Source organism: Hemicordylus capensis, chromosome 1, assembly GCF_027244095.1.
Source record: "Hemicordylus capensis ecotype Gifberg chromosome 1, rHemCap1.1.pri, whole genome shotgun sequence".
In the NCBI taxonomy this organism is placed as follows: Eukaryota; Metazoa; Chordata; class Lepidosauria; order Squamata; family Cordylidae; genus Hemicordylus; species Hemicordylus capensis.
The window spans coordinates 363,882,324-363,954,412 of NC_069657.1; the positions used below are offsets into that span (position 1 = coordinate 363,882,324).

General features: G+C 44.3%; 1 long non-coding RNA gene across 1 annotated transcript; it reads right to left on the reverse strand.

The window, feature by feature from the left end:
* Window positions 1–25,956: 25,956 nt before the first annotated feature.
* On the reverse strand, window positions 25,957–57,328 carry LOC128340016 (uncharacterized). The gene is made up of 5 exons (XR_008313403.1): window positions 57,190–57,328; window positions 53,797–53,890; window positions 52,907–53,249; window positions 32,217–32,343; window positions 25,957–26,564 (listed from the first exon to the last, which is right to left on the reverse strand). It is a non-coding gene; the product is annotated as an uncharacterized LOC128340016 (long non-coding RNA).
* Window positions 57,329–72,089: the final 14,761 nt, after the last annotated feature.

Genomic DNA, 72,089 nt, shown 5'->3' on the forward strand with positions numbered 1-72,089 from the left:
GTAGTCAGAAATTTAATAGCTGTCTCCCCTTCCGGCTGTCCTGCCAGTTCTGTGACCTCGGGGAGTACTGCCAACAACCCACATAGCCTTACCTTGCTCCTCTGCAATACCAGGTCCGTCCAAAATAAACCCCAACTACCCCTGGCATGATTATGGATGAAAAGGCTGACCTGGTGTGCATCACCGAGACTTGTTTGGGGGAGGCTAGTGGCCCAGGTTGGTCCCAGCTTCTTCCTCCAGGTGAGAAGGACGTGGGCGGGGAGGTGGATTAGCTGTGGTCTATAAGGATAATATCTCCCTTACCCTGTTAGGTCCCTGTTAGGGTATCAGACCATATTGAATATGTGTACTTAAGTTTGGGGACCAAGGATAGATTGGGACTTCTGTTGGTGTACCGATCGCCCCGCTGCCCAATAGAATCCCTTACTGAGCTCACAGACTTGGTCGCAGAACTCATGTTGGAGTCTCCCAGACTTTTGGTTCTGGGGACTTCAATGTTCATTTCAGGACCAATATGTCCAGGGCAGCTCAGGAGTTCATAGCGGCCATGACAACTATGGGCCTATCCCAAGTGTGACCAATTATAGAGGGGGTCACCTTTAATTAGGAGTACTACTTCGGATAGGCTAGTACAAGTCCCAAAAAGAAAACAGATCCTGGACACCAGCTGGATTTAGTTCATCAGTTTATTGTTACACACTAAGTATTAGCTAAACTATAGTTCACACACTCACACATGCATACTTACCAGCCCCAGTTAAAGGTGATCAGTCTTTAACAGGGAAAGCTGGGAGAAGCTGGGGGCCCCACGATCTTCTGTGCTTCTCAGAGAAAACCTCTGTTGATGCCTGACTTAAAAAGGGTTGCTTGTCTTTGAAGCTGTTTGCTGTTTCGTGTTTACATCTGTCTGATCCCAGGATCGACCTTAGTCCTTGTTTTCGAGCAACTCAATTTCTGCTGTCTCCAGCATCTTTTTAATCTGGTTTTCCCTGGTCTTTTGGGGCATTTCCTTCCCAACATTTATTATGTTTTGGGGGCTGGTATATCCTTTGCTTACTCATGCACTCTTTCAAACACACACACAGAGTTCCTTTTATCATGTGTTTCACCAGAAGTAAATCATGCTATTAGGTTTGCTGACAATCCTTGAAGTAGGAGCAATTCCTATTATCAAAATCAATACTTCATTCAGTTATACACGTAGGCTATAGAACTATGATATAAACAATCACTTTTAATCAAACGATTATACTAGCTGTATTATATGTCACAAGTGGTCTCTGGACCAATGCATACTTCAGGTCACATATATGATTGTGTGATCAGAGTGGTGTTCCGTAGGTGGGGACTCCTGTGATTTCCCCATTGTCATGGACGGACCACCATCTGGTTACAGTTAGGCTTACAACCACTTTCCACCTCCGCAGGGGCAAGGGGCCTATTAGAATGGTCCGCCCGAAGAGGTTATTGGACCCAACAGGATTCCAAGAAGCCTTGGAGGGATTTAAGGTTGGCTTTGCTGGTGATCCTGTTGATGCCTTGGGGGAGAACTAGAACAACTTGTTCACCAGGGCAGTAGACACGATTGCTCCTAAGCGTCCCCTCCGACCTGCTTATAAACTGCTTTCTTGGTATACAGAAGATCTACGGGGACAGAAGCAGCAAGGTAGGCGACTGGAGCGTAAGGGAAGAAAGACTTGACTTGAATCCAACAGATTACAACATAGAGCACATTTAAAGATCTAGGCTCAGGCAATACATACGCCAAAGAAGTGGTTCTTTTCTGCCTGTATTGCATCTGTGAGTTCACGTCCAGCGAAGATGTTCAAGGTTGTGAGGGGGCTAGTATGTGTCCCCCTTCCTTGAATCAAAATTTGGAGCCATCAGTGATCTGCTGTGATGTATTTAAAGAATTTTTTGCAGATAAAACCTCTTGGATTCAGGCCGACTTAGATAGAGACTCCACAATTAATTCGATGTCTGAACTGGAGGTGTCCAGCAACTCCTCTTATGTGGTTCAACAGGATCGGTTTCAGTTTGTGACTCCTGAGGATGTGGATAAGCTGCTTAGAACAGTGAGCCTTACCACTTGTTCTCTTGACCCTTGTCCAACATGGCTTGTTCTGTTTAGAGGCTGTTGTAGGAGGCCTGGTAGAAATCATAAATGCTTCTCTGAGGGAGGGCAGGATGCCTCCTTGTCTCAAGGAGGCAATTATTAGACCTCTTCTAAAGAAGCCTGCATTAGATCCCTCAGAGTTGAGCAACATTATGCCTGTTTCCAACCTCCCATGGCTAGGCAAGGTAATTGAGAGGGTGGTGGCCTCTCCTCTCCAGGTAGTCTTGGACGAAACTGATTATCTAGACCCATTTCAAACTGGTTTTCGGGTGGGCTATGGGGTGGAGACTGCCTTGGTCAGCCTGATGGATAATCTCCAATTTGGAATTGACAGAGGAAGTGTGACTCTGTTGGTCCTTTTGGATCTCACAGCGACTTTCGATACTATCGACCATAGTATCCTTCTGGAGCGTCTGAGGGGGTTGGGGGTGGGAGGCACTGTTTCACAGTGGTTCCACTCCTGTCTCTCGGACCAATTCCAGATGGTGTCGATTGGAGACTGTTGCTCTTCAAAATCTGAGCTTAAGTATATTGTCCCTCAAGGCTCCATACTCTCTCCAGTGCTCTTTAACATCTACATGAAACTGCTGGGAAAGATCAGGAGATTTGGAGCGGGGTGTTATCAGTATCCTGATGACACCCAGATCTACTTCTCCATGTCAGCTTCTTCAGGAGATGGCATAACCTCCCTAAATGCCTGCCTGGAAGCAGTAATGGCCTGGATGAGGGAGAATAACCGGATATTCAATCCAGATAACACAGAGGTACTTATTGTGCGGGGCCAGAATTCCAGAGATGATTTTGATCTCCCTGTTCCAAATGAGGTCACACTTCCCCAAAAGGAACAAGTTCTCAGTCTGGGAGTACTTCTGGATCCACATTTCTCCCTGGTATCTCAGGTTGAGGTGGTGGCCAGAGGGGCTTTCTATCAGCTTCGGCTGATACGCCAGCTGCGTCTGTTTCTCGAGATGAATGACCTCAAAACAATGGTACATATGTTGGCAACTTCCAGACTTGACTTCTGCAATGCGCTCTATGTGGGGCTGCCTTTGTACATAGTTCGGAAACTTCAGTTGGTTCAGAATGCGGCAGCCAGGCTGGTCTCTGGGTCATCTCGGAGAGACCATGTTACTCCTTTACTGATGGAGCTACACTGGCTGCCGATAGGTTTCTGGGAAAAATACAAAGTGCTAGTTATAACTTATAAAGCCCTCAACGACTTACGCCCTGGGTATCTAAGAGAGCATCTTCTTCACTACGAGCCCCACCGCCCATTGAGGTCATCTGAGGAGGTACGTCTCTCGTTGCCGCCAGCTCGGCTGGTGGCCACATGGGGATGGGCCTTCTCAGTTGCTGTCCTAAGACTGTGGAATGCGCTCCCTACTGAGATATGATCCTCCCCATCTGTGACAATTTTTAAAAAGCATTTGAAAACCCACCTCTTCACCCAAGCTTTTTCAGCTTTTAAAAATTTTTAGGTTTTAATCTGCGGTTGATCTTTAAATTGTAAAATTGTTTTAACATTTTGTATATGTTTGTAACTTGCTTTATGCTATTGTTATCTGCCAGAGATGAATGTTTGGGGCGCTGTACAAATCTGATAAATAAATGTGTTGCACTGGCCTAGTTTCTGTCTTCTAAAACTACAGTTCCCTCTCACATTCTTGAATTCTAATGAAATGTTCTAGAAGGCACAGACAATCCTCACTGCCTATATAATAGGCTCCATTATAAAGCCCTAGAAAGAAACTGGTAGCGGCCAGAAGCAATGACAATTTACCTTCCCTTGAGGGGAAGCTTAAGTACTGTTCTCATGTGGTATCACTTCCTATGAGTGTTTCCCACATTATTAACTGATTTAAGTTTTGCTGTTAGCTGCCTTGGGGGTGTTTCTTAAATGGGACAGAAATATTTTAAATAAATATAAATAAATATGCCATTCACAATTGCAGATTTGTTTCTGGTACTGTAATTGGTTTATTTATTTAAAATATTTATACCTTGCCCCTCCAGTACACTACTGCTTCGGGATGCTCACAACACAGTAAAGAGAATGACAACAGATGTCCTTAATGAAGAGGTTGTTGGAACCCTCACTGAAGATGGATTCACATGACCATGAGCTATAAGGTAGCTATGTAGCTTATCACTGACACATGTAACTGCCTAGAGAGAGGGACATCTGCAGCTTCATTCCTACAGGTGAGTCCAGCACTATCACACCTCAGCTACACCCAGATTTCTGACCAGTTATGAAAGGCTAATAACTGTGCTTGGAGGTTATAAATAACCACTTCCAGATGCGGTTATATGCCAATGGAAAATGTTTAAGTAGCCCCACATGATTCCTGATGATTTGAATCCATAGAAACAAATTTTGTCCTGAACCTAAATATACCATAGTATAAAAATGAAATTACCACTATGCAGAGAAGGATAAAAGGCAATGGATGTGTACATAGGAACATAGGAAACTACCATATACTGAGTCAGACCATTGGTCTATCTAGCTCAGTATTGTCTTCACAGACTGGCAGCGGCTTCTGCAAGGTTGCAGGCAGGAATTTCTCTCAGCCCTATCTTGGAGAAGCCAGGGAGGGAACTTGAAACCTTCTGCTCTTCCCAGAGTGACTTCATCCCCTGAGGGGAATATCTTGCAGTGCTCACACATCAAGTTTCCCATTCATATGCAACCAGGGCAGACCCTGCTTAGCTATGGGGACAAGTCATGCTTGCTACCACAAGACCAGCTCTCCTCTCCTCTGTGGGCTGTGGGCAGGTAGGTGGGAGGAAATGTGAGAAGAATAAAGGTAAAGGTAAAGTGTGCCGTCAAGTATATGTTGACTCCTGGTGACCACAGAGCCCTGTGATTGTCTTTGGTAGATTACAGGAGAGGTTTACCATTGCCATCTCCTGAGCAGTATGAGATTATGCCTTTCAGCATCTTCCTATATCACTGCTTCCCGATATAGGTGTTTCCCATAGTCTGGGAAGTGAACAGGCAGGGATTCAAACTGGCAGCTGCTGGCTTGCTAATCAAGTCATTTCCCTGTTGTGCCATTAGGTGGCTTGTGAGAAGAATAGTGGGAGGAAATGTAAGAAGAATAGAAGAACTCTGAGGAATGGAACAAGAGGTCTCAGAATTGTCATGCATAGATTGTATTGCTGGAACTCCACAGCCATCTATCAAAAATGACTTCAGGATAATGATTGGCATTGTAAGCAGTTGTCATATTTTGTATATCTTTTTTATAATTGGAGGACAGGTGTGTATAGTCTGACTGGCCTGTCAGCAGAGGCGCTCTTAGCCCTGGACTTCAAGGCTGAGGTCCAGGACCTCCACAGCCCTCCCCCCCCACTCAAAATCCTCTTTAGTTTGTCCTGGGTGGTGTGGTCGCCTGGCAGAGTATGATGATGCTTAATTGGCAGGGGAATGGGGGCAGATTTAGTCTGCTTTCAAAGTCACAGCAAGATCTTCTCCTCCTCTTTTTTTTCTTATGGCCAACTCCATCAGGGCTAAATTAAATGACATGATCTTCATCATACTCATGAGCTACAAGCTTTGTGAGCAAAGGAGCTTTAATTGGCAAGAAGATCATTTCAGCTTCCAATCTCAGTGGATAAATGAAAGAGCTCTGAATGTTCCTCTTGAGCAGGGCTTTATGGTTTTGTTAGTCATTAAATGAAAATAATATATTACTGGCTGAAACAACGTTCCACGTTAATGTAATGTAATGTAATGTAATGTAATGTACAAGGGTGTTTTTGTGCAAATGCGGTTGTGTTATGGGTATTTCCAATGATTATTTGTGCACATTTGTGTACTTCTTGCATTTCTGAAAAAGTAATCTTGTGCAATTGCATGCATGTTCTATTAAAACACACATATGGAATTATGTGCAGTATTTCAGCCACTATGGACTTGTGCTTAATGTTTATTATCACTATGTTATCATTGTAGTTTTTACAATTAATCAATTAGATGCACTTTTCTTATTGCTTAAGGATGGTGTCAATTGACTTAAATTTTAAGGAATTCTTTTGAATAGTAAACATTCACTTGAACCAGAGATGTAGCCCAGCATTTTTACATTCATTCAGAGAAACAGTGAAGTATGTCCTTGAACACAATTAAGCTACTCCACCATAATTTTTGATCTCCTCTACTCCATTTGTGATTTCCTAATATATGTATGCTCATCAATAAGTGTACTGAGAAAAGTCAAAAGCCTCAAAATATTTCAAGAAGAGATATGCAGATATGTTAAAAAATTGTCTAGCAGTATGAGATGGGTGTAGGGCACATATTATCTTGGCATTTATAAAATGGTTTCAGTAGGCAAAGGTGCAAAGCAGTACTGAATCATATTCATCTGACATTCTGTGGGTGTGCAGAACAAGTAGGGAAAGAGAAATGGAATGCCAGGGTAATTAAGGAAAGGCAAGGTGATGGCACTAATGTTATGCCCACAGTGTTTAGACAATGAGCTGGTTCATACATGCTTACGGGCAGCAGAATGTGTGGACTGACTCCATTTAACTGCATTTTATTTTGTCCATGGTATCATATCTGTGATGTTTGTTCACATATGTAAGTCATCACTGAATTCTGCAGTCATCAAGTGAGGAATATGCATGTGTGTACTAGTATATCCTGCAGTCTCTCATTCTGACTACTCTATAGGCTACTGAGTAAAAGTTTATTTTTCTATCTAGGTTTTCCCAAACGTCTTCATTAACATATATGCATTGTGGTCATTTCTGATTGTTGGAGGCAAGCCTCAAAGCTCAATGACATAAGTGAAACTATTTTCACTAAATTGAATGTGCTTTGTGTCGATAGCTGACATCCAGACTAAAATTGTGTGAGCCGAATAATACTTTGCCATGCTACAGGACAGGGGTAATTTTTTTTCCCAGTGTCTCCTTTCCTCTGCAGTCCTCTGCGCCTCCTGAAAATATGCCCCTGAGGCTCCCAGAGCCCTCAGGGACATAGTTGCAGGAGACACAGAGGGCTGAAGAGGGAAGGAGACACTGGGGGAAAAATTGCCCCTCTTGCCATTATGCTTACAAAATGTTATTAGGCACATGCAACATTAGTCTGGATGTCAGTCACAGATTTAAATTATACTATTCTTAGTAACTATAGCTTCCTAAGCAAGAGTTGGAATAGTCAGAGTAGTTCATCATCATGGTAGATTGAATTGACACAGTATCAGAAGCAGAGAGGTTAAACAGAATAATCTCCTCCTTGTTGAGAGACTTTTTCCTGCTGTCTTTGCAATATTTTAAATCATGCAGACTAGACTCTCCAGGAACTGGCATATATCTCCAAGTAACTATTAAAAGCCTTCTGGAGACTTTAATGGTTGGCTTGATACTGTGAAAAATATATATTGGAAAAAATGGTGTTTTGGGGTGGGGGCAGTCTCTAAGTATACTTTCAGTTAGAGTTGGCCCTATTGTGTATATATTACCATAAATACATGTGGCAACCGTTCTCGTACAGTATAGTAATCAAAAGTACCATTATTTGGGAGAAGGCAAAGAAATTGTACAGGAGCAAGAACGTTCAAGGGCCCACTCTTGAAAACTGAATTACAGAAGAGCAGTGTATTTCAAACACACTCATAGAGGCCATGTCTCCATAACAGAGCACTCGTTTTACATGCAGATGGTCTCAGGCTCGGTCCCTGGTATCTCCAGTTAAAAAGGACCCCAGGTACCAAGGCTGGGGAAGATAGGTACCTCCCTATCTGGAAGCCTGGAAAGCATCTGCCAGTCAGAGCGGATAGTACTGGGCTAGATAGACCTATGGCCTGATTCAGAGAAAGGGCGCTGTGTTATTGTTACATTTTAAAAGCTCACAAGAATTGGAGATTTGGTTGCTGCTGATGAAAAAAATGTCTGAGGTCTTAAATCCGGAGGACTGCACCTCCAACTCTGAAAGTGGTGCCTTTAATCTCTCATAGGAACATAGGAAACTGCCTTATACCAAGACAGACCATTGGTCAATCTAGCTCAGAATTGTCTACACAGACAGGCAGTGGCTTCTCCAACATTACATGCAGGAGTCTATCTCAGCCCTATCTTGGAGATGCCAGGGAGGGAACCTGGAATCTTTGGCATGCAAGCATGCATGTGCTCTTCCCAGAGTGGCCCCACCCCCTAAGGAGAATATCTTACAGTGCTCACATATGTAGTGATGCAAACTAGGGCAGACCTTGCTTAGCAAAGTGGACAGTTCATACTTGCTACCATAATGTGATTATTACATATTGTAACACTGGAAATCCTATCAGTGGCTGGCGTGATGAGATAAATTACTTAAAGTAGTCCCATTGAAATTAAAAGGACAAGTCTTGAGTAATGTCAGCCACTATTTGTATACATTTTGGTATGTCTTGTCTGGGACTGTATGTTTTCAGAATGTCAGGGAGGATGCTAAATCCAACACTGTTCCCATGATACTACACTGACTCTTTGAATCACATTGCCTTGGAGCAAACCATGATCAGGCTGTGGTTCTTCTACTGAATGTTCCACAATGACTTAAAATATGAACTGGAAAAAGAACCTGGCTGAGTCAGCACGTGTCTGATAGCTGACCAAATCCAAGCAATATGTGAAACTTGAAACTAGAAAAAAGAGAGAGTTTGTTCTTGATACCATTCAGCTGGCTTAACCAGTTGAAAAAGTCACTGTATTCTTAGAGTGAAAGAGCTCCTGCCTGAGCATCAAGAGCCTTACCAAAAGGTATGCTTTATTAATACAATTGCTCCCGTATTATAACTTGTACTGATGATGGCTTGTGCCAGTAATAAAAAGCACTCTATAGTTTGCAGCCTCAAGAGTAGAGAAGACTTTCGCCTCCTGCAGTCAGCTGGTGTTAGGATATCTATATCGGAGAGTGCTTGAAAGGCAACACAACTGAGCCATCAAATTTGTTTCGCCATCAGCACAGAGAACAAATAACTCTTAATTACTCTGACACACACTGAGTCAGCTTGTCATTGAACACTAACACTTTCATGATCTCTTGTGCATCTTCCTGCCTTTTCTAAACCAAATGGAGATGACAAGACACCTTGGTTTGGTATTAATAATTAGAACTACAGCAAAATTTTAAACATGTGAACTGTCATAAATGTATAGATTCTTTTTTTAAAAAGTAATAAAAAACTCTCTATGAAATTATAACTAATTGCCAATCCTGAAAAACACTTGCTTATAAGCACATTCATGGATGCTACTGGAACAACCTGTCCATCTATAACTTCTGGAACACAGCACAATAGAGAGTAAGAAAAATCTCTGGGTAAAGTATGGAAAATTTGTGATATATAAATCCTAAATGCACGAGAAGAAATCAGAACTGTCTGAAATACATATGCATGCCCATTCATTTTATTTACTTGTTTTCAATATTTGTACTCCACCTTTCTAGCCAAAAGGCAGCTAACAACATTTTAAATAGTATAGACAAAGCATGAATCCTAAAACATTTTTTTAAAAAAAACCCATATAAAGGCAACAATAAACAAAAATGCAGCAGTAAAAACCCATAAAGGGCTGGTCCATAAAAAAGCAAAAAATCCCAAATATTTTTATACCACTTTTCAACAAAAGTTCCCAAAGCTATTTACATAGAGAAAACAATAATAAAACAATAATAGAGCAGCTGCCCCTATTCAGTCCCAGCACAACATCCTCCCAGTGATGGTTGCTGGTGTCTACTTTATGCTTCTTTTTAGATTGTGAGCCCCTTTGGGATAGGGAGCCATCAATGTAGATATAATTCTCTAAGACATACCCGTGGCTAATCTCATGTGTGGCACCTCTTGCAAGATTTCCTAGCAGGGCAGAACAGAGCAGAGAACAGCAGGGGGAGCCTCTCTCCGAGCCAGCCTGTCGAAGAGGGAGAGAGGTCAAGGAGGAGGAGGCAGCCTCACTGGGAGCCAGCAGGCTTCAGCCCGCCTTGGCTCCAACCGCCCACCTCCTTGTGAGGAGGACAACTGAGCAGGTGGCGGCATAGGTGGTTAAACTGGGGCTGAAGGGATGGGGGTGAGAATGAACTGGCCAAAGGGGTGGCGGGTGAGAACAAACTGGCTAATGGGATGTGGGTGTGGGAGAGAACGAGCAAGCTGAAGGGATGGGGGGAGAACGAACTGGCTAATGGGGCGGAGAACGAACTGGCTGACAGGAGGGGGGGAGAATGAACTGGCTGAAGGGATGAGGGAGAACAAACTGGCTGAAGGGATGGGGGAGAACAAATTGGCTGAAGAGATGGAGACAAAATGAAGATAGGGCAGGTAGCTGGATCGGTTGCGGGGGGGGGAGACAGGGAGAACTAGGTACGCAGATGCTCTGTGTTGGGTCAGGTAGTTTTATTATTTGTTATTCTACGTAAATTGCCTGAGAACTTCTGCAGAAAAGTGGGATACAGATATTCAATGTAGTAGTCTAGTTATCCTGGCATGTTCTTTTATTGCATGGGGGGTAGTCTCTTCAAAACCATTGCTTTATTCACAAACCTAATATTACTTTAAACCCCAGTAGAGGAAATCACCAAAAACTGCTAAACCGATTGTCTAAAGTAAGAGAAATGTAGTAATGAAAAAATCAAGGGGAAGGTGAATGAGCTCCTGCACTAAAGAAATGTGCTATCTTGCATCCTACAAGTGAAGTAAAATACTACTAGTGATAGGAAATAATGTGTACTTTGTACTGCTTGTGAATTGAGCACATCCTAGTCTCATTTTAAAGAGGGGGGTGTAGTGGGCAGTCAGCCAGCACTGATAGAGTTAACTGGAAAAAAGCAGTTGACCTTGATTGACAGACAGGAAACCCTAGGTCATGACCCAATCAGTTAACCAGGTGAGCAGGACTAGAGGGCTCCAGATGTGTTTCTGGGAAGAAGAAGGGATGCACAGGTGGGGAAGGAGCAATGGAGTCTTGCCAAGTCCTTACAGGGTGAGTTCTGCAAGTCCCTGGATTGCAGGGGATTGATCTCATCTAGGTTCTGTTGAGGTCCAACAGAAGGAAGCTGAGACTTATGGCTTTGGAAGGTTAGACTTAGGAAAAAGTGTTTTAGTAAGTCTTTCATTAGAATTTATTTTCTTTTGTGTGTGTTGCTTTGTATTCCCAAATATCTGCTTTTGCAATTACCTATCTTCAACTTCAGTCTAGTAATGAACACGTTAAGCACCGTCTGAGAGCATCAGGTATTTTGAATACTCCTGTAACCACTAAGCTAATATTATTTGCAACAGCTATGTGTGAAATCCTGAACTGGTTTTCCGTGTGTGTGTTAAAGCAATACATGGTTTTGTTTTACAAGCTCTCTCATAGTGTTTGACTGAGACTGGGAGTGAGGAGGGGAAGCCTCTAGTCCATATGCCCCTGAACAGCTGGATAAAGCTCTACTTAAGCATATATAATTGATACCACATTTTTATATTGCTTGCTAGAAATGTAAAGACTAGATGGGAAATTTTAGCATTCCTATTCTCATCAGAGGATCTCTGTTAAACAAGGAGCACGTGGTGGCAGCAAGACAACCTGCCTGAGATTCTTATTTTCTTTTAAATTAAACCCAGTCAGCTTGCCATGTAACGAAGGGGTGACTCAGCAATAATTCCTCTCATGTGAGCTGGCTGGGTCTATTCCTTACAATACATCTCTGGACTTATAGCTACTGGCCCTTAATGTCTTGTTCACTCTAATAACTTTGTGGAAGTGATGAACAATTGCTCTTCCATTTTCATTGTGAAAATAGAGATCTTGGAGATCTTGAAATAGAGAGCATACAAATGGGAATTTTGAGGATGGAAACTCAAGATGCAGATAAAAATACTGAGTCGAGAGCTCAATTCTACTAGGGAGTGCAAAGACAAGGTAAGCAATGAAGGGGAGATCACCAGGAAAGAAGAATCCACATCTCACTCCACTCATCCACATCTCATCCTTGCATATTTTCCCCATGCAAGCCATACCAGGTAAATAATCCTCCCTCATGCAACAGGCAGTTTAATAACAGCTCTGGGAGCCGGTGTGGTATAGTGTGTTAGTGTGCTGGACTTACAGCAGCAATAGGGATGTGGAAATCAGCTCAAGTTTGAGCTGGTCCAACATCAAACTTGACTGGCTCGAGGGCTAGCCCCGGCTCACCCTTGAGCTGAACCAGACCCAGTTTGGCTTGAACGCGAGCTGAACCCGCCCTGCGGCTAGTCCGACAGATCTAACACACAGAAACACACACACGGACACACTTTTGGGGGGAAAGCTCACTACCTCTGGGGGGCACTGTTGTGGCTGCAGGGGGGTCAATGCTGGCCTCCCCCCTGGTCTCCAATCAGCCCAGTTTGGGCTGTTGTAGTCTGTTTTCGGCCCCTTCTGGGCCTCTTTCTGCTGGTGGAGACCATTTTGGAAGCAGCCATGCATATGCTCCCTCCATCTGTATGGCCTGGGTCATGAATGTCCAAGTTTAATATCTGGTGCTTCATCAGCAGTTGGCTTTTCTTTTTCATCAAAATATACCAGATTATGCATTTTTATAGTTTCTTTGGCAAAATCAAGTATCCTATATCATTTGCATCCTGATACATAGCCAACTAATATCCCTTCCTCACACCTGCAGTTGAATTTGGTTCCTTTAGCTTTTGGTACATAGACATATGCTATTGAGCCAAAAATTATAATATGCACCATATTAGGTTTCTTTGGTGTTGAAATGTGCCTAGCTTTAGTAGGCAATCTCTGTTGTAGATAAGAAGCAGTCATAATTGCCTCTCCCTTCAACTTACTGTGTAGTCCTGCATGCATCTGGCCATTTCTATTAAAGACCGATTCTTTCTGCTACACCGTTTTGTTCTGGAGTACACATCTTTAACAATTTCCTAAAGACCCAGAGGAAGGGGGCATGGTAGGGCTCTTCTGGGATATTCCACCCACCCATACTGATGGGTGCCTTCCACACATAGGTAATGCCTAGGCTGGTGTTGGTGTTATTTCCAGTGATGAAGGGAGAATGTGTGTTGCTGTTGCTATGTTGACTTTATTCCTCTCATATTTTTGCCTGTGCAGCTTAGCATGCACAGACTTGCAACTACATTATACTGACATTAAACAGTAGTAGCAATTGCCAACTTAGCAGATCTATAGGATTGTACTTACTCATTTACTATGTTTCAATAACTGTTTCTATAGTGGTTAGCTTAGCACAAAACTTCTAAACCTATAAATACAGTCAATAGGGATGTGCATGAACTGGTTCGGCGGTCCTTTTACGGACTGGTGAACCGGTCCGGAGGTCCAGCATTTGGACCAGTTTGGAGGTGGGGGGTTACTTTTAAGGAGCGGGGATGGTGCTTATCCCCACCCCACTGCATTTCCCCCACTGGTGCTCTCCCCAAAATCGCTGATGTGGGGCAGCAGCGTACCTCCTTTGTGCTCCAGTGTCGTACCAGAAGTGGCCAGTGTTCATGCATGATGTCCCAAGGGAAGGCACTTGGAACACCTTCTTTGTGATGCAAGGCTACAACACCTGGGGCTTTTTAGTCTGGAAAAGAGGTCACTATGGGGAGACATGATAGAGGTGTATAACATTATGCATGGAGTAGAGAAATTGGACAGAGAGAAATTTTTATCCCTCTCTCACAACACTAGAACCAGGGGTCATCCCATGAAATTGATGGACAGGAAATTTAGGGCCGACAAAAGGAAGTACTTTTTCACACAACACATAATTAATCTATGGAATTGCCTGCCACAGGATGTGGTGATGCCATGGCCACTAGCTTGGATGGCTTTTAAAGGGGGCTTAGACAAATTCCTGGAGGCCAGTTCTATCAATGGATATTAGTCTGGTGGCTATAGGCCACCTCCAGCCCCAGAGCCACTCTAAATACCAGTTGCAGGGAAGCAACAGCAAGAGAGAGGGCATACTCTCACCTCTTGCCTGTGGGCTTCTCAAGGGCATCTGGTGGGCCACTGTGTAAACAAGATGCTGGACTAAATAGGCCTTGAGCTGTATCCAGCAGAGCTGTTCTTATGTTCTTAGAGCTTCTAAGTGACAGTGGCTTACCTTTCAGGTTCATGGCAGCCCCTACACAGTTCACAGCAGGTTTGTACTGTTGTGCATCATGTCAGCCAGTGTATTTTACAATTTTCTTATCACATCCAGGCTTACATGCTTCATTTGCAAAGTGAATATCATTTGCTCTGATGGAATGTTGGCCTATTGTTTACCTTCTACAGGACTTAACTCATAATGTTGTAAACCGCCCAGAGATGTAAGTTTTGGGTGGTGTAAAAATATGATTAAATAAATAAATAATGCCATTTCCTGTGTTTGGTCTCTACATACTGAGGCTCTTCACATGATTCGTGCAAAGAGCCTCTAGTGGGGTTGTGGGGAGAGCGAGTGCGCAGGGCATGCTGGAGAGACCCCTGAGCTGGGAGTCTACTCATGAGTAGCCACGGTGTGGAGCCACACTGCAGCAACTCACAAGCAAAAAAAATGGGTTTGTGGAGTGCTCGCTCTGCAAACCCGGTTAAGGGGAGGAGGCTGATCAGGTTTGCCTGCGAGTCCGGTGGTTCAGACGGTCAGGCGAAATCGGGCTAGGTTCTCCTCATAGTAATAGCCTCATAGTATTTTGATTTTGGTTTACACCATGCAATACAATTTAAAACAATATTTGAGTAAGCACAGTCCAGTTTGTTTTTCAGTTGACGTACATTGCCTTTCTCTAGCATAATACCGTTTGAAAAATAATATTCATATTTATTTTGAAGAAGGGCTCCCAGACTTATGAACAGATGTGCTGTAGATATATGCATGCACAATGTTCCAATGCAATAGCTGTCTAATCAGAAATGCCAACAACTGGCAGAGGATAAGCATTGGAATACACAAATGTATGTGAAGAGCTGAAAGTTCTCAGTTGGGTAAACGATGTTACAGAAATATTCTAGTAGGCATCCTTTGCAGCTTCTCTGTTTGCATTATACTTTCCACCTCTTCTTTGGGGGAAATTGGGAAGTTTTATTTTTACACAGCAAGTACATTGGCATGGCAATGCTTCATTCATCATCTTTCTACTTCTTTGCCTGGGGTTCATTCTAAATAGAAAAGATGGGTGTATACTGAATGCTTCAGTAGCTAGAAGTATTTCTTTTTCTATTAACTTACTTACGAAACCACCTGTCTTTCAAATGCTATGAGGATAAGGGATCTATATCCCCATGGTCCTAAAGAATATATTGATTTGTTAGACTAAAGCCATTATTCCTCCAGGATTAAATGGGATTAAACTAATTATTTCCCTGCTAACTGAGCAAAGAGAATCCTTTCCAAATGGTGATTCTCTTATGTTTAACAGGGGGAGAGCAACTGTCCCTATCAAACCCCAGCACAGCATCCTTCCAGTGACTGTTGCTGGTATCTACCTTATATTGCTTTTTAGAATGTGAGTCCTTTGGAGACAAGTTCTTTGGAGGGAACCGTCTTCTTAATTTTTCTATGTAAACTGCTTTGAGAACTCTTTGTTGAAATGTGGGACATAAATATTCCTCAATAATAATTAGGCACATTCATGGAGACTATGAGACTATTCTCACGATGAGGGGAAACCTGGCTAAAGAAGCCCAGCCCGATTTTATCCCATTGTGAGAACCAGCAGGCTTGCGAGTGAGCCCGGTGGTTCTCTGGCAGCTAGCCCGCCAAAGTAGCTCTCCCCTTTGCCCAGGTTAGCGGAGCGAGTGCTCCTCTGACCCAGGTTTCCTGATTGTGTGCCACCACGGCGCGACTCCATGCCATGGCAACACACGAGTAGACCCTCAACCAGGAGGCTGTAAGCAACCTCCCGGGCTCGGAGGTCTCTCCAGGATGCCCCGCGTGGTTGCTCAGGGCATCCTGGAACTTCCGGGGGCCAAGTGGCCCCCTGGTCCCCGCAGCCCCAGCCAGTTCTGTTACAGAGCTGGAAGTTGTGTGGGTGGCCAGTCCGGCCACCCAGGGCTGCAGGCTTGATCGTCTGCGGGGAGAGCGGGCTAACCAATTTACTTCAGAAACAAGATGCCAGTGACTGAGGTTTCCATAGAGCCTGGTGGAAGGTGGACCAACAGTGAAGTACTCCCTCAATTCACCACGCTCTTCCTGCAGGGTATTGTGGGATACCAGAGTACTTCCTCCTCCAGATCCCAGGTCTGCCAATCACCATTGTGCCTGTTGTCTGGACACACAGTCGGCAGAGCCAGGAAAAATCGCTGGTTGTCTGGGAGGAGGCAGGTAGGTATGCTGGACTACATGGACCCTCAGTATGATCTAGCAGTGTTCTCCATATGTCAAAGCAACTTAGGCAACACAGGAAGCTTATGGTACCAAGTCAGACCATTGGTTTATCTAGATCAGAATTATTTGCAGTGACTCCCAAGTTTCAGGCAGAAGCCTTTCTCAACCCTACTTGGAGATGCAAGGAATTGAGCCTGGGACCTTCCGCATGCAAAGCAGATGCTCTACTACTGCGCATATAGCCTCATCCCACATTCATATACTTGTTTCAGTGCTAGTGCTGTTGTTGTCCCTTGGCGTGGGATTATTTATCTCTTTTTAATCTCTTGTTAAAGACACATCAGATGTTTGACATAAAAACAGACTGCATTTGTTTCTGATGGAAGCAACAGAGGTGTTTACAATCTTTGCCTTACTCAGCAAGCAATCCCTGCAATAATTAGATATTGACAGTCCTTAGGGAGAGGGTCAGCTTTGATGGAAGGCACTCCAATCAAAATTACCTGGTTCTCGTTTATGAAGCAGATTGCAGCCATATTGCTGTCCTAGAAGGATGTTCTCAGGACCATGAGGAGCAGGAGGCACTGTAATGTATGGAATGCCCCATACATTTCCCCATACATTAAGGTTTTGCTCATTGAAACAACTTGGAGATCATTCTTAGGAGTGGAACAGAAGTGCTAAAGGTTTTGGAGTACAGCTGCAATACGTGTGGAAACAAGCTGTAAAAGCTTGGCTTGCTTCCCTTAAGAGATGGAGAGATGAAGGGAGGTTGCAGCTTGGAAAGTGGCCATGAATTCCCTCTCTTTTCACAAGATTTAAGACATTTGGCTTAACCTTTGCATGTTGTGCTCTGTTTTGAGTGTCGCTTTAACCCCTTTCCTTGTGTTTTATAGCAGACATGCAATGGATTTCTAGATTGCAGTTTTTGATAGTTCCTCTGTACTTTATTTACTACATTTGTGGTAAATAATTGGAATTATGTCAGAAGAAGTGTGTGTGTGTGTGTGTGTGTGTGTGTGTTTGGTACAAAAGTAAGTTTTAATGCAAACATCCATGTCTAATATTAATTAAATAAGAGAGAATTGTGCAAAAGGATATAAACTATCTAAAAATAGTGTTCCACTATTCATTTAGCAACACCCTTCCTCAACAAATCTGCCTGTATTATTCTTTCTGTTGCTCTTTTATAATTTATTTCAGTCAAGAAGGCAGTAGCCCACAGTTTATTATGCCAATCTAGCACAGATGGTGAATCATGAGTTTTCCATTTTGATGTTGCACAGATTGTGGCAGCTACTAAAAGACATGCCACTATTTCTAAATTGCCCATTAAAGCCAAATCTCTCAGGTAACCGCAATAAGGCTAACTCTGGATTAGGAGGTAGCCAAATAAGGCTATTTTAGAAGTTTTCTCCTAAATCTCTCTCTCAGTTACCTCTATATTTCAGCGAAGTGGATGCTAAATTCTGGAGTAATGATACCATTTGCTCAGCAAGCCTTTCTGAACTGTAGATTTCAACAGACATTCAGCTTCTTTTAATTCATGTATTGTCCAATATTTTTGCATCAAAGCATGTAAAATACTTTTAATTTGAAACTATTGAAAAAGTTGGGGATGATTCTCTTCCACTATATCAACTTGAGAACAAAACAAACAGTACTAGAAAAAGAAAAATGTTACCAGCAAGATGTATACCCCAACACAAACACAAAGAATTAGTCATTTAAAAAACCAGATGTGAAGGCGGACAGTCTGGGGCTTAATTTCATTCTAATTTGGAAACACAATTTTAATGAGCAGATACAATATCAGAAGTTTCTCATATGTAACCCCATCTCTTCCTGTTCAACCCGTAGTGTTTCATTTGGTACATCCCAACAAGAAGTAATGGTCAGTTTGGTAGTCTTAAAATACTATTCTACCATTGGTAGGCTGACTCCTCTTAATCTTCACTGGCAATCATGGGGTGTTTCAGTACCTCTAGAGGCTCAAAATCTTTATTGTTGGTTCTTAATTCCAAAATTTAGTCCATTTAGGACATTGTCAGTGACACCCCATTAAAAAGAAACCCTGTAAAGAGCAGGTCATTACCATAAATGGTTTTGCCTCCATGATAAAAAAAATACTGGGGTACACGTGTGCCCCATTAGGGGTACAGTTGTACCCCTGAGTTAGTTGATTTGCAAAACACCTACTATCATAATGAAATACAGAGACTAAAACCTTAAAATTTTAAGGTTTTAATTTGTAGGTGATTTTTAAATTGTTAAATTGTTTTAAGTTTTTGTATATATTTTAACTTGTTTTATGCTATTGTTAACTGCCCGGAGATGAAAGTTTTGGGTGGTGTACAAATTTGATTGATGATGATGATGATAATGATGATGATGACTATTCTCACGAGCAGCAGGAACCAGGCTAAGGGAGCCCAGTCCAGTTCCTGCGGCTCGTGTGCAGCAACAGGAGCTGCACAGCTCAGAGCCCGCTGCTTAACCCAGGTTTCAGGCATGAGAGTGCCCGAAACGTGGATTACAGGATTGTGTGTCGCCGTAGCGCAGCTCCATGCCTCAGTGACTCATGAATAGACTCCTGATGGGGAGGCTACAACAAGCCTTCCAGTGTTGGGAGGCTCCCCAGAATGCCCTGCACACCTGCACGGGCCATTCTGGGACTTCCAAGAACTGGGAGGCCCCCAAGCCTCACCACCCCAGCTGGCTCTGTGACAGAGCTGGTAATCAACTGCGGGGCTGATCCAGCTGATATTCCCAATGAAATGCAGCCAAGTTCCAGAAGGGAACAGTTTTCATCTATTTTTGCTTTTGACGGGGAAGTGTCCATGGTTTCCTAGGTACCCAGGAAGTCTAAAGCTGTTATTTTGTTGTCCACCTCTATACAGTGCAGCGGTGTGCTGTGTAAGATAGAAGTATTTATCTGTGTTTTCTGACATAAGTTTCTTCCTGAGTTGTTAATGCTGCTAATTCAATATTGTTAATGTGCTTTTTCTAATATTTTTGTACTATTTTTGGTTTAAAAAGCATTCTTGTGAAAATTAATATTTTTAATGAGTTAATGAAAAAAATGTTAATGTGTTTTCCTTGGTTAGTTAATCCTAATAAAATAAAGTGGATTTCCCCTGAGTTACTTAATACTGTTATTGGTTTTTCATTGTCTAAGTGGGAGGGGTACACAATTAGCCCATGACCACAACAGTGTCAGTTTTGGGGGTACAGAGTTATCCCATAATAATGTTTGCATTTTCATGACATCTGGTGAAGGTTAAATATTTGCTTTTACATAAAACTACTTTTGCAACTTGTGATGGGTATTGGTTGATTTTGCTGTTGTTGTTTTACCATATGAACTCTGCAGTTTTTCCTCCCAGTTTTTGATAATACAGATATTACAGATTAATGGTGTATTTCATTGTTGGTCTACCCCTCCATGACAAATTAAGATGGAGTCAGCACTCTAAATCCTTAGAGATTTCTTTATTTTATTTTATTTAACATACCTTTATAATGCTCAAAACTTATGTCTCAGCGTTTAACAACAAAGCAAAATATATGACAACAGAAAAAGTTAAAACATTACAACAATTAAAACTATTAAAACAATATTTAATTAAAAGCCTGGGTGAACAGATACATCTTTAAAGACTTTTTAAAAATATGTCAGAGATGGGGAAGCTCTTATTCCAGGAGGGAGCGCGTTCCAAAGCTTTGGGGCAGCAGTGGAGAAGGCCTGTCCCCAAGTAGCCACCAGACATGCCAGTGGCATCTGCAGACAGACCTCTCCTGATGATCTCTATGGGTGGTGGGGTTCATGATGAATAAGACATTCTCTTAAATACCCAGGGCCCAAGCCGTTTAGGGTTTTATAGGTTTTAAAGGTGTATTTTGCCTGGAACCAATCGGCAGCCAGTGTAGCTCCTTCAGTACAGGAGTAAAATAGTGTCTCCAAGATGACACAGAGACCAACCTGGCTGCTGCATTCTGGACCAACTGTAGTTTCCAGACTACATACAAGGGCAGCCCCATATAGAGTGCATTGCAGTAATCCAGTCTGGAGGTTACCAGCAAGTGTACCACTATTCTGAGGTTGTTTATCTCAAGAAACGGACGGAGCTGGAGTACCAGCCAAAGCTGATAGAAGGCACTTCTGGCCACTTCCTCAACCTCGGACACCAAGGAGAGGCTTGGATCTGGAAGCACCCCCAGACCGCTTATCTGTTTCTTCTGGGGAAGTGTGACCCCCATCCAGAACAGGCAGATCAAATTCATCTCCCAAGTTTTAACCTTGCACAATGAGTATCTCAATCTTATCTGGATTCAGTCTCAGTTTGTTATCCCTCATCCAGCCCATCACCACCTCCAGTCAGGCATTTAAGGAGGTTATGCCCTCTCCTGAATATTTATTTAATTTATTTAACATATTTTTATACTGCCCAAAACTTAGATCTCTGGGTAGTTTACAACAAAATAAAAACAGAAAAATAAAACATTATTTGAAACAAAACCCAAACAGTTTAAAACGTTACAACAATTTAAAATTTTAAAAATAATATTTTAAACATCATTAAAACCATTAAAACAATATTTAATTAAAAGCCTGGGTGGACAGATGCATCTATAAATACTTTTTAAAAGCTGTCAGAGATGGGGAGGCTCTTATGATGATGTTGACAAGGAGAAATAGATTTAGCTGTCATCAGTCTCCTGATGATCTCTCCCAGAGGTTTCATGTAGATGTTAAACAACATCAGAGACAATACGGAGCCCTGAGGGACACTATACAAAAGTTCAGATTTCGAAGAACAGGCTCCAAGGGATACCATCTGGAACCTGCCCGAGAGGTAGGAGTAGAACCACTGCAAAGCAGTGCCTCCCACTCCCAAACCCCTCATATGCTCCAGAAGAATACTATGGTCAATGGTATCGAAAGCCGCAGAGAGATCCAAAAGGACCAACAGAGTCACACTTCCTCTGTCAATTCCCAATTGGAGATCATCCATCAAGCCAATGAAGGCAGTCTCCACCCCATAGCCTGCCTGAAAGCCAGTTTTAAATGGGTCTAGATAATGTTTCCTCCAAGACTGTCTGGAGCTGGGAGGCCACCACCCTCTCAATTACCTTGCCCAGCCACGGAAGGTTGGAGACAGGCCTATAGTTGCTCAACTCTGAGGGATCCAAGGTAGGCTTCTTCAGAAGTGATATAATAATTGCCTCCTTAAGACAAGGAGGCATCCTGCCTTCCCTCAGAGATGCATTTATAATCTCTACCAGGTCTTCTACAACAACCTCCCCGCCAGATAATAAAAGCTGTGTTGGGCAAGGGTCAAGAGAACAGGTGGTAGGTCATACTGTTCCAATCAGCTTGTCCACATTCTCAGGAGTCACAAATTGGAACTGATCCAACCTAACCACACAATCTTTAAACCATCTATATACTCAAACTATTAAATATTTTAAGATTAGTCTGAACCCAGCTACCTAAATATCTAATTTTTAAAATATTCTTCAAATATATTTTTGATAGCCTATTCACATTTTCATGATGAATATTAATACCTACTAATTAAGCACAGTTATCCAGACATAAAAATATAAATTTGAAATAGCACCTCAGGATCCGAGAAGGGTTTTTAAAAAAATCACATGTATATACTAACTTTCCAAAAGATTTTACAATGCAGTGTACAATAAGCAATAATCCATTTTATCAGGAAACCCCCCACAAAATAACACAAAAGCAATAACATACAACAGCAAAACATGCCATCATCAGTGGAACAGGATATATTTGTTTCTGATTACATCCCTAATGGGGAAGGCAGGGGAAGACAAAGGCCAAAGATGGGAGGGGGACAGGGAGAGGGCAATGCGAGGCATATTCTGACAGGCGTGCTGGAACTCTGACAACGTTCCTTAGCAGCAGGAGGGATAAGAGCTCTCTCCTGTCATTCCGATAATGCCTGACGTACTGGATGTGACATGCCTCTCGGACCTATCTGGCTGCATAGCCCTAGCAGTTATTATTAAAAACTAATGTTCATAGGAAGCCATCAAAAGGTGACACATCTACCACCACCATGTGTGTGCATGTGCATTTTTGTGTGCATGTACACACACATGTTAAGAAACAAAACCAGGAGGTTGTAGGGGAAAACAGGCAGTTTTTCTGCGGGAGATAGAGCTGAATGGAAACGCTAAGGGAGGGACAGCAAAATGCTGATGGAATGTACCTTAGGGTGCCAGGGTGTCTCTCTAAGGTTCTGATGTAGCCTCTTGTTGCTTGCCTCCATCTTGTGTCCAACCTGCATATTTGTAAATAAGCCAACTATTCCAAGCTTTTGGTGCTCTCTTCTCCCAAAGAAGTCAGAATCCAAGCAGCAGTGTTCCTGGGACGTCTCACTAATCAGGGAAGTGGGGAGAACATGTAACAATACAACTCATTACCTGGATGGAATCTGTAATCAGTTCTCCCACTGTTTGTGAAAGGTTTATAGCATAGCAGCCCTGTAAGTGGGGTGGGCAAATTCAGTCCAGACCATTCTTGATTATCATTGTTCTGGCAAATACTAAGGCAAAGCTCATGAGACTTTCCTAATGCAAGGAAGACATGTGGTCTGTCCAGATTGCAATACATTGAGGGCTTTCTGATCTGACTGGCTGAACACACAGACCGGCAGGCTTTCGATCTCCATTTTCCATGTTCTTATTGTCTGGCCGCACATCAAGCAGGGAGCTTGCCCCATTTTGGCAGTGTCACCTGCCAGCCAGCTCTTGAATTCAGTTATTTTAACCATACTCCTTTTGTAGCAACTGTGGGTTAACCTTCTTCCTATTATTATTATTATTATTATTATTATTATTATTATTATTATTTTCTGATGTAAACTGTTTTGAGAATTTCTTCACTGAAAAGCAGTATAGAAAGAATAATAAGAAGTTGAGCACAGAATGTGAGAGCTATCCGGCAGGTGGCATGCCAAAATTGCACAAGCTCCCTGCTTGACCTGTAACTAAAGAATAAAAAACAAGGAAGGAAGGAGTGTAAAAGCCCACAGGTTTCTGAGTACAGATTGGGCTGGCAACATGTGGGAAAGCCCACAATGCATTGTGGTCTAAACCGACCCCAGTTCAAAAAATACATAACCTGCCCAATCTATAACAACGCCTGCCCACCCCCGCCCACAATCAACTCCTCCTTCAATCCTTTTTCTGTAAAAGGAACTCTGGAATAGGTGAACCACTTGTAATAATAATGAGGAAAGTACATATGTGCATGTGCAGAGTGCATTTGCCTCAACACTTCTACTTCCCATATATCTGGCATTAGATAGACAGCATGTTTGAGTCATTACATCTCAATTTAGTAACCCGTGACTGTCAAAGATGAGACTCTCTGGCACCCACAGAGCAACATAATGGATTTTGCAATGACAGATGCTAGATCTAATCCAATTGAGGGCCATCTGCCAATAGGTACAATGTAGCAACAAAGTCAATGAAGACAATTATGTATACAATTTTATAAAAACTGGCTACGGCTTCTATCAAAAAAATCCTGCCGAATGCGTGGAAGGTATTTACACTTGGGCAGAGGGAAGTAGCCAATCCCCTTTGTCCCTATAACCTTCAGTGCACCCCTCTGAAAATTGGCTCCGGAAAATTGGAGGATCCTCCAAAGCAGCCATTTAGGAGACATGATGGGGTACAGATGGGAATAAACTGGCAATCCCCTCCTACAGGAATGGAATCATTGCCTCCTATAGGAATTGTCTTCAGGGTGCACAGCAGAATGTTTGGATCTCAATGATGTCATTCTTGCTTAACACAGGATATGATCTTAGCCTAGTCAACCACTCTCAGCCTACCTACCTCACAGTGTTGTTGTGAGGATAAAAGGGTGGGCAGGGGGAGAATAATGTCCACTGCCCTAAGCTCCTTGGAGGAATGGCAGGATACAAATGTCATAAATAAGTATATACAGTACATAAATTCATACTTGCTGTGTATATGGCTATTCACTGAATACTAACCCCTGCCAAACAGTTGTTAAATATGGTCTCACCTATTTTATAATGCCAGATTGGTCATGATTTGTTCAGTGTCCAAATCTCTAGCAAAGTATTGAATAACTGTAGTTGATTAGCCACCTGCTATTTAACTGAATGATTAAATGTAAACCAATGTCCACATTACCGAAACACTAATATCAATGGTGGCTCTTGAGACACTGGCTGACATACTGATTATTGTTGCATCTTATGCAGCAAAAGGATGTCAGGCTGCAGTGTAGTATCCCTGCTTAAGAAGGTCTGGTGCTCATGTAATTTTCGCATACCTCCCTTTTCTCCAGAAGCATTCTTTGCAATCCGGAAACCTGTCCCTGAGAGGGGCACAGTAATTACAGTCCTCCCCATTCCTGAATTGTTAGTATCCCACTTCCATGGGCAACTGGAGGTGGGGGGGCAGTTTCCTCCCCAGATTGAGGAACTCCCATTGAATGCAATGCAGGTAAGTGGGTATAGGACTGTATCTTTCCCTGCTCCAGGAAAGGTCCTGCAGGTGCCCATGCAAACTTCTTTATGTGGGTTTTCATGATGACATGCACTACACTATTAATTTATCAGATATGAGATGCTTTCACTGTTGAAGGATATTGCCGGGCAGGGATGAAAAAGATCCATCTCAAATGTGGCTGATGTATAAAGGAGGTTCCAAATGAAGAAGTTATATATTATCTATCACAGAAACACTCCCCCCCCCACCGCAGTGATATTGTGATTTCATTTTGCATCAGATTCTTAGAACATCCACTCATATGCCCAGAAGATGAATGATTGTGTATTACCACAGACAGTGGGTATAGGAAAGAATCACCCCCTTTGATAGACCTTAAATTCTGGTTCCCTTACATCCTGAAATGAAAACACAAAGAAAATTCCCTTCACCAGCTGTACTTATCCAATGCAATCTATAACATCCAACTGAAAAACATCACAATTACAGTCCAGAAAAAGTGTCAGAAATAAAAAACAAGAATTACTGAGATTGAAAAAGGATCACCCCCCCCCATGTCAATATTTTGTTGAACCACCTTTTGCTTTAATAACAGCCTTGAGTCTGTTGGGATACTTATCTATCAACCTTGCGCATCTAGACGGAGCAATATTTGCCCACTCCTGCATACAGAACTGTTCAAGTTCGGTCACATTGGATGGTACTTCTTTATTTTGAAACTGTATGAAGAGTTTGAAGACCATAATCTTCTGAAGTGGCTCTTTGATTGTATAATGGCTTATTGGTTCTGACAAAACCAAATAGTCTGTCATTTGTCCTGCAAATCCAGCTTAAGAATAAAAGTCTTTTCACAGACTGCTTGATCTCCTCAATTTAGGAATAATGTTCAGAATACTGTTCTGAAACATTTCTGAGGACAAAACACAACAACAAAAACAACAACAAGCTGCATGTAGGTGTACCAATAAAGTGCAAAAGAAAATCACTAGGAATGCAGAGAAAAATTTATTTCCATTTCCTCTGCAGTATTTCACTGAGGAATAAAGTAACATCATTTTATGAAATTATTTCCGTACATGCTTGCTCCACAATCCCCTCATGTCAGCATCCCCTCAGTGGCTCTCTTGTGAAAACAAGCTGGGCTTTCATTTTGCATCTTCCCCCATCTTTTACTTTCCCTACCTGCTGAGAATAATGAATCATTTTTCTTCCCATGCCTGTCACATTTGCAATAAGGCTCCTGTTGTCACCTTCAATTACTCTAGTGTTCTGAAAGTCGATTTAACGTTTGTTCACATTGCAAACACATTCAAAACCAAGACAGAATGTATCAAATAGTCTTGTTTAAACTTCAGTAATACATGGTAGTTTTCTTATGGCCAGCAGAATTATCCAAGAGTACTGAGATGCGGCAGGCTAGAAGGTAGTGAGAGTTCTCCTTTAAGGGTGCTGTGAGAGAATGCATGGAGGATTAAACCAGTCAGCAGTCATTCCTAGGAATAATGAGGTGCAGTGGGTTGACCCAGATGTAGATGCAAGAGCCTTGGTGGTAACCCTTTCTGCTTCCATTGGTGCAGAGGTGCACCTAGGTACACCGTGACACATGCAGAATCTTTAACGTGTGGGTTCCTAAGGGCACAAACAGCAAATGAACTTACAAAAATGTAAGAATCAATAACAGGTATATTTAGGCAAATATGCATTAGAAGAAACATTTCAACACGCAACTTCACATATCCTCATCCCATATATTTCTTTCCCCACTCCCCGCTCTGTCTCTGATGCAGAGGTCATGCTTGGCTGCCCAGTGCAGTGTGGGCTGGCAGTATGGCGCAGTGACCACTCCACCCAGGACTGACTAAGGAGGATTTGGGGGCCTCCAGGGGGTGTGGAGGAAGCCCTGCACTTCAGCCTCTGCATTGGTGTGTGGACAGACTTACAAGAAAGCAGGAGCAGAATAGCAACTCTTTAATTCAACTCCTGGGCACCCACATGGAAAACAGATTCCAGACTAATTCTAGTAACATTAATTTACAGGTATTACACCCATCCTGTGTCAGCTTCATTGGCTACCAGTCCACTTCCGGGCTAGATTCAAGGTGCTGGTATTGACCTTTAAAGCCCTACATGGCTTGGGGCCGGGGTACCTTTCAGATTGCATTCACCCATGCCAGGGCCCTCTGCTCATCATCTCAGGCCCTACTCATGGCCCTGCCACTAACAGAGATCCAATTGGTGGGGACTAGAGACAGGGCCTTTTCAGTTGTGGCCCCTAGACTTTGGAGCACCCTCACTGAAGAGCTTTGCCATGCTCCCTCTCTCAGTGTTTTTTTTAAAACAACAACAACTAAAAACACATCTTCTTAAAGAGGCTTTTTAATGTTTCACCTGTTGTGTATATCTGGTAGGTTATTTAGTTTTTAGTTTTTATAATTCTTAGCTTTTAGCTTTAAGATTTTATTTTGGAATTTTAAAAGCTAATTTTGACTGTGGTTTTAGCTTAGATTTTTAACTTGTTTAATTTGATTAATGTTATTAGTCTGATTTTATATTGTAACTGTTTTATAAATGTTGTGAACCGCCCTGAGAAGTAATGAATTGGAGGGACGGGACGGGGTATAAATATTTTAAATAAATACAGACACTACATGGATTATCTCTCTAGGTCATCTTAATGCCTGTGGGGCATATGTCCAAATCTTGATGAGGAAAGAATAGTATTGCTGACTGGATAAGAATGGGTTATCCTGGACTCAAGGGAGGACTCAAGGGAGGCCCAATATGTCCCAGCTCCCAGATTCCAAACCCTTGTGAGTCTCATAGCAATGCCACCAGAGCAATGAGATTCGGATGACATAAGTAGCTCATCTAGCCTCTTCCTTGCTCCATGCCTGTGTGCCTCTGTCCTGGTTCTTCTGGTGTGTGAGAAGATATAGCAGGATTGCAAGGAAGCAGCCTCCTAATGAGAAATCATCACAAACTACAGTGACATGAAGGTGAAAACATGAACTTAAGTGAGCTATAAACTGGAAAATCAAACCTGGTGTAATGACCTTGGGAAGAGTTTTGAAGCAAGGTATTTGTCTGTTGGGTTCTATTACGCTCTTTTATTACACCAGTAGATAATGGATGTAAGCACACACCTTTACCTTTATGGCTCTGATGAAAGATTATAGGTAACATTTTAGCGTCTGGGAACCATTCTTGTTGCCCTTACTCCAAGGCTTCTGCAATCAAGGTATGTGAAATCTTTATCTACATGAAGAAATGTGGTCGTGGGGGGGAAAGAGTGGCACAAGCTGGAGAGGAATAAATTAGTAAGGAAGGGAAACCAAGTGGAGAAAGGGATTCTGTCTGTAATGAAATTAGTGGCACAGGAAAAGCAAATTACCCTTAAGTTTTCTTAATAAGTTGCTTTAATGCTTCTGGAGCTAAATAATTATCAGTACTTGAAACAAACTCTGTTAATAAAATAATAGTTTGAAATGTCTGTCTCCTGTCTTTAGAAGTTTTTGTGTGTCAAGAGTTTTTTGTTAGAAAGTGGATGTTCTTCAATGGATGTAGACACAAAAACATGCATGCTAATTAAGTGGGAAGTGGTCTTATAGAAGGTGGTCTTCTATAGCAAATAGCTGGCATCCTAATTAATGAAGCACAGGTGTGAAGCACCAGTGCTTCTGAGAAGTTCAAGTAACCCAGCTACACTGCTGGGTTAGCAGTGTGGGCAAATTTAGACAATCTCCCCTTCCCTGAGAAGCACTCTGAAAATATGTCCCATGTGGAAGACGTAGAGAGGCGAGAGGCCATCACTTGGGAGGAGGGAGCGGAGCTGAACGTAGGTCGCCGCCTCCCATCCCGGAATCCACAGAGGGTAACAGGGGGAACTCTCTCCTTCTTGTCCCCCCTCCACACTCCCTGCAACCACCACTGCCATGCCCCCATCCCACCCTCCCCCCGGGGAAACATCTCCTTAAAGGGGAACTCTCCTTAAAACATCTCCTTTAAAACATCTCCTTACAGGAGAACTCTCCCCTCCCTGCTCCCCCACCCTCTCGCACTTAGTGCCGCCACTGCATAGTGGTGTTTATTTTTCCCTAAAGGTGTGCTGGAACCGCCTGGCAGGGCAGGCACAGAGGCAGTGGTGGGGTGGTGCAGCATTGCTGCAGGAGGCCCCACCCCAGACCTAGGAGGCCACAGGCCAGAGCCCCAAGTCTGGGGATAAGAACGCCTCTGATCACACACACATTAGAACCAGTGCAGTGTGTGTTAGGAACTCTTCAGAAGCACTGGTGCTACACTCCTAACTGGTGCTACACTCCTTACTCCTAACTTCGTTAGGATGTCAGCCAGTAAATAAAGAGGCTCACATACTCCTCAAGGCAATCTGGGCAGTTGGGGCACTGCCTGTGCTGCTGTATCTGTGAAACCACTACCAATGGTGTTGCACAATGGTGCTGCTCTGCTGCAGATAAAGTTGTGCAGATAAAGTTGTACAATGCAATGCAACGCTCATTATTTCCCATGGACATTGCATTGTGCAACTGCATTTGCTCAACTTTATATTGGAGTGGAACAGAGCTGTTGCAGTTTACTGCCGGCAGTGGTTAGTCAACACAGCATGGGAGGTTCTCCAACTGCCCATGTTGCCTTACACACTATGTGAGCCAGTGAACTTTTTTCCTTTAGTAATTAAGTTGCCTTTTTAATAAATTGTATTAATATTCAGATGAGATTTTTTTTACTGTGTTCCTATTCACAGGTTCTTTTGAAAATTGGTTCCTTGTTACGATGAACCAAGGTACATTTTTAGGTTTGAAAAAGCTAAATGTGATGGTCTTTCTATGAAGTAGGTGATGAAAAATAATAACCAGGAATACTCAAAATTTACTCTTTTATTGGAAAGGTATAGGTTTTTTAATAACACGTTTTATAGAGCTTAGTTTGATAACAGATTTCTCTCTCCGTCTGTTTGAATGTATGTATTGTATGTATGTATTTAATTACTGTATGCTAAAATTTTATCACATGTTTTTGTAGAGTAGTATCCTTAACAAATAGCAGCAAGCTTGAAACATTTCAAGTAATCTTTAAGAAATAAATCCATGTTCTATGGCACCTTTGGATGTCTTTCTATTATGGATTTTAGGGGGGGAAATAAAGGGCCCAGGCTATCCCAATGGACAAAATATTCTGGATCTGCATCTCTCAGCACTAAATTCCTTATATGAGATAACATTGGCTCTGTTTGTGAATCTATAAAGGTACCTTATACTGAGCCAGAAAGCATTGTTCTACCTCACTCAGTAGTGTCACTGCAGCCTGGGAGCAGTTCTCCTGGGTTTCACAGAGGGAGGTATACAGATGTATCTGGTGATTTCAGGGACTGAACCTGGGAATATGCAAAAAGGTGCCCTCGCACTGAACTACAGTGGTAGTGAGTGAGCCCGTCCTTGTGATCAAATAAACCTCTCTGAGGCTTTACTTCAGGTAGGGTGTGAAAACAGGTTTGAATTCAAATTGCCTCAATGTTGAATATACCAAGTTTGAGAGCTTGATGTCGAGCCAGCCTTGAATCGAACCTGGCCGTGTATGGCTCGAAATATCTATATTAAAGGAATGTATGTATTATATGTATATGTATATGTATATATGTATGTATATAAATATATACACACACATACACACGAACACGCACATACAGTAGAACTCCCGAACACAAACCAAACCAGGGGTTGTTCAGGGTTGTTCATGTGTGCACAAAACCAAACATGCCCAGTCCGGTTATGACTCAAACTGAACCTGGCATACTGGTTTCATGCACACCCCTAGTTTCAGGTTCCAGTCATCAGAAAGGCAAATGAATGCAACAAAGAATTGTTTTTGGTAGTGTTCGAATCATGGAATTTACTCAGAAGAATTGGCCAGAATCCAATATTAGCATAGTTCAGAAGGAACAATCGGTTTGTTTCTGTTTAGATAAGCTTTTCTGAACTAGATACAAATGACCTGCCTCCAGGGGCTGATATCTGCTGGCTTTTGGGGGTTCAATGTTTATGTTATTGTGATGAATCAATTTTCTTTATTCACAGTCTTGTTAGCTACCTTGGACTCCCATGTGGAAGGAATGATAAATTAATTTTGGGGGGTAAACAAAAACATAATTTGGGATTATTGGCTTGTGCAGAGAGAAAATATACTGAAAGAAGGGTCATAAGCCCAGACTGTGTTATACGTACTTGAAAGGAGCAGATGACAGTAGCGGTTTGTGGTGGTGACACTGTGACTGGAACCTTTGATACCATGCCTGCAAAAGCACAGAACTATCAAACTAACTGTCCCCATCTACTGACAAGGCCAAATAAATAACCATGATTTAGCAGCAGGTTTAAGGTCAAAACGTGAAATGTCCATGTGAAATGTCCAAGTGTCACAACATCTCCAGATGTTGCATTGGTACATTCCCCACTACAACCGGTGATATTTTTCTCGGAGCCCAATCCTATACGTAGTAGTAATCTATTGCTTCAATTGTGTTCAATGAGGATTTATTTCCATGAGGATTATTGTAAGTAAGCATTCAACCAACTGTTGTAATACCATATCCTATGTACAGTCAGGTTAGGTTGAACTAGATGGTTACTTTATTATTACTTAACTTCAGCATTTCAGGCTACAAATGGAGAATCCTGAATGAATGCTTCCACATAATGATAATAATGCCCTGCATATGGAAAACTAGATGCTACCTTTCTGTGTTGTGATTCCACCCCCATTAGGATCATTCAAACATACATTATATAATCATTGTGTGTTATGCATACATATGTAACACGTACGTGTTATGCAAAAATATTCAATGCTTTGGAAACTATTTATTTGAGAACAATTGTATCTCATTTGCTTTTACTCTTGCTGACTATTGACACAGCCTTCTTTCCTTTGCTTCCTTTGAAAGAACAGGAAATATTTTACATTCTAGTTTTGGATGCAATGAAAATATCTGCCACGTTGCTTCCAAAATTATTTTTTTCATAATATATTAAACTATTGGCACCCCCTTCGTTAATATTATATCTGCCAACTTTAAAAATGAAAGCTAGCATTTTGAAAAGAGCAATCTAAATTGATGAGGGCAGCCGTCAAGGTGCATTTTCTTCCATAAATCAAGTTGCATTTCAAACAGTGGCATGCACCAACACAGAAAAGTGCAGTGCAACATTCTGGGATATAGGATAATGCTGGTTAATCTGGAAGATTTTAAACAGAACAACAGAAGCCTACCCTCTCAAAAGTGTGGTCCTTTTCCAAAGGGGGGGGGGAAACCACTTTCAATTTCATTGTTTCTGTGTCTTTTCCTTTTTGGCTGACTTTGCATTTTCACATGCAATATGGATCCAAGTTCATTCATCTTAAAAAGAAATCGCACAACACTGAAACAAATTGGCACAAAAGAACTGGCTTGAAATTGCTGCTCTGAATCCAAAAGCAGCTAATCTTTCTCTGTGTCATGAATTCCAGAAAGCCAGTATTAAAATTCTGTTTAAACTCCAAACACCTCATTCAAGAACCACATCAACATGGCTCAGATTATTAAATTCATACAATACAAGCTGGTATTAAATCCTCTAATACTTCTGTCCAAATTCAATAGGCTGGATTTCTAACTAGAGCGAGGCCATTGACACTCCTGCAATCTTCCTTCCTCTCCCTAAGCAGTTCCTTGAGACTCCCCGCTCCCCAGGTATTCTACAGGGTGGGGGGATCTTAGGGAACAGCATTGGCTCCACTATGAGGACTCTGATAGGAGGGAGAGGAATGCCTGCAACTGAGTGCAGGTGCCTTCTGTGAGTAAAGCTCTGTTTGTGCTTGTGCCCAATTTGGGGGGGTTCCTCTTTCCTGCTGCAGCTCTCCATTCTGCAGTACAGCCTTCTTCTTCTTCTTCTTCTTCTTCTTCTTCACCAGTCCACAAATAAATCCACAAAAACCTTTATTCACGCAAGATCAGAACATGAGACTTGCCCAGCCTGTAAATTCTAAAATTGAATTGCTTTCAATTTCAATCAGAGCCTACCTGTTTCAAAGGTCACCCCTATGCATTACGATTTTGATGTTTTGAGAAATTATCCTCCCTCCTTGTCTCATTTTCTGATGTATGTGTTGCCTCTTGACATTTGCCCCAGTATCGGCTGGCCCCCAGTCCTCTCTCTCTCTCTCTCATTCTCTCTCCTCCCCCTGCCTCCTATTTCTATCAGTCTTGTACATACAGTTCATCATTCCTGATTCCTGTTGAGCTTTTCAAAAGCATCCAGCTGGCCACTAGACTCTGGACCTAAACAAAACTCTGGACCCTTAATCTGATCCAGTAGGCTCCTTTAACTTTGGTTTAGTTGTGTTCATCATTTTGAAATTTAATGAACTACACAAACTCCCATTTTCAATTTCCATTTCCTTACCATGACAGATAATCTCATAGCTTTTCTTCTCTTCTTGGACGACATCCAGACTGATGCTGCACTAGTGCAACAAACAGATGCACCCACTTAAGTAGGTCATGTACATAGCCCAGCGAATGCTCAAAGTTGTGCAATCTCTTGCCACTTGTGCAAGCATTGTGCTTACACAAGAAGATTTGCAGCATTCTCTGCAGCATGTATGCAACAAGGAAGAGGTTTCACAGCAGGTGGCATGCCACACTTTGCACAAGTGCATCCTGTTGGTAAAACATTTGGTAAAACATTTGTCAAGAACATAAGCTCCCTGCTTAACAGAACTGACTAGAGTAACATCCTTGTGCTAGTGCAACATGTTTGCACTAATGCAGCATTAGTCTGGGCTGATGCCCTTGGAAACAGTCATGATCATACCAGAAGCATATCATATGTAAAAGAAGAGATTACGTTTTACTGATGACAGTGGCAGTCTGATAGAGTGCAAATGAAAGTTGGAATATAATATGTGAGATTGTGAAACCTATTTTAGTTTAAAGGCAGAGTTTAATTACATGTTTCCCAATGCATTCTTACAAGAATATTCCACATAGGGATGAGAAACATTTATCACATTTGAGGGAATGAACCTGGCATGTCATATGTAATACTGTGATAACCCACAATTCACACCATTACTGAATCACACCACCATAAGTGATTGCTGAAAGGCACAAACTCAATTGAAGGTGGCCAGTAAATAACTGGAAATGTATGTGCTGTTTTCGACAATGATCATTTAAAGAAAATGAACCTTCTGCCTGTTTGGAGTCAGAATCAAAGAATGGCAAGATTTGGCTGTGGACGGAAGCATTAAGCATATGATTTCCCTTGAGACTGAGAAGAGGTTAGTTTCGTACACCTATGAAATATTTACCAGCAAATCCCGTTGAAATTGGAAACAGTTTCATTACAGGAAAAGCAGTGCAATAAGTTCAAAGAAATGCCCTGAGAAATAGAGCGGAGCAGTCGGAAGCTGGTTTATTTTTGGATGGATGTCTAAATATATCTGCAAATTGTGAAGGCCTATAATTTGATTTGCATATGCAAATATGCAGTATAACTATAGCAAAGACTTGTTTCCCTTTTGAAAACCGAGGATTGGACTGTTCATAGTGACTCAGTTTTGGATTGTTAGGATAACAATTGGCCTGTCTCTGAAGAACATTTGGGTTCTTAGCTTTTGTCAGCAAGGGCATTTGTCAGAATCTATCATCAGATCCTGGGCAGGTTTTGATTCACATGTGCCGTGCATCAGAATCCTCTCATGCATATTTTTGGAATCCTGTGGAAAGTTTTCACCAGCATCTAGCAGAGGCAGAAGGGAAGGGAAATGTTTCATGATCACTTGAGTTTATGTCATGTTGTCAGCTTTCTTTGCTTTTAGAGAAGAAGCCATCTGAATGGACCAAGGCTGGACTTTTGGGGGGGGCGGGGTAGTAAATCCAACCAGCAGCACAGCTCTAAGTTAAGTAATCAAATGATATGAGATCAAATGATATATATACATCTGTGAAACAGCCCTTATAGGGAATGGGCAACAGGATCAAATGGCATGCAACATTCCCTCTCTAAGGGAATGCAATTTCTTCCTACAAACATTTAAGGAATTAATTGCTACGACTTCTGGCCATTGTACCCTCCCCTTCTCCCTTTGTACCTTTCCCCATTGCTATTGAGTCAGGGAACACAAAAATCCTCTCAATGAATCCTGTGCAATGTAGCTAAATTCAGAAGAAAGCTATCATCTAGATGAATGTTTGTCCATTGCTTACTTAACCTAATTACTGTCATTTGTAAAGTAATGAAGCATGGAAAGGCTATGAATGTCACTCCATAGTTAAGCCCCTCTGTGTATTCATAAATAAGATCTACTACTTGTACTTGAGTACTGTATTTAGGTAATTTTTTTATTCCCCAAACAACTTAGTGCTTGTGTTCAGCCTGTGATAAACTGTGATATATTTAGGTTTTTTCTTTCTTCTGTGACTGCTTTTGATGCTGAAACAGCACAAGAGGTATTGCAGGTTTCACTTTTTGCTATCCCAGGAGTGGTGCATCAGATGCACCAACAGAACATTTGTCCTGGGAAACAGGAATGTAGGATTTATTGAACAGTCTGTAGCTAGGCATTGTTCTACTGGATATAACTGCTCCCCTGAGCAGCCATTTTTTGTGGTTCTGAAAACAAGGGCTAAATTACAGTGGGTATAGGAAAGAATCACCCCCTTTGATAGACCTTAAATTCTGGTTCCCTTACATCCTGAAATGAAAACACAAAGAAAATTCCCTTCACCAGCTGTATTTATCCAATGCAACCTATAACATCCAACTGAAAAAATCACAATTACAGTCCAGAAAAAGCGTCAGAAATAAAAAACAAGAATTACTGAGATTGAAAAAGGATCACTCCCCCAATGTCAACATTTTGTTGAACCACCTTTTGCTTTAATAACAGCCTTGAGTCTGTTGGGATACTTCTCTATCAACCTTGCACATCTAGACGGAGCAATATTTGCCCACTCCTCCATACAGAACTGTTCAAATTCGGTCACATTGGATGGTAGGTGTTGGTGGACTGCTATCCTCCCTGGATCCGGTTGGCCCTCCAAACTGGATGGAAAAGCAAGGAGGAAACTGGTAAGAGAGGTTACCAAGAGGCCAATGGCCACTCTGAAGGAGTTAAAGGACTTCATGGCAAAGAGTGGTTGTTCTGTGCATGTGACAACAATTTCACGAGCGCTCCACAGATGTGGCTTGTTCAGGAGGGTCGCAAGGAGAAAGCCACTTCTCAAGAAAGGCCACATTAAAGCTCGTTTGAGCTTTGCCAGAAGGCACCTTGAAGATTCTGATGCCAAATGGAAAAAGGTCTTATGGTCAGATGAGACCAAGATTGAACTATTTGGCCTCAACACCAAACAGTACACCTGGCGTAAATCCAACGCAGCTCACCATCCACAACACACCATACCTACAGTGAAGCATGGAGGTGGCAGCATCCTGTTGTGGGGGTGTTTCTCTGCCTCAGGGACTGGGGCTCTCGTTAGGGTAGAAGGAAAAATGGATGGGGCAAAATACCGTCAGATTCTGGAAGAAAACCTGCTACCCTCTGCCAGACAGTTGAGGATGGGCAGAAGATTCACCTTTCAACATGACAACGATCCGAAGCACACAGCAAAATTGACCACACAGTGGCTGAAGGAGAAAAAAGTGAACGTCCTCATGTGGCCCAGTCAGAGCCCAGACCTAAATCCCATAGAAAATCTGTGAAGAGATTTGAAGATAGCAGTCCACCAACACCTACCATCCAATGTGACCGAACTTGAACAGTTCTGTATGGAGGAATGGGCAAATATTGCTCCGTCTAGATGCGCAAGGTTGATAGATAAGTATCCCAACAGACTCAAGGCTGTTATTAAAGCAAAAGGTGGTTCAACAAAATATTGACATTGGAGGGGGTGTGTGATCCTTTTTCAATCTCAGTAATTCTTGTTTTTTATTTCTGATGCTTTTTCTGGACTGTAATTGTGATGTTTTTCAGTTGGGTGTTATAGGTTGCATTGGATAAATACAGCTGGTGAAGGGAATTTTCTTTGTGTTTTCATTTCAGGATGTAAGGGAACCAGAATTTAAGGTCTATCAAAGGGGGTGATTCTTTCCTATACCCACTGTATATTTCCCGAATCACTTCACCTGGCTACCATGATGGGCTGGGGGAAATGATGTATACAAAACTTGAAAAACTGAAAAATATACCTCCAACAGCAAAAAAGCAAAGAAGGATCATAATTATTAAGAAGTTTGGGATCCGTTCTAAGATTCTGGATGTCAGTTCATAATGTGAATTGATAGAAAGTGATCTTATTTATTGTTAAATTGAAATACCGCCTTTCTTTAAAACAATCCCCAGGCAGTTTACAGCAAAATTTAAAAACAAGATTGTAAAAAAGACACCATTACAATATTAAGCTAAAAATATAAAACAAATCTGATCAAAAATTTAAAGCAAAAGCATAAAACCAATACAGAGTACAAAGAGCAGCAGCAGAGACAATCAAATAAAAGCCTGGGCAAAAAGCCACGATTTAACATGTTTTCTAAAAGCTGTGATGGAGAACGAGGAGCAAATAGCCACCGGGAGAGCATTCCAGAATCTGGGGGCACCAACAGAGAAGGCCCTGTCCCGCGTGCATGACAACCGAGCCTCCTTCATTGTCAGCACCTGGAGCAGAGCCCCTTCAGATGACCTTGTCAAGCAGGCAGCAATCCTTAGGAGCAGGCGGACCCTCAGGTATCCCAGGCCCAAACCGTTAAGGGCTTTAAAGGTCAAAACCAGCACCTTGAATTGGACCCGGAAACAAACTTTTAGCCAGTGCAGCTCTTTCAAAATGGATGTGATGTGCTCCCACCAGGCAGCTCCAGATAAAACCTTTGCTGCCGCATTTTGCACTAGCTGCAGTTTCCGGATATTCTTCAAGGGCAGCCCCACACAGAGTGTGTTACAGTAGTCCAGCCGTGATGTGACTAAGGCATGGGTAACTGTGGCCAGATCTGCCTTCTCGAGAAAGGGACACAGCTGGCGCACTAGCCGAAGCCGTGCAAAGGCACCCCTGGCCACTGCCTCCACCTGAGCTTCCAAAAGCAGAGCCGGGTCCAGTAATACCCCAAAGCTGCGTACTTGCTCTTTCAAAGGGAGTGTAACCCCATCCATAACTGGTAAAATATCCTCATCCTGATTGGCTCTCCTGCTGACCAACATTACCTCTGTCTTGTCCAGATTCAATTTCAGTTTATTAGCCCACATCCAACTCACATCACGGCCTCCAGCCCCCGATTCAGGACATCCACCACATCTGATGGATTGACATGTGGAGCAGAGCCTCCCCAGAAGATGTTAACAGGTGGGCAGAATCATATGTGAGCAGGACATCCTTAGATAATTCAGACTCAAATTGGTTGTTGCTTTAAAGTGCTAATCCAGCATGAACTGGACGCAAAAACGAATCTGTGACCCACCATGCCAAATGCAACCCACCAGCCAGGTAAGGTTCAACAAGATCCAGTTAACTACCTAATTTTGCTTCCTGCCTGGGACTATAAAAAGAGGGTCAAAAAACAATATATGGCAAGTAGGGTATATTTTATCTCATGGGTCTCAGGTTGTGGAAGCATGCCACGGGAAAGGCAGAACAAAAAACAAACAAAAAATGCCTCAAGTCTATTTGCCTTGCAAGATTTGTTTCTTACCCCAAATATGGTGCTAGGTTGACTCAGACCACCATAATAAAAACCCACTAAACCTCTTTCTGGCCCTCTAGTACAAATCTGTCTCACCCAATATCCTGTTTCCTGAACAAGCAACCTCTGGTGCCCCAGGAGAAAGAAAAATCCATATAAAATAACATTTTCACTTAAAATAATGAGTGGCAGGGTGACTCCTTATGAAGGTACTCAATACATGTAATATGCCAGGAAATATAGTGTTTTTGTGCTATTCTCCAAGAAATCAATCACCTTTATGATTCATCTATCCAGTAGTAGATGGTACATTCACAACTGCAGACAGCAGCTTTTTTTGACTCGGCACATTATATGATTTTAGTGCATTTATCTTACTAAGTCAAAAATAAATCCATTCAAAAAGCATTTTCATCACCTTCATCGGAACAAAGAAGGGACTGTAACAATCACATAAGTTATTAAAGTTCTGTGATTGTCACAGTCTCTTCTTTGTTGTGCTTCCTGCTGATGGTATGAATGAGGTGCATGGGCTCTATCCCAGAATGATATGGTATACTTTTATCCCTTCACAATAATCTCCAGCTCCTCATCATTTGCCCAGATGAACCTGCAGCTCCCTAAACCATACAAAACTAGCCCCTGATCTAGTCCATTAAGCCAGTGAGGATTTATTTTCTTACATCATTAGTCAGGAGTGGAAGGCATCAGAAAGACTCTGAAGCTATTCACACACTCAATGAAAACCTAAGGAAGCCCAGCCCAGTTTTCAGTACGTGTGTTGCTCCCGGTGGCAAGCCCACTTAGGGAGCCTGCTTCTTAGCCGCGGTTTGGTTGTTTGAGGTGTTCTGAGGGTAGATCCTCTGGTAGGGATGTGCATTTCGTTTCTGATACAAAACGTTTTGTGAGCAAAACAGGCCATTTCAGCTGTTTTGTAGAGCCAAAACAAAACACCCAATGCTCAAAACAGAAAATTTTGTAGACAAAACAAAACGTCCTTGTTTCGGATACAAAATGTTTTGTTATTTCGGCTGTTTTGGAACTCCATTTTGCAATCGCAGAAAGACTTTCTCCTTTAGTCTCCATTTTTGGTTTTGACATCTGTTTGAATTTCCAGCCCTTCCAGCCCGCAGATTGGCCAGCAAAAGCATGGGCTGATCTGCTGGCAATTGCCTCCTTATTCCTTTTAAGCAAATTTAAGGGTAAATTTTACCCTCATTGGCCAGTGGGGCAGTGTGCATTTCATTGTTGTTGTTTCACACTGTTGTGTGTAGATCGACTGTATCTCGGGCGGTGGTTGGGGATGTGGATGTGCATGATCTTTGGAAATCTGCCTGATTTTTCCCCAAGCTCTGCTGTTGTTGATGTGTGATGTTGATGTTATTTGGGGCAGATTAGGGGCAGAAAGGGGGCTTTAGGGGCAGAAGAGTGGTTCAGGTTGTAGTGCCCCAATGGGTGCCTGCTGCCACCCAGATTCCAAAGGAATTGGGGAAAGGGCTGATTTTTAAAGAATTTCTGAAGTTGAGATGTCTTTGGGGCAGATTCAGGGCAGAAAGGGGGCCTGAGGGGCGCAACAGTGGGTTGGATGGCAGTGCCCCAAGGGGTGCCTGCCACAACCCAGATTCCAAAGGAATAGGGCAAAGGGCTGATTTCTTAGGAATTGTTGGAAGTTTACGCTTCTTTAAGGTGTCCCCCCCAAGGAATAATGGAGGTTTCAGCAGACCCATAACTCCACCTGGGGGGCACTGGGGTGGCCGGGAGTGAGTGGTGGTGTAGTGCACACAGGGTGCCAACCACCCCCATGGGTTGCTAACCCATGGGGTGCTGGGTTCTCTTGTTTCTGAGGTGTTCTGAGTGTAGATTCTCTGGTAGCATATGAGATTTTCAATGACAAACCATGAATCCACTCTCACATGCTACCAGAGAATCTGAATCTACACTCAAAACATCTCAGAAACAACAGATAGCAGTACCCCATGGGTTAGCAACCCATGGGGGTGGTTGGCACCTTATGTGGTCTACACCACCACTTGCTCTGGGCCACCCTGGTGCCCCCCCCCAGTGCAGTTATGGGGCAGGAATTATGGCGGTCCAGCATTCCCTATGGGGAAGAACTTTACAGACACGCAAACTCCATTACATCTTTTCAAATCAGCCTTCTGCCCAATTCCTTTGAAATAATTCTGGCAGCTTCCTTGCCCCCACTGGGCACTACCACCCACCCTACTCTGCTCTGGGCCGCCCCTTTCTCCCCAACATGAAGCTGTACTTTTGCTAAAACCTCAATTCTTCCCTAAGGGAAAAATCCTATACTTCAAAATTTCACCAAAATCCAGCCCTTTGCCCAATTCCTCTGAAATTTGGGTGGTAGTTTCCACCCATTGGGCACTACCACCCCCACCCACTAGTTTTTCCCTGGGGCCATTTTTAAAATCCAAAACGTTTTGGATTCAGATTTTGCAATTTCGAACAAAGAACAAACTTGGGGTGTTTTGGATTGGCTGGTTTCGAACAAAGAACAAAACGGGGGTATTTCAGATTTGGGCCAAAAACAAAACAGGAAAAAAATGCACAACCCTATCCTCTGGTAGCAAATGAGAGTGGATTTGATGGCAAACATTGAATTGACTCTCATTTGCTACCAGAGAATCTACCCTCAGAACACCTCGGGGGGGGGGGACCCAGTGCCCCATGGGCTTGTGGGTTTGGAGGTGGTTGACACCCTATGTGCACTACATCACACCCTGCTCCAGGTCACCCTGGTGCCCCCCAAGTGGAGTTATGGGGCTGCTGAAATCCCCATTATTTCCTATGGGGAAAAGCTTAAAGATGCTCAAAATCCAGAAATTCTTTAAAAATCACCCTGTTCACCAATTTATTTGAAATCTGGATGGTAGCAGGCACCCATTGGAGCATTACCATCTGACCCACTCTTCTGTCCCCGAAAATCCCTTTCTGCCCCAAGACATGCCAACTTCAAAAATTCTTTAAAAACCACCCCTTTGCCCAATTCCTTTGAAATTTGGGTGGTAGCTTCCTTGCACCCATTGGGCACTACCACCCACCACAACCTGCTGTGGGTCACCCCGGTGCCCCCCACATGGAGCTACAAGGTTGCTGAAATCCCCATTATTCCCTATGGGAAAAAGCTTAAAGACATGAAAACTTCAAAAATTCTTTAAAAATCACCCCTTTGCCCAATTTCTTTGAAATTTTGGGGTAGCTTCCACCCATTGGGCACTACCACCCAAACTACTTTGGCCACAAAATGGATGTCCAAATCTCCAAATTTTTCAGATCTGAATTGGGGGTTATTTGTTTTGTACTCGAATATTAGCAATTGAGGACGGGGTGATTTGTTTTGTCTACAAATCACCCGAATCGGTCAGATTTGGGTACAAATAATTTTATGCCCAGATCTTTTCACACATCTCTACTATCAAGTCATATGTAACCGTCCTTACCATGAGCTCAAGCTCATTTTGTTTGTTCCCCATACCTTGTGCTTTACTGTATAGACATTGCAAGCCACGCATATTATTATACTCCAATTCCTCTGTTGCTATTTTATTCTGGGGGTGGGGGTGGGGTTTGCTTAGAAGCCCCACAACTCTATCAAGTTCTCCTATAACAGCAAGCTCTTTTTCTTTATTACTTACTTTTGTATTTGCCTTGGGACTTTTGCTTCAGTGCCCCCTTAGGGCTAAGTCAAGTCCTCTAGCATGAAGCTATGATTACTGACAGATTAAGCACATTTGTATACTACTGGAGAAATTCTAACAATTGATTTCTGTTCAGCCATGTCTTCCCATAGATGTTCTACAGGAACCACTATGTTTTTAGAATGTGAAGGCCTCCAAGAATATATATATTTAAAATATTATTCTATTTATGAATCCAGAGCAGACATGCAGATTAGGGCTGGAGACTTGCAGTCAGCTTTGCAGCTGGGCTATACTTCCAGACATACAGGACATTTCTGCACACTCTTTGAGAAACTAGAACACAGATAAATGTCTTTCCTTGGACTTTAAATCAATGTAATACATTTTTAAGGATACGAACCCTCCAGGCAGGCTTATTTGTTGTGTGTACTAAGCAGGAAGCTCAGAAGGGACAGCCAGATCTACACTACAGGCCACTTGGACTGCAGTCAAATGCGTTCCCACTGAGCTATGCCCTCAGCACATAAAAAGGTCATGCAAATGACCATGATTGCTGGAGGGCAGAAAGAGCTGGTGGGGAGGAAGGCTCCTCCCTTCCTTCCCACACACGATCAGCCTCCCCAGTCCGCTCTGCCACTCACCTTAGCAGATGAGCAGTGCCATGGTGAGTGGCAGAGCAGGGAGCCAGAGGATGAAGTCAGCCAGCATCCCTCAGTGCACCACCATGCCAGAAGCATGATGCATTGAGGGATCCTCCCTCAGCCGGGCACTCTTGCCACCTGGTTTTGTGTATGCTTAGATTGCGATCAGCCCAAGCATACACATGGTCCTGGCACCAGGGTTAAAAGTCAGATTGGTTGGGGGAGCAGTGCCATGATCAGGATCAATCCTGGTGCTGCACACGAGCAGCCCAACACAGGCTGGGCTGCCCTAGCCTGGGTTAGGCTGCTTGTGCTAATAGGCGTATAGGGTTTTTGAATATGGTTGTCAAATTTGGTCCAAATACCTTCTATTCAGTAAAATCTTCCCATCCACCTTAAAACAATGATTTATATATCTAGGAATAGTGCCCTTCATCCAGCAGTATGCGAGAACTGTTGAAGATGCAACTTCTGATGGCAACAACCCTTAGCACCAGCAACCCTATTGACCACTAGGGGCATTAGGGGTAGACACAGCCAGTTAGGGCATTCCCTCTCTGGCCATACTTTCTCTACTTTGATTTCTCCTTTGTTAGACTAATTGTCTCACCTGAGAGAGACTTCCTTCTTCTCCCTTCTCATCTCCTCTTCCTGTATGTAGCTAACAGTAAGGCATGTAGGCTTTATCTATCTCCCTGATGGATTTCCTAAATAAACTACTTTATTTAGAACTTTAACTCCATGACTCCAGACAATATTAATTAGCAGTGCTCTCTTTACCAATGCACTTCTGCTGCATCTTGGAAAGAGAAAGAAATCTCCACTCCAAGCTCTCCAATAAGAGCAAGGTGCATTGAGCTCAGAGAATAGACCCAGATCTCAGTGGGAGACAACTTGATCTGTACTGCAGTCAAATGTTCCAATACTGACAAGGTCCATGCACACAGATAGAGTTTGGGACACTCTTTCAGAAACTGGACCAAATGCCTTCTGCTCTGCAAAATATCCCCATACACTCTGAGTAAATGCTCCATATTTGTACAATGTAAAGCTGTCAAGATGAGACTCTCTCAAGTAAGAGGTCAAACTTGCCAGGAACCATTTATCACAATCACCACCCCTTGACTTGAGACAAACACCCTCTGTCAGTACCATAACAGTACCGAGGTATAGTTTGGACGGATTATAGGCATGGGCTCTTTTCCTCTTTTCTATTTAACTTGTATTGTCTAACAAAATCTAATATAAGCATTATAATACAGTGGTTTGGTATAACAGGCTCTTCATAGAAGAGAAGAACAAGTTCATATTGAAAAGGCTTGCATAAAAAGAATAACTTACCATTACAAAAAGGCTTGCATTAAAAGAAATGCATAGGTTAAAACAGATATTGGGGCAATAACAAGAGGAGAGATTGGTTGGCTTATTGGGATGATTTTGCTGAAAGTGTTTGTTCCTGTTTCTGGAAAAATGTTCCACATGTTGGGCTTTTGGGGAGAAGGGAAGAGGGTGATTGTCCTAGGCCCAATCATCATTGGAGGGGCATCCAAAGTTCAGATCGAGTTACCGTAAACAGCAGCAGTTTCGTTTTCAGAAAGAGGAGCTAACATAACCACACAGGAGTTTTTTAAAAGTCATTAAGATGCTATACTCTTCCCTATTTAACTACTTGTAATCAGGACACTTGATGTCAAATAGTGTGAATAAAGAGATGCATATTCATAAGGTATGCTAATCAAGTTATTTGTTCTAAAGGGTTGCACATTAGTACTACACAGTGACAAGCCCTGGTGATTGTTATATAATGTTTTAAAATTAAAAATGAAAGGAGCTTAATTGTTATTACATTTTGCATTTTCAAAAGCTGATTCAGGAGTTTTTTTAAAAAAAAGAAATGAAGACTTAGCAACTATAAATGTGGGCACAGAAGTTGGAAAGTCCCCCCCTCCGAAATTAAAGAGAACTAGCTGACCCAGGCGCAGAGCCTCTGCATCCCTAGTTCTCCCTTCCTCCCCCTCCATTTCAGGGCTCAGCCAGTTCTCCTCCCATCCCTTCAGCCACTCTCCCTCACCACCCTTTCTGCTGGCAACTCTCATCCTCCTCGCAAGGAGTCTGGCAGTCCCATTTTCACTGTCTGCTTGGCCACTCGGCCAGCACTCACAGTGGCAGTGCCTCTGCCACCGCCTCCTCAACCTCCCTCCCCACGCCAGCTCTCATCCTCCTCGTGAGGAGACCAGCTGCCCCAATTTTTGTTGGCTGCTCGGCCACTCACAGTGGAATTTGAACCAACCCAGCCCGATCTGGTTCTGGTCGAACCGGGTCCAGTCCAGTTCGAACACTGGACCAGCTGGAACCAGGTTGTGGACCAGTTCAGAGTTCTGCTTGTAAAGGGGAATAGGGTATGGACTTACTGGTAACCCTTACCCTGAGCAAGCAGAAGTGGCATAGATGGTGACAGGTGGGGGGGGGGTAGCAGCTCCCTCAACTCCTGCTGGCCTCTTCCCAGGCAAGCCCGGCTGGCTGGAGCCCAGTGCGGGCCTTATGGTCTGGTTTGCTCCTCCACACATGCATGATGTGCCTCTGTGCATGCATGGAGGCATGAACTGGGCCACAGAAGGCCAGAATTAGGTCTCTGCACATGTGGAGTGAACCACCACGCATGCTGCATAAGGCTTGAACCTGGCCACAGCTAGCCAGGGCTGTCTTGGCCGCCGCCACCCCCATTGCTGTCCCTGCCACCGTCACTGCCGCTTGCTCGGGGTAAGATCCCTTGACTCCCCTTTCTCTTTCTTTTAACTTAGGTAAGCCCCCTGCCCCTTTGCTCATAAAGGGGAATCCTTGCTGGATTCCCTTTTACAAGCAGAACCCTGAACTGGTTCTAACTGATCTGGCTTGGACTGGGGCTGGTCTCGCTCAAACTCGGACTGGCAATCCCTTTGGAGGGCTGGTCCAGTTCAAACGCGGGCCACTCGGACCACCCTGGTTTGAGTTGAACCAGGTTCAAACCAGAACCGACTTGCACATCCCTATCTCATTGCAAGAAGCAGTATCTGCCACCAGTAATGGTGTCAGGTATTTAAGGGTGCCTCAGCAATGACATCTCTCAGAGGCAGTCAGGCTGTGCAAAAAAGACAATTACATTCTGTGCTAATTTTTTTAGCAAGAAAAATTTAATTCTGCAACCAGCAATGATCTGATTCTTATTTTAATTTAATTTATTCATTCGCTGCCTCCCTTTGTGATATGAAGCCCCCCACAGCATAATTCCAGATGAGTGGGGGTGGGCTAAATGACAAGGGGAATGTATGCCATGCATTCTCATAGGCATTTCACATCTTCTTGGGTCTCTGCTCTGGCTGGAATGAAGATTTGTCCTCAAGTCTACATATGGAGCTCCCATTGAATCAGTCCGTTGGTCCATGATCTAGTTCTGCATTGCCTATACAGAGCAATAGCATCTATCCAGGGTTTCTGGAAGGACTTTCCCATAGATTGAATCTGGGACTTCCTAAATGCAAAATATGTAGTCTAGCACTGAGCTACAGTGCTTACCTAACCTATAGCCTAGCACAGAGACTTCAGGCTTATCCCAAGCCGCAGATATCAGAAGCAGTAACACACATCTCTTCCTTTTCCATTAGTATGGATGAAATAACCATCTATACACTAACTAAAGGATGCAGATAGGTGAAATAATCTAAGACTGTTTGCCATCAGGGGCAGATAATTATGCAATACCTCACACTGAAATACCTACCCACTCCATCAGGGGAGTAGCTATAATTGAGCAGATAGAACCCGGGGCCCCCAGCTCCAACCCTACCTATTTTATTCATTATCTCCCTCACTCTGAGGGGGTGAAGCCACCGGGGAGAGGGGTGAACAAGGACCCCCCTCTCCCCTAGCTACTCCCCTGCTTATTAACAGTTAAGAATTACAGTCCACTCATTAGCCTATACCAGGGCTGTTCAACTTCGGCCCTCCTGCAGATGTTGGCCTGCAACTCCCATAATCCCTGGCTATTGGCCACTGTGGCTGGGGATTGTGAGGGTTGTAGTCAAAAAACAGCTGGGGGTGGGGTGGGGGCTAAGTTGAGCAGGCCTGGAGTATACTGAAAGACAGGACATGTTTACCACTCTGGATCCACCCCAGTCAGGAATATTAAAAAGGCAGTTAGAGTAAGTGACAGAAATAACAAATTCCTTTAATATGTGCTCTGATAATAGACACTTGAGGATAAACTCTCACAGATAACATAGCAGCTTTTCTTTATGTAGAATGAACTATGGGGAGTCATTTTCAGCTTGTTACTAAAATTGAAAAGCTTATTAAATCAGCAAAAAGGAACTACAAATCTACACATATTTATTCAAATTTTATCCTCTCCTTCCTCCAACAAGCTCAGGATGGTGTACAAGGATTTTCTGCCACCTTTTTTCCTGACAGTTACTTTGTGATGTAGATTAGGATTGGAGAAGGTGACTTGTAAAAATCCAGCTAGCAAGCCAGTATGTGCAAGAATTCATCTTCTCCTTTTCCTCCTTCCACCTCCTCCTTCTTCAGTATGCCATTTGTTTTTTGTTGTGTAAGACTCCATTTGTAGTGTCAGTAATTTGTTAAATTCAAATTTGTTTCACCATAATTTCTCCTCTTTTCTTTTCCTAATTAATTTTCATTATGAAGGAGGACAAGGGCTTTACCTAGCAGCAGGAAGAGAAGCAGACCTTTTTTCTTTAAACTGTTTTCAAACTGTAAAAAGACTGTCAGAGCTCCCCGCAAGCACCAAGACTGCTATCATCCCCGCCACCCAGCCAGGGCATTTACTAGGGATGTGCATGGAACCACTTTGGAGGCCCTTTATGGGCCTCCAAACCAATTCAAAGAACTAGAGGTTTCACCAGTTCGAAGGCAGCGGGGAATCTCCCTTTAAGAGTGGGGGAGGGTGCACTCACCCCTCCCGCCACTTTCCCCCCGCCGGCGTCCGTGTTTCTTAATGCCCATCGGGGTGGCAGCATACCTCCCTGCCGCCCCGTTGCCCTCATCTTCCGGATATGACCTGCAGGCGCATCGGCAACTTCCAGTCATATCCGAAAGATGAGGGCAACAGGGCGGCAGGGAGGTATGCTGCCACCCTGATGGGCATTAAGAAACACGGACGCTGGTGGGAGGAAAGTGGCAGGAGGGGTAAGTGCACCTTACCCCGCTCTTAAAGGGAGACACCTGCTGCCTTCGAGCTTCTTTGCTGTGGTTCCGTGCACATTTCTAGCATTTACAGGCAAGGCAACCACCAGGAGGAGCTCTGTTGCTCCTTCTGCATTTTTAAAACAATTTAAAGAAAAGAACAATGTTCTCTGCCCTGCCCTACTATAGGAGGACCCTGCCACATGCAGAATGAGGAAGTAGTACCAGGGCAGCAAGAGGAGCAGATTAATAGCACTTCCAGGCTAGCGGTATGCATGGAATCATAGTTTGCAGTTTGGTTCTAATTTGAACCAAATTTGAACTGAAATACTGGTCTGTGAACTGGTTCATTCGAACTGACCAGTGGTTCAGTTCATTCCATCAAACTGGGTCAAACCAGTTCAACCTGGCTTGACAGGCTATGCTTGTAAAGGAGTATGCAGGGAAGATTCCCCTTTACAAATGAAGGCTTCTGCAGAATCTTGCCTTTAAAAGACTTCTAAGGGAGGCCGGGTGGGGCAGCGAGAGGACACTTTACCAGCACCAGCGGTTCCTCTAAACCCTAGTGGTCTCCCCAGCAGCACGGCCTGTACTCTGGCCATGCAGTTTTGTCATTTTTGCAACCTCCACACATGCGCAGAAGCCAGAACCACACCACCACTGTGCAGATCATGCTTGCCGCCACCACCAGCTCTAGTAATCCTCACTGAATTCAACTTTAAAAGCATAGCTCCTCACACCATTGAGCTGGGTCAAACTGGTTCATAACAGACTGGGCCCAGATTGGTTCAGACTCAGACCGTCCACCTTTTTTTGAGGCCAGTTCGGTTTGAGTTTGAATTGGTTGAACCGTACCAGTTTGCATCAAACTTGGTTCAATCTGAACCCTGTTTAGATTGAGGAGGTTCTGCACACCCTACTCCAGACTGATTCCACCAGTGCATCACTCTCAGGGACATATTTTCAGGTGGCACAGAGGGCTTCCTGGGGAAGAGGAGGTTGTTGGGGGAAATGCCCTTTCTCTGGCACAACATACAGTCAGTCTAGAAATACTGTTAGTTTGCTCCTCTTGCTGCACTGGTGCTTCCTTGCTCTGCATGTCAGCCAATCACTTTGTCAGGCTCTCAGCATAGCCATCTGCCTTCTGCTGCCAAGGGAGGTTGAGGTGGCCTCAGAGTTTTTAGCTGGGGTAACTTTAAGGCTTACAGGCAGGGCTTACCTATTCACCAGCCCCACCCTAGTGTTGTTACCACCAAGGCTCAGTCAGAGTCCCAGGGCTTCTTCCACATCAAGCCCTCATATGGCTCCTGACAGCTGGGGCACATATCACAAGATCTCGCCATGAAATCTCACGGGAGCTGCTCCCAATCCTGCAAGTTATGTTGATGGCGAAGCAACATCTCCCTGCTGGGGCCAGCATGAACACCTCCAGATGGGCATATTGATCCCCCAACCCAATGGGCATATTGATCCCCCAACCCAAGAAGGTCCTCCCTGCATGACTTGGGCAGGAGAAGAGAAGCCACAACATGAAGCTAGCCACATTTATCCATGGCAATCAGCTGCATATCAGGGATTCCCCTACACTTTTTCATATTTCTTTGAAAGTGAACACCTGAAAAAATAAGGCTGAATTTGGTTAAAAGTAAAGGCAAATGCTGGAAAGAGTATGGACAAATTAGCATTTTATAGCTGAGCTGTACTAAAGTACAATAATGCCATACTCAAGCACTTCATAAATGATAATAGGGATATACCCATAACACGCAATTCCCATGGGAGGTGGGTCCAAGCCTCCCATGCACTATTGCACATTGATGAAGTCCGAATTGCATATGAATATTGGTTCCTATTGCGCACCCATTTATATGCAGGTGCATTACAGACATGATCCATCTGAAGATTTAATTTCTAGAGAGTCTATCGAGGGAGCTGCATCCTGAAAAATAACTACTCTGTTATCTCACATGGGGCGGTGGGGGGGATTGCATCCCCAAGAGGCAAAAACACTGACAAAATAGGGACAGAAAATCCAGGGAACGGGAACAGCCCTGGAAGTTTTTCACACAGGGCTTTAAAAGCCCTTTAACTCACATCTCCTCTGGAATGGAGGGGTGCATTCACATATTGACTGACTGACTGACTGACTGACTGACTGATTTGATTTGATTTGATTTGATTTTTATATCGCCCTTCCAAAATGGCTCAGGGCGGTTTACAATTAAAACAAACCACTGAAACAGTAAAGAGCTAAAACAAAAATTAAAAAACAATATAACAACAATTAAAAATTTAAAAACATTTTAAAACAACAATTAAACAGTCGCAGTAATTAAAAACCCTGAAACCGGATTAAACTATTAAAACCAATTTTAAAACCCTGGAAAGCCAGGCCAAACAGATATGTTTTAAGGGTTCTCCTGAAGGCTAATAAAGAATTCAAATTACGGATTTCCACAGGGAGCGCATTCCACAGCCCCGGAGCAGGTATAGAGAAGGCCCACCTCTAAGTCGCCACCAGACGAGCCGGTGGTAACTGGAGACAAACCTCCTCAGATGACCTTAATGTGCGGTGGGGATCATGCAGAAGAAGGCGATCTCAGGCGCTCTTCAGCCTATCAGCCAGATTTACCCCCAATTCCCTGCGAATTATCCGGGAGCAGTTCACACACAATTCAGGGTTTTCACTGTGTGTTAAGAGTGTAAACTGATTTATATCCATGGCAAAAAAAATCCATTATTTGTGTTGGTTTGAGGGGACAACTTCGAGTTCACAGTAAAGTCTCCCCATAAACCCATGGTAAAGCCTTCTGTGTGTAAAAGTCCCCGGTAAATAGGAACTGTTGGTGCCTCTGCATTTTAGGAAATAAATCATATTCTGTTTTTAAAATTTCCCTGAGATTTAGTTGCTGTTTTATGATATTACATTAAAGACTGTGGCTATTGTCCCATTGGAATCTATCATTAATAATCTGCTGGCAGTAAATAAATGTTTATTTGTTTGTTTGTTTGTTTGTTTGTTTACATTTTATATCTCACTCTTCCTCCAAGTAGCCCAGAGCGGTGTACTACATACTTAGGTTTCTCCTCACAACAACCCTGTGAAGTAGGTTAGGCTGAGAGAGAAGTGACTGGCCCAGAGTCACCCAGCAAGAATCATGGCTGAATGGGGATTTGAACTCGGATCTCCCCAGTCCTAGTCCAGCATTCAAAATCTGCTATTCGATTTGAGGTTGAATTGAATTAAAGATGCCTTGAATTGATTAATCAAAAGCAGCTGGATTGGCTGGCTGCCTCAACAAAACAGCTGCAATCGATTCGGGTGATTTGGGGGTGATTCTCCTAAACCCCAAAGTTGGCCCTCTATTTTGATGGTGATTTGATCTGAGGCAGGGGCGTAACTACCATTAGGCAAGGGGAGGCGGCTGCCTGGGGGCCCCCACGCCTCGAGGGGGCCCCCAAAGGCAAGTCAAATGTGAAGTGAGTGTTTGTGTATCAGCGAGGGGCCCATTTTAAAATTTTGTCTCTAGGCCCACTCCAGCCTCGTTACGCCCCTGATCTGAGGTCAAATTTGTGAATTACACCAAATTTGACCCAAATTGATTCAATGGTGAATCAAATTGCACACTCCTAAATGCTATTAAACCATCGTACAATGTCCTTAATTTTACATCCTATCAAAATAATGCTCAGGATCATCCAACGCAGATTAGAGCCCTACGTGGAAAGGGAAATGCTGGATGTACAAGCAGATTTCAGAAAAGGCCGATGAACAAGAGACATCAGTGCTGATGCAAGCTGTATAATTGAGAAAGCCAAAGAATACCAGAAAGAAGTCAATGAGCCGGGTCTCACAATCCGTGAGACCCGGTTTTGCAGGGTGAGCGGGAAGGGAGCCCTAGGCTGCCTGATCGGCCACCCACACAATTGCCAGCTCCGAGACTGAGCTGGTGAGGGCTGGGGGGAGCAGGGGCCCCCGCAAGATTCAGCATGCCCTGCATGAATGTGCAGGGCATGCTGGCGAGACCCCCAGAGCCGGGAGGCAGCTTTTCACCTCCCTTCCAGGGGTCTCCTCATGAGTAGATGTGGCGTGAAGCTTAAAACCAGGTTTGTGGAGTCTGCAAACCTGGTTTTAGGGCAGGGGTTCTTGAGTGGGCTACCCACTCTAGAACCACTGGGCTCACAGCCGAGCCCGGTGGTTCTTACCATCTGCAAAAATCGGGCTAGGCTCTCCTAGCCCAATTTTTGCAGTTCGTGAGAACAGCCCCATAATGTGCTTTATTGACTGCAGAAAAGCCTTTGACTGCGTCAACCATGTCAAGTTGTGCAAAACCATTAGGAAAATGGGTGTCCCAGAACATCTCACTGTTATCATGAGAAATCTATACACAGAATAGGAAGCAGTAGTCCAGATGGAACATTGTGAAACAGACTGGTTCCAGATCGGCAAAGGAGTAAGACAAGGCTGTATACTTTCTCCTTCTTTATTCAATGTATATGGTGAACACATACTGAGAGAAGCTGGACTGGAAGAAGATGAACATGGTTTTAAAGTTGGAGGAAGAAACATCAATAACCTGCGCTACACTGATGACACCACTCTGATAGCTGAGAATGCGGATTATCTGCAAGCTCTAGTAATGAAAGTCAAGGAGCACCATGAAAAACTAGGACTACAACCAGAGGCGTAATGGGGGAAACGGCGCCCAGGGCAAGCTCTGCCCCTGAAATAGCGCCCTCCCCCTGCCCCCCCCACATACCTGCGCCCCCCTGGGCTGGCCGGAGTGAGCGTGTCAGTGGCGGGCGGTGGCAGATCATGCAGCGGTGGCGGGCGGCAGCGGGAGTGAGCGCATTGGTGGCGGGAGGCAGTGGGAGTGAGCACGGCAGCGGGCGGCGGCGGCAGGCGGCGGCAGCCGGTGGCGGATTGCCGAATGCGGCGGTGGTGGGCGGATCGCCAAGTGCGGTGGTGGCGGGCGGTGGCGGATTGCCGAGTGCGGCAGTGGTGGGCGGCGGCAGAATGCCCAGTGCAGCAGAGCGACGCCGAGGCCTGCCGCCTGGCCCGGCGTTGCTTCCCAACTGCGAGGCGCGCCTGCTCAGTTCATTCTATGGAAAACAAATTGATTCCATTAATGTCTCCATTACTGGAAAGTGTACTCTTCCCCCTTTCTGCCCGCTTGAGTTAGTGCAAAGGGGTCCAACCACCACTGGAAAATTCAACTAGTTTCCCCCTACTCTTTCAGTGCACTGGTGACTGGTCTAAAGCAAGCGAATTTGAATACTTCTTGTTCTCCATAAAGAATCACTAAGTGCTTCTGAACATTCTGAGCAATGGAGTACACATCAAAGCCTGGTTATTTGTCCAAGTCATTTAGCAGAATTTTCTCCATCTATTTTAGTCATTCTTGCGTCACGATAAAGTAGGACTTGATTAGCTATATAATGCAAGCATACATAGGCTGTAATTTGCTGGACAATTTTGAAAACGATAGTCCAGGGTGATCAGTGTCTTCTTCCTCTGAATATTGAACAATTTTTTTTTAAGGACTTTAAAAAAGGACGTTAAGAAAACTGCTAGATCTGAAAGGGGGAAAGGCAGAAAGATAATTTCTTTCTACAGGATTGTTGACATTAGGATTGTGTGCATCCTTACCTTGTTCCATGACTACCTTAAATACATCACCCAAAACGAAGGGAAAATCTATATGACAATGTTTCCAGATGTTCCTTTGACACTTCTGAAGTAACTGGAAATACAAGAGAAATCCCCTTTTCTAAAATGTATGATGTGGTATAGGAAGAACAATGCCTGAATCAAACCTTGTGCCATGTAGGCAGTCACTCTTGCTTCTGCCATTGCCCCATCTGCTATGCGCATCATACTACTGAGGGGTCACCTCAGAATACCATGTGACTCTCAGGAATCAGAGGAATGCATACACTGGACAAATGCATTTGATCGTAAACAAAATAATAAGCCCAAAAATGCTCCAACAGTACCTACAATGAATATCAAAACATTTCCAGTGTCTGACATCTTATCACCTACCCTTATGATCTTTCTTTGAAATGGGGAGCCATAGATCATGCCTTCCATCTCTCCTTTCTTTTAGCTACTCAGTGGAGCATATTTCCAAGAAACTGTGTACAGGATTGCAGCCTGACTGAGAATGGTTGTGTAAATTAAAGAGAACTCTCCTGATCCACCTAAAGGCCATACTTGTGTGGAAGCAGGCTTCGGCGTATGTGCCCTGAACTTGCCTAAGGAACTTGCCTGAGGAATCCTGTTAAAAAGGCACTAAAAGCAATAATTGCACCACTTAGCTCTTCAGAATGAACAGGGAGGCTGAATTTAGCTCCCTCACTCCCCCCTAATTGCAGATCCGCTGATCAGCACAATTACCACTTCTCTAACAGAACTCCATTATGCAGTGCCTGGCTGCTGTACACACACATCAGAAGCACTGCCTTTTCCTATTATGACATATTAAAGCTTTTCATGAGAAGACATTTCCTATCACTTGAAATGAAAGAAGAGTCTGAGTTTTTAACAGACTATTTGTCTGTCTTGTTTCCAGGTTATGGATTCATTTGAACAGTAAATGAATGTATCTGCCAGGGCAACTATGAAAATGAAATCTCTAACAAAGGAAGGAATGTTTTTGTTTTTGTTTTTTCCTTTTCCTGGTAGTTCTGACAGAATGGAGTTTCTGACAGCACCATCATAGTTGGCTTCTATTGTGAAAATTTAAATCAACATCAACAAAAGGTTCCAAAAGATGTGCCTCCTGCTGTTTCAAAAGGCTCTTCTGGAATGCTAATGACACAAATCAATAAAAACATGCCTTAAGGAACTGACTGGTTAGCAGTTTACACAAGTGAAGTTTACACTCTTTGTCATTACCTTCCAGTTCTTTTTCTTGCAAAAAATAAGTGCATACCCTAGCAAACTGCAGACTGAGGCCTTGCCGCCTCTAGTTTTACCACAATCCTGTGACAATTTCAAGTACATGGGCAAAACTGTGCTGCTTTGAAGAGGGGCAAAGTTCCCTCTTTCTAGTTTGTACTTTACAAACATTCCACAGGTTTGACATACTATCACTAGTAGGTGGAGATAGATCTGAGGCATCAGCTTATTCTAGCCTGGGCACCACCCCGCCTCCCCCCACCCTCCGGCTACAACCAGTACCCCAGTCTCACAGACTATTCTAGGCATGCCTGGAATTCAGCATGAAAATCTGGAAGACAGTTCACAGAAAGGCAAGCAGAGTAGGAGAAGCGTATATTCTAGTTCGGGAGCTGTGCACGCTCCTCTTTTCTGCTCACATGTGAGTAAAAAAAGCAGGTCGGAGGCACCGACAGCAATTGTCTGTCACTACAAGTGGCAGCTGGGTAGGAGAGTTATCCCTCCTACTGAGCTGCTGCTTAACAGACTATGAGCCGAGTCTCACGATCAGTGAGACCCGGTTTGGGGACCCAAGCAAGGAGAGCAAGCTCCCTACAGACTATCAGGGTGGGAGCCCTGGGCGGCTGAATTGGCTGCCCACACTATTGCCGGCTCTGTGATGGAGCCGGCGGGGGCTGGAGGAAGCGGGAGCCAATCGGCCCCCAGAAGCTCCATCATGCCCTGCGCGAGCGTGCAGGGCATGCTAGTGAAACCCCTGGAGCCAAGAGGTGGCTTTTCGCCTCCCTTCCCGGGGTCTCCTTGTGAGTAGCCGTGCCGCGGAGCCGCGCTGTGGCTACTCAAGATAAAATAGGGGAGGGGTACTTAGGGGAGGGGTACTTAGGCGGGTTAACCGCCTGGGAGCCACCGGGCGCCTGTGAGCCCGGTGGCTCCCACGATCAGGCAACATCGGGCTAGGCTCCCCTAGCCCAATATTGCCTGATCGTGGGAATAGCCCCTATCACTATCATGTTGGGGCCTCCAACCTTGTTTTTTACTCACACATGAGCAGAAAAGAGGAGCATGCACAGCTCCCGAATTAGGGTAGGATCCTTCTCCTACCCTGTTTATCATAGTATGAACTGCTTTTAGATGTTTATGGGACTTTTCCCCCATAATGCTGTTCAATAGTAGTAAGTTAGCCCTATACTAACCTATTCTTTTTGACTCAGAAAACTGTTAGCCATACTGATAGTTTATTCTTTTCTTGCTTATTCTGTTTGGGGTCAGTTCTGATAATACTTCATCTGACCAGTACTCCTCACGTGATAAGGATGCGTGCACATCATGAGTGTGCAAGTCCTTCCCCACTCCCAAGGCACCAGGGTACCTGTCTTTAACTGAGGGGTGGTTCAGATGATCTGTATTGCCACACAATTAAAAAATATTGGTACCCTGGTGCACAGAGGATGTGTTTTCTTGTAGCACATACGATCCTTATCTCATCTTCTGAATTAGCCCTTAGCCTTTTGTAGACCTGCCATTTTGTCAAGTTTGTCTAAAGTGCCCACAAAAAAGCTTGCAAAATCAGATGGAATCATCTATCATATTGAATGCTTGATATATTCAAATGGTACTTCACATTAGGGATGTGCACAGAACCGGCGGGGTGTGGCACGAAGGGGGAGGCATGCCTTTAAGGACAAGGAAGGGGGCCCTTACCCCTCTTGCTGTGTTACCCCCACTGGCGCTCCATTTTAAAAGTGTCAGTCGGGGCGGCAGAGTACCTCCCTGCTGCCCTGTGTCCTCTACAGCCGGAAGTAACAAGAAGTACCCAGCATGTGTGCACATGCCAGGTGTGTGCACATCGTGCTCGCTTGCACACACTCCGTGCTCACCATGCTCACCCGCACACACATTGGGCAAGCACATGCATGCACCCAGCATGTACACATTGCTAGGTACTTCCTAGGGGTGTGCACAGAACTGCAGAGCTGCGGTCCGGCACTGTGGGGTGGGTTCCTTTAAGGGCGGGGAGGGTTTACTTACCCCCCCCCCGCCACTTGCCCCCGTCCAGCGTGCGTATTTAATGTAATAATTGGGGCAGCAGGATACTTCCCTGCTGCCCCTTGTCCCTCTGCAATGCCGCCAGCTTTGACTCACAGTTTTGAAAATAAATTACTGCTGCCCAGTGCCAATAATGAAGTTGAAGAAGAAGCCGGCCTCCACTTCGGCGCCTCTCCGCCCGGCGGCTCCCCCAGGAGCCGCCGCCGCCTCCCAGCAGCCACTGAGAGCGGCTCTGCCATGGAGGACGCGCCGCGGCGCCGCGGCAACCCTCACTTCCGGCTACCATGCGACTTTCCCCCACATACAGAGTGGCTGCATTCTGCCACTCTGTATGCGGGGGAAGTCGCATGGAAGCCGGAAGTGAGGGTTGCATCACTTCCGGCTTCCATGCGACTTCCCCCGCATACAGAGTGGCAGAATGCAGCCACTCTGTATGTGGGGGAAAGTCGCATGGTAGCCGGAAGTGAGGGTTGCCGCGGCGCGTCCTCCATGGCAGAGCCGCTCTTAGTGGCTGCTGGGAGGCGGCGGTGGCTCCTGGGGGAGCCGCCGGGCGGAGAGGCGCCGAAGTGGAGGCCGGCTTCTTCTTCAACTTCATTATTGGCACTGGGCAGCAGTAATTTATTTTCAAAACTGTGAGTCAAAGCTGGCGGCATTGCAGAGGGACAAGGGGCAGCAGGGAAGTATCCTGCTGCCCCAATTATTACATTAAATACGCGCGCTGGACGGGGGCAAGTGGCGGGGGGGTAAGTAAACCCTCCCCGCCCTTAAAGGAACCCCCCCACCCGGACCCAGACGAGCCAGATCCGAACCGGTCTGGAAAGTCCGGAGGCCTTTACAATGGCTTCCAGACCGGTTCGGACACACCCCTAGTACTTCCTGTTATTTTGGACATGGGCTGGCAAGGAGGTATGCTGCTGCTCCAACCGACACTTTTAAAATGGAGCACCAGTGGGGGAAACATGGCAGGATGGGTAATGGCACCCTCCCCTGCCCTTAATGTATGTTCCCCTGCCTTTGAAGCAGCCGAACAGCTGGTCATTCAAAATGGTTTGGAGGCCCTTAAAAGAGCATCCGAACAGGTTTGTGCACAATCCTACTTCACATTAGTAACCATTGTGTGGATTCTTGCCTGCTGACTCTTTTTTCTTTTTTCCTCCTCTTTTTGTTTTTTATCATAGGCAAGTGTAGCTCACCTGCAACTGGTTCCAATGTTTCATGGACTTGGTCTCTGATGTCGCTTCAGACTTCGATGACTTTGTAGACAGCAATTATAAATGCAAAGCTTTTAGTGTTGGCTCTGCAGGTGGTCCTGTTGATGCCCTTGTGGAGAATTGGAACAGCAAACTCCTAAGCGTCCTCTCCAACCTGCTTCAAAATTGGCCCCTTGGTATATGGAAGAACTACGGGGGCTGAAGCAGCAAGGTAGATGGCTGGAGCACAAGTGAAGGAAGACTCGACTTGAATTCGACAGATTACAGTATAGAGCACATTTGAAGATCTATGCTCTGGCAATACGGGCAGCAAAGAAAAGATTCTTTTCAGCCCATATAGTGTTCACAAGTTCACATCCAGCGGAGTTGTTCAGGGTTGTGAGAGGGCTAGTAAGTGACCCTCCTCTCATGAAAAAGAACTTGGAACCATCTATTACTTGCTGTGACATGTTTAATGATTTTTTTTCTGGATAAAATATATTTTATTTGAGCCAACTTGGATTTAGACCACACAATTACTGCAGTGTCTGAACTGGAGGTGTCCAGCGACTCCTCTTATGTGGTCAGGCTGGATCATTTCCAGTTTTTGACTCGTGAGGATGTGGACAAGCTGCTTGGAAGGGTGCAGCCTACCACCTGTCCTCTTGATCCTTGCCCAACATGGCTTATATATCTGGCAGGGACATTCTTGTAGAAGGCCTAGTATAGAACATAAATGCTTCTCTGAGGAAGGGCAGGATACCTCCTTGCCTGAAGGAGGCAATTATTAGACCACTTCTGAAGAAGCCTGCCTTGGGTCCATTAAGCAACTATAGGTCTGTCCCCAACCTTCCATGGTTGGTTTGCCAAGGTAATTGAGAGGGCATGCACTCAATTAGCCTGGAGGACATTCCTTTTTTCACCTGCCTCGGTCTATATCCTTTTAGTTAGTTAGTTATCATTTCTTTATGGTCACAATTTTGGCAGGCACAGTGTGGTGTGGGACAACAACTAAGCCTTGGTGAGCACATTAGGTAAGCATTTGGCATCATGAAGGGCGGTCAGATCCAATGAGATTTGGCAGATCAGGGGTGCTGGCTTACCCTTTCTACTCTGTTGAACGACATCCTTCCGAAAGGCTAAGCAGCTTCGGGGGGGGGGGGTGTGACCTGACCTTAGGTTGGCTAAGATGGGGAGCCTCTACTTTGGAGCTATGGGGCTGCCTGGAGCCAAGGTGTTATCGCCCGTGTCAACTAGGCCAAGGTGGCCACTTGAGTGGCCAGCCTTGTTAAGATCCGCACTGTGGGGGGTGTGCCAATCCCAGATTATGTTCTCTTGCAGTTAAAGTTCAATAAATTGTGGCCCTTATTTACCAAACTAACTTGTGTCTCGTGTCTCCTTGGGGTGTGGGTGCAAATCAAGCACACAAGCCCCAGTTATACAATAGGCATAGAGTATGGCCACCATATACTTGAAGAACTGCAATTCCCAATGTTTTCCCCTGGGGTCTGTGTGGAACTCTGACAGTTAAATCATGTAGGTTGTCCACTGGGCCTATCAACTATTTTACTTACATCAGGGAGTTTGTATAAATAAGAATATAGACTGTGTTGCCTTTAATGTTATTATTCTTAATTTTGTTTTACTCATGTGTCTTTAATATTGTATCTAATTATTAAATATCAAATCGGCTGCAGCACAGTTAAAAATACAGAGCATTAAGCAAATAGTAAGCATTAAACCGGTAAGCAATAATGTACTGACTCTATTAAGAAATCCAGTTTGAATTCTGTGGGGGAGGGGAATTAATTAACATCATATATATTGCCTCTGGAGATGTGTCTACTGTGCACCAATACATTATTGTCTTCTATATTTTATCAGACAATTTTCACACTTTTTTGTTGACTCTTTGAGAAGAAAACTACCAAGTCAATTTTCTACTATTATCTTATGGGCCAATTCAAATGGTATACTCAAGCAGCACAATCGTTTGACAAGATACAGAAAGTTGTAGCTTGGCTTGGAAAACTCTGGTTCAAATGGTTGTATTGATAAGGAAATAATGGGCAAGACATTGGCCCAGTTACTCACCACACTAGCCTTACATTTCAGGTGAAGGGTTAGCTTAGCAGGTGTGCACCCATTGCCTCCATCACATGACTAAGATAAGACATGGTGCAGGCACTCTATGGAGGCCTGTATGCTCAAAGGTTCAATGCATATGATCTTCACCCCCTTTTTAAATGGGAAAGGTTTATATCATTAGATCACTGCATGGACAAGACTCTGAATGGAGCAACCACAACATGGAGGAGGTTCGCACGATCAGCAAAAAGCGGGCTAAGTGAGCCTAGACCACATTTTGCTGATCGTCTGCTGACACGGGAGCCACATGGCTCCTGGCAGCAAACCCTCCTCATTCCCCCTCCCCTTAGCCGAGGTTAGCAGAGCGAGCACTCCACTAACCCCGTCTTTTAGATCGTGTATTGCTGCAGCGCAGCTCTGCAGTGCGGCAAAACACGAGGAGACCCCCATCGGGAGACTGAAACAAGCCTCCAGGATGCCCTGAGTGAGCACGTGGGGCATCCTGGAACTTCTGGGGGCCACGCAGCCCCCGATCCCAGCAGTCGTGTGGGTGGCCGGTCCAGGGCTGCCTGAATAATCATCTGCGGGGAGAGCAGGCTAAGGCCACTCTCCCCGCAAACCCGCTCTCAGCGAGTCTCACTGATCGTGAGACTCACCTCATTATGTTGTTATGTACATACTGGAGGACAAGGGCACATGCCTTGTCACTACACAATCTGGAGATGTCTGAACTGGTCCACTGTCCCTCAGACTTTCCCCCCTGAATTATTAGAATACCAGAAGGACCACCTACTCCCAAGGGTTTCTGCCTGCCCAACAAGGTTGTGAGTGGGGCCTTTAATCCGTGTGCCGACTTGAAAGAGGCTAAATTGTTGTGCATGTGGGACAGGGCTTTCTCTGTTGTTGCCCCCCACCCCAGTCTCTGGAATGCTCTCCCCATGAATGTCCACCCTTTGCCATAAGTGGCTGCTTTAAAAAAAAACTAAAGTCCTTTTTATTTGTTTAGTCTTCTACCCTTTAGGGGCTGCCGGGTTTCAGTCTTGTTTCTGTTGTCTTTTAATGGTGGTTGGTTTTTTAGTGTGTTATGGTTTTAAGGTTTTATATATGATTTTAATGAAATTTTATTGTATTTTAACTTAAGGTAGGTTTTCCCCCTACCTTGCTCAGGGGCAAAATTGCATTTTAAAATTTTATTGGTTTTTACAATATCTTAACAGTCCAATTACATTTAATTAAGTAAATATCGACTTCCCGCTTACCAGTCTGCACGGTTCATCTTAGTTATACAAACCTACCATTGCTATAATAATTCAAAACACATATACTCCACATTGCAAATTCGATTTTACCCTACTCAACCTGCTGTTGTTACTAAATTTCAAACCCTGCTGAAAGGTCCATATTGGAAAAATAGTTCTTTAAGTAAAGTAAGAATGGCTCCCAATCTTCCTTGAAACATTCCAAGTTTTCATCCCTTATGAGTGCTGTAAGTTTTGCCATCTCAGCATATTCCAAATTTTTTAAATCAACCAATCTTCTTTTGAGGGCATTTTATTATCTTTCCATTTCTGCGCATACACTATTCTAGCCGCCGTGGTTGCATACATAAAAAATGTGAAGTTTCCTCTGGAGAACTCTCCTTGCGTTATTCCCAGCAGGAAGGATTCTGGTCTTTTAGGAAAAGTCATTTTAAACATTTTCTTCAACTCATTATATATCATATCCCAAAAGGCCTTTGCCTTCCCGCATGACCACCACATATGAAAAAAGGTTCCTTCACATTGTCCAGATTTCCAACATTTGTTTGGAACATTTTTATACATAAATGCTATTTTTTTCGGTGTCAAATACCACCTGTACATCATCTTATAATAATTTTCTTTTAAAATATAACATGCAGTGAACTTTAAATCAGTTTTCCATAATTTTTCCCAAGCTGCCATATCTATATTATAACCCACATCTTGAGCCCATTTTATCATAGTCGTTTTAACCACTTCATCTCTTGTTCAGGGGCAAATTAACCAACAGGCAAAGTAAGCACTTGCCTACAGTGGCAGATTTGTAGGAGTGGCAAATTCTGATGGTGGGGAAAGGGGCTGAGGGAAAGTTCTTAGTCTTTCCTTAACATTACCTTTTTAAAAGTGCTGCTGTGTGGCACGGAATGAGGAATAAAGAGTGGTCACCAACCGGTTGATGGCTGCAGCAGTAGCAAAGGTGGCCTTGGCAGCAGAAGAGGGGACTCCTCCCTCCCCCCCCCACACACATGAGAGTCTAGCCGGGCAGCGGGTGACTTCACCCCATTTTGGAGGCGGTGGTAGTGGCGGGAGCTCCTTCTTCCATCCCTCTGCCCTCCCAAATGACTGCTCTGGCCGGCTGTGGCCCATATTCAGGCTTCTCTCTCTCTCTACATGCACGCATGGAGAGAGAGAGAGGCCCGAATATGGGCTGCAGCCAGCCAGAGAGGGTGGAGGGATGGGAGAAGGAGCTCCCATCACCGCCTCCGCTGTTCCAGGGAGGGAGGGAGGGATGGGAGAGGTATTTGGGAGGGCAAGTGGAGGGATGGGAAAGGAGCTTGTGCTGCAGCCAACACCTCTGAAATAGGCCACAGCCACCTGCCTCCTGGCTGGACTCTCATGTGGGAGGGAGGATGGGAGGGAGGGAGGAGTCCCTGCCTTTGCCATCCTCACTACTGCTGCGGCCACCACCTGGTCGGTGGCTGTTCTTCATTTTGCACCACACAGCAGTGCTTTTAAAAAGGTAATTTTAAAGAAAGACTAAGAACTCCCCACCCCCACCCTCTGTAGCCCTGCTGAAGAGGAATCCGTCTCTGGGGACAGAGAGGGGTGGCAAGTCTTTCATTGCCTATGGGTGACAAATGTTGGGAATTCTCTCTAGTAAGAGATACTTTTCTATTACAGCAGAGTGCACAGAGGCAAAACACAGCAGAGTCTGCCTAGGCATGCGTGTATGCTGAGAGTAAAAGAAACTTGGAGCCAGTTCATAGTTTCAAATCAATATAAGGAGTCTTTATTGGTGAACTCCATTCTAGATAGTAAAGTGGAGAGATAGGATCTCTAATCTAGCTAGCTAGCTGGATGAAGAGGGATGGTTTCTGCATCTCTGCACACATGGTGCAGGGGGAAAGGAGTGTGTGTGTTGCAAGGAAGAAGAAAGGGAAGAGGAAGAGGCAAGGCAGGCAGGCAGGAAGTCCCTGAGAGTAGCAATCTACATATCAAAGGGATAGTGTCAGAGCAGTAAAGAAGGGATGACCAATGTCTTGATCCCTCTAGCCCTCTGACTCACTAATCTGTCCCACTCTGTCACTAAGGCATGAGCCAGCACAGAGTCCTTCACTTCTAACAGCAAAATCCACCCCTGACCTTGCTTCCTCACAATCACTTCTACCCAGGTTTTCTTCCTACCTTGCTTCCATACAACTGAAAATTGGGAGCACACACAGCTCCCAAACCCAGGTAGAACACAGTTTTTGATTGTGTGAATGACCTCATTCTGTGATAAGCCCTACATCATGCCCATGCCCTCTGTTCAGTTCTCAGAAACATCTGATTGCCAGATTGTGAGGATCTGGGAATGTAGGTTGTGGAGGCTAGCATTGGTTTTGAGAACCAATATGAAATGTAGGCCAACAAGGCCAAGGTTAATTACTTTCAAAAACTGTTTGTGAAATTGTGTGTTTTTTTCTTTTCTTCTCCCAGAGCAAATACTTTTCTGCCAGACTATTTTGACCTTTTACTCTTAGTTAAAGTTGCACAGATCCATTGGCATATTCACATTCTGAGGAGCACTGAAGTGTTCTAAGAGACAGTGGCTTATTCACAGAAATGTGTCTGACAAACTGTCATTTAGACCACTCCTGTTGACACTAACAGACATCTTGCATGGCTGCCTGATGAATGATTTGCTTTAGTGGATGTTTCAAGAAAAAATGGTATCCGCTAGAAAGGTTTTCATTGACTTTTGGCAGGAGCATCATTTGATGGAGAGAGCACAGTAAAAGAAAATTAGTCGAGGTTATTGTGAAATTCTCCTCATCCCTTTTCTCTCCAGATTTTGGCATTCTAAATGGCTTGTTTGTGATCGGGATGTGCAAAACGTTTCGGATACAAAATGTTTTGTACCCAAAACAGCCTGTTTCAGGTGTTTTGTAGACAAAACAAAACACCCATTTTCCAGATCCAAAAGTTTTGTATACAAAACAAAACGTCCCTGTTTCGGCTACAAAACGTTTTGTTGTTTCGGACCTCCATTTTGTGGTGATCTCTGAGTCAGTCTCCATTTTGTGTTTGACATCTCTTTGAATTTCCCACCCTTCCAGCCTTCTGATCAGTGACCTAAATCATGGGCTGACCTGCTGACAGTTCCCTCCTTGTTCCCCATTGGCTCTTTTGCTTCTTCCCACTCTTTACTGACCCCACATTGGCCAGGGGAAGGGTTGCTAACCTATACGGTGCTGGGTTCTGCTGTTTCTGTGGTGTTCTTAGTGTAGATTCTCTGGTAGCATATGAGAGTAGATTCTTGTTTTTCACTGACAATCTCATATACTACCAGAGACTCTACAATGAACACCTCGGAAACAACAAAACCCAGTACCCCACAGGCTTGTGGGTGTGGGGGTGGTTGGCACCCTATGTGCACTACACAACCCCTTGCTCTGGGCAACCCCAGTGCCCCCCCAAGTGGAATTATGGGGCTGCTGAAACCTCCATTATTCCCCGTGGGAGAAATCTTAAAGACACGTAAACTTCAACAAATCACAAAAGATCAGCCCTTTGCCCAATTCCTTTGAAATAATTCTGGAAGTTTCCTTGCCCCCATTGGGCACTACCACCCACCACACTCTGCTCTGGGTCATCCCTTTCCCCTTGATTTGAAGCGATACATTTGCTGGAATCCCCATTATTCCCTATGGGAAAATTCTTAAAGATGTGTAAACTCACATAAAATTAACAAAGAAAATCAGCCCTTTGCCTAATTCCTTTGAAATTTGGGTGGTAGCTTACACCCATTGGACACTACCACCACCACCCCATTCTTTTTGCCCTGGGACCCTTTTTAAAAATCCAAATCGATTCGGATTCAGATTCGGAAAATTTGGCTACAAAACAAAACAGGGCTGATTCGGATTCAGAAAATTTGGGTACAAAACAAAACGGGGATGTTTTGATTCGGATACAAATCGAAACAAGACTGTTCCAAAATGCACACCCCTAATTGGCACCCTATGTGCTCTACACCACCACTTGCTCTGGGCCACCCTGGTGCCCCCCAAGTGCAGTTATGGGGCAGGAATTATGGAGGTCCATCATTCCCTATGGGGAAGAACTTTACAGACGCGCAAACTCCATTACATCTTTAAAATCAGCCCTCTGCCCAATTCCTTTGAAATAATTCTGGCAGCTTCCTTTCCCCCACTGGGCACTACCACCCACCCTACTCTGCTCTGGGCCACCCCTTTCCCCCCAACATGAAGCTATACTTTTGCTGAAACCTCCATTCTTCCCTATGGGAAAAATCCTATACTTAAAAAATTCACCAAAAACCAGCCCTTTGCCCAATTCCTCTGAAATTTGGGTGGTAGTTTCCACCCATTGGGCACTACCACCCCCACCCACTAGTTTTTCCCCGGGGCCATTTTTCAAAATCCAAAATGTTTCAGGTTCGGATTTTGCAATTTCGAACAAAGAACAAAACGGGGGTGTTTCGGATTCGGGCCAAAAACAAAACAGGAGGGGAAACAAAACACACAACCCTAGTTTGTGAAGTGGCATTGATGTCTGCAATCCATTCTTCTTCCATTTTTTAATTCCTGGAATTTGCTTTCACCTAATTGGATTGTGGTGGAATTTCCCCCCCCAGCTTCCCACTGGATCATTGGTTTGGTTTTTACTTAGGGGTGGTGCCATTAAATAGGTTATCTTGGTCATACTAGCAGGTGAGTCATTGTGGGCTAGGGGTAGGTAGTGTGCCTTACTGGTGTTCAACCAAAGATACCTTTATGGTGAAGGAGATTTCCATGGAACAACACACCTCAGGGTTTTGTGGCCCAGGGAGCTGGGAATGGAGCCCCATTGGAGAGTTGCTTGTCTCACCCATTCAGAGCTTGTGGGCTTGTGGGGAGGTAATGTGGGCAACCCACCCTTGACAAAGAATACTGTGTGGTAGGGAGGAAGTTGGATGACTGCTGGCAACCACCAAGCCCAGTTGAATCATCTGGCAGTGGGAAGAATAGCCATCTTTAAGAGGCTTGACCCAATACAAAGACAACTCTTGATGTGACAGATTTATTTTTGTGTTGAGCTTTATTAATGCTCACAAACACTTGTGCATGTTTCAACCATGGATGCATGCCACTGATCAGAAGGAACTTAAAACTACATACACCAATTCTGAAATTAATTTTGAAATTCTACAACTTAAATCAGAGGGATGGTGGGACAGAATTCAGGTCAGAGTGAACCCACTGCACAGTCATGGAACAGAACAAGAGAAATCCAGACTCCTAAAAATTAGCACCCCAGGCTTATATTTCCCCATTAAATCTCTCTAATATTTCACTTCCATTTTTTTTAGAAATCAATGCATTTGTCGGGCTGTTGAGCTGTATTTGGTTTTTCTTATTCCCATGAAGCTGCTGAATCACAATTACCTCCAGGGTCCTTGAACCAGTTAAACCTTACATTTGCTTGCTGCCTATCATCAACTGGCAGAAATGTGCCCCATAGTTTTGTTGCTGTTGGTCACAATGGCAGCAGTCTTTCCATGTGACATATCAAAAAGTTTTTTTGAGGTAGGGTGGGGGGAAGCACAGAAAATGATACTGTGAGTTGATATATTAATGGACGGACACTTCCAAATCCACTCTTCCTAGAAAGGAATAAGACCCATTTTGCCCAGTCAGAGGAGAGAGGCAGAAGAGGGTTAGCAATTCCTGATTTGAGGTGGAGAGCCAGTCCTGCAGCAGTGAACATGAATTGTTCCCTTGGCTAAGCAGGTTCACCTTGGTTTGCATTTGGATAAATGATTACATTTTAATACTGTCTGCTGTAAGATATTCCCCTTATGGGATGGGGTCATAGCTAGATAGAGCATTTGCTTGCAGGCAGAAGGTCCCAGGTTCAATCCCTGGCATCTCCAGGGCAGAGCTGATAACAGGTACTTAAAATATATGGGGCCAAGGCCCACAGCACCCCTTTTAATAATTAATCTCAACCATGACTCCCAAGAATAATTACATCTGACTCCTCCCCAAAATGAAACTAAAGTGTCTGTTCTGTCCTCAGCATAGCACCTTAGGAACATAGAAAGCTGCCATATACTGAGTGAGACCATAGGTCCATCTAGCTCAGTATAGTCTACCCAGACTGACAGCGGCTTCTCCAAGGTTACAGACAGGAATCTCTCTCAGCCCTTTGATGGAGATGCCAGGGAGGGAACTTGGAATGTAGATGCTCTTCCCAGAGTGGCTCCATCCCTTAAGGGGGATATCTTACAGTGCTCACACATCAGGTCTCCCATTCATATGCAAGAAGGATGGACCTTGCTTAGCTAAGGGGACAAGTCATGCTTGGTACCACAAGACCAGCTCTCCTCACCTCTTAGGAAGGAGATAGAGATGAGAAGCAGCAGCAGAAATGGTGGCTGCCTGTACCCCAATTGAGAAGGAGGTGCCTGATGAAATGTAGAGCTCTGAGCAATTCATTGGGAGCCACAGCCCCATGGACCATCCCATAATGATGCTCCTGCCTGGGAAAGGCTCCTTCCTGAAATTCTAGAGAGCTGCTGCCAATCAAGAGTTTGACTCTGTATAAGGCAGCTTCCAATGTTCCTGTGAACCCTGGTTTGAAAGACCCTAGCTGCCCCATTCTAACCTTTCAGAGTACATTGACCTTGATATCTGAAGAAACAACTTCCATTTTAAAGTAATTTCATTTAAACCATGTGAGCATCTTCCCATGCTTAGTCCCCACAATGCAGTGGGGACCTGCATCTCCATGCCTCTCTGCAGAGAGATGTTCATATCCCATCCCAGCTTACAAAGCAGAGATTGATAACTACTACCCTTTAGCCAGAGTCCAACAGAAAAGGGAAGACTGGCATTCCAATGGTAAGAAGCAAACGATCTGATAGCCTCAGTGTAGGAACAAACAGAAAGAGTAATCAGAACACTCTACACAGTGAGTCCATTCATACAACCATCAAAAAATGGGTAGAATGAAGTATACTCAAGGATTCATAGTCGTATGAATCCACAGGAATCTTCCCTACCCAAGTTGCTCAGAAATGTTGGAGTTTGAAGGGGAGATTTGTTTATCTACCTCAGCTGCAGTAGAAGTGTAAGAAGAGTACTGCTGATTAATAATGAGGCAGGTCTCACGATCCGTGAGACCTGCTTTTTCCAAAACTGCGGGGAGAGCGGGCTAAGCCCACTCTGCCTGCAGACGATCGGGCAGGGAACCCTGGGCAGCCGGATTGGTCACCCACATGGTTGCCGGCTCCGTGACGGAGCCGGCGGGGGCTGGGGAGCTTGGGGGCCACACGGCCCCCAGAAGTCCCAGTATGCCCTGCACGAGCATGCAGGGCATACTGCGGAGACCCCCGGAGTCAGGAGGCAGCTTTTTGCCTCCCCTCTGGGGGGTCTACTCATGAGTAGGTGTGGCGCAAAGCTGCTGCACGGCTACTCATGATCTAGAAAACCAGGTTTGCAGAGCGCTCACTCCGCAAACCTGGTTTGGGGGCAGGGGTTCTTGAGCGGGTTACCCGCTCTAGAACCACCTGGCTCGCAGCCGAGCCCGGTGGTTCTGACGATTGGCAAAAATTGGGCTAGGCTGGTCTAGAGACATGGAAGGTATTCTCATGATCAGTGGAAAGTGGGCTAAGGGAGCTTAGCTCACTTTCTACAAATCGTGGGAATCACCAGGCTCGCAGACGAGCCCGGTTTCCCCAAAGCAGGTAACTCGCTCAAATACCTCTCCCCTTAAACGTGGTTAACGGAGCGAGCACTCTGCTAACCTCGTTTTTTGATTATGTATTGCCATGGTGCGGTAACTCATGAGGAGACCCCTGGCCGGGAGGCTGCAAACATCCTCCCGGGCTCAAGGGTCTCTCCAGCATGCCCCACGCATTCACGCGGGGCACCCTGGAACTTCCGGGAGCCACATGGCCCCTGATCCCCTCAGCCCCCTCCGGCTCCATGATGGAGCTAGCAGTCATGTGGGCAGCCAATCCGGCCACCCAGGGCTGCATTAGTGATCATCTGCAGGGAGAGTAGACTAAGCCCGCTCTCCCCCCAAAAAACTCCTTCCGGCGAGTCTCACTGGTCATGAGACTCACCTCATGGAGTTAAAGTTCTAAGTTGTTTATTTAGGAAATACATCAGAGAGATAGGAAAGGTCTACATGCTTAGCTGCTCACTGCATCAAAAAGGGAAAGATGAAGTCTGTCTCTCAGGTGAGAGAATAAAACCTGAGGCTATCAGTCAGTCTAACAAAGGGGAAGCAGAGTAGAGAAAGTGTAGTCAAAGAGGGAATTCCCTTGCTCACTGTCTCTATCTCAGTGCTCCTAGTGGTCAATAGGTTTGTGGGTGATAAGAGTCAATGCCATCAGGAGCTGCATGTCTAACAAGAAAGGGTAACAAATTCTGTACTGTACTCTTTACCATGGTTGGAGGAAAAGAGAGCTCTCTCCTACCCTTTTCTTTTGGTCATGTGGGTGCATTTACCATTTCTAGCAGCTCCTGGGAACCAGCAGCCATGTAAACAATAGAAAGTTGTGTCCATAGATGATGTCATCTGTTAATGTGCTGCTCTGTAAGGTACACTCTATGATCCTGTTGCTTGTAGTACCTTCAGCAGGGCTGGGCCCACCTCCTGTCTCTTTTTGACCATTTAAAGGACAGCTCATGATATGATGAGAGCCAGCGTGGTGTAGGGGCTAGAGTGCTGGACTAGGACCGGTGAGACCCGAGTTCAAATCCCCATTCAGCCATGAAAACTAGCTGGGTGACTCTGGGCCAGTCACTTCTCTCTCAGCCTAACCTACTTCACAGGGTTGTTGTGAAGAGAAACCTAAGTATGTAGTACACCACTCTGGGCTCCTTGGAGGAAGAGCGGGATATAAAATGTAAAAATAATAAATAAATAATAAATAAATAAATAATGAGGGTTGCTAGTCTACCGGCAGTGCAATACATGCTGGGAAGGCTGGTGATCCTCAGAGGATCTTTTATTGTCCCAGCATGCAATTTCAGCAATGGAGGTCTCTCCTGGTTTAATCATCTGTGTTTGGGGTTTGCTGACCCAAACAGAGGTTCTGCTTGTCTGTGAGCCAGGTCTCACAATCAGTGAGACCTGGTTTTGGAGGTTGCGTGGGGAGAGGGGGCTAAGCCCGCTCTCCCCACAAATGAGCAGGGAGGGAGCCCTGGGCAGCCGAATCGGCTGCCCAAATGATTGCCGGCTCTGTGTCGGAGCCGGCGGGGGCTGGGGAGCTCAGGGGCCATGCGGCCCCCGGAAGCTACAGTATGCCCTGCGTGAGCACGCAGGGCATACTGGGGAGATCCCCGGAGCTGGGAGGCAGCTTTTTGCCTCCCCTCTGGGGATCTGCTTGTGAGTAACCGTGGTGCGGAGCCACGCCACGGCTACTCACGATCTTTAAAACCAGGTTTGCAGAGCGCTCAGTCTGCAAACCTGGTTTTAGGGCAGGTGCAGCCAAGCCCAGTGGTTCACACGATGGGGCGAAATTGGGCAAGCCTCCATTCGCCCCATCGTGTGAATAGTCTCTGTGTCTATTAAGGTAGGTGCTCTTTACCCCACCCCATATGGTTATGGGAAAGGGCTCAGTTTGTATATACAGAGTGTCCGTATGAGGGGGGTTAGAGCTTCCTGTGCTGGATTGGGTTAGGGCAATCCCCTGGAAGGAACAGGTACTCAGTTGGGGAGTACTCCTGGACCCAGGCCTCACCCAGGTATCTCAGGTGGAGGATACAGCCAGGAGTGCTTTCTATCAGCTTCGGCTGATTCAACAGCTGCATCCATTCCTTGAAGAGGAAGACCTAAAAACAGTGGTTCATCAGCTGGTAATCGCCAGGCTTGACTATTGCAATGTGCTGTATGTGGGGCTGCCTTTGTACAAATTTCAGAAACTTCAGTTAGTTCAAAATGTGGCAGCCAGATTGGTCTCTGGGGCAACCCGGAGAGAACATATGATGCCTCTTTTGAAACAGTTGCACTGGCTGCCGAAATGTTTCTGGGCAAAATACAAAGTGCTGGTTATGACCTTTAAAGCCCTGAATGGCTTGGGTCTGGGTTACCTTAGAGAGCACCTTCTTCTGCATGATCCCCACAACACATTAAGGTCATCTGAGGAAGTCCGTCTTCAGTTTCCACTGTCGTGTCTGGTGGTGACTCAGAGGCGGGCCTTCTCTGTAGCTGCTCCTGAGCTATGGAATGCACTCCTGGCAGAAATCTGTAATCTGAGTTCATTATTGGCCTTCAGGAGAGCCCTTAAAACGTATCTGTTTGGCCTGGGCTCCCAGGGTTTTAAAACTGTTTTTAAACTGTAAATGTTTGGCCTGGTTTTCCAGGGTTTAAAAAACTGTTTTGAATGTTTTAATTGTAAATAGTTTTATGTTGTTTTCACAGTTTCTCATTTTAACTGCTAATTGATTTTAATTGTTTTTATTTTAATGTAACCACCCTG